General features: G+C 27.6%; 5 protein-coding genes and 1 non-coding gene across 6 annotated transcripts; 4 read left to right on the forward strand and 2 right to left on the reverse strand.

Moving 5' to 3' along the window:
- Positions 1-8,793: 8,793 nt before the first annotated feature.
- TRNAV-UAC lies at positions 8,794-8,866 on the forward strand. The gene has a single exon. It is a non-coding gene; the product is annotated as a tRNA-Val (tRNA).
- Positions 8,867-16,593: 7,727 nt separating this feature from the next.
- On the forward strand, positions 16,594-20,630 carry LOC113867853 (aldose 1-epimerase-like). Its single transcript, XM_027503351.1, has 5 exons — positions 16,594-16,882; positions 16,974-17,023; positions 19,276-19,399; positions 19,543-19,650; positions 19,854-20,630. The coding sequence occupies exons 1-5, from the start codon at positions 16,702-16,704 to the stop codon at positions 20,498-20,500; spliced, it is 1,110 nt and encodes a 369-aa protein (XP_027359152.1). The 5' UTR covers positions 16,594-16,701; the 3' UTR covers positions 20,501-20,630.
- Positions 20,631-21,491: 861 nt separating this feature from the next.
- LOC113867877 (3-dehydroquinate synthase homolog) lies at positions 21,492-27,186 on the forward strand. The gene is given in 10 exon segments (XM_027503379.1): positions 21,492-21,866; positions 22,366-22,532; positions 23,235-23,333; positions 23,457-23,525; positions 23,596-23,736; positions 23,845-23,872; positions 23,875-23,915; positions 24,567-24,734; positions 26,406-26,481; positions 26,555-27,186. Coding segments are annotated over 10 exon segments (1,275 nt in total). The 5' UTR covers positions 21,492-21,508; the 3' UTR covers positions 26,683-27,186.
- A 1,288-nt stretch (positions 27,187-28,474) lies between these two features.
- LOC113867621 (probable serine/threonine-protein kinase PIX7) lies at positions 28,475-30,453 on the reverse strand. Its single transcript, XM_027503021.1, has 5 exons — positions 30,175-30,453; positions 29,886-30,021; positions 29,552-29,688; positions 29,300-29,423; positions 28,475-28,965 (listed from the first exon to the last, which is right to left on the reverse strand). Exons 1-5 carry the CDS (start codon positions 30,409-30,411, stop codon positions 28,475-28,477), a joined length of 1,125 nt encoding a protein of 374 aa, XP_027358822.1. The 5' UTR covers positions 30,412-30,453.
- Positions 30,454-47,547: 17,094 nt separating this feature from the next.
- Positions 47,548-49,801, reverse strand: LOC113867937 (homeobox-leucine zipper protein ATHB-20-like). Its single transcript, XM_027503447.1, has 3 exons — positions 49,624-49,801; positions 48,844-49,232; positions 47,548-47,871 (listed from the first exon to the last, which is right to left on the reverse strand). The coding sequence occupies exons 1-3, from the start codon at positions 49,799-49,801 to the stop codon at positions 47,548-47,550; spliced, it is 891 nt and encodes a 296-aa protein (XP_027359248.1).
- Positions 49,802-66,614: 16,813 nt separating this feature from the next.
- LOC113868099 (uncharacterized protein At5g39865-like) lies at positions 66,615-69,127 on the forward strand. Its single transcript, XM_027503664.1, has 2 exons — positions 66,615-68,475; positions 68,813-69,127. The coding sequence occupies exon 1, from the start codon at positions 67,229-67,231 to the stop codon at positions 68,438-68,440; it is 1,212 nt and encodes a 403-aa protein (XP_027359465.1). The 5' UTR covers positions 66,615-67,228; the 3' UTR covers positions 68,441-68,475; positions 68,813-69,127.
- Positions 69,128-72,089: the final 2,962 nt, after the last annotated feature.

The following is a 72,089-nucleotide window of genomic DNA, read 5'->3' on the forward strand; positions in this document are numbered from 1 at the left end:
CACAAGGAAAAGTGAGAGAGAAGAAAGGGGCATGCATGTATGATTTCAAGCACGTGATGGAGACATGGAGATGAAGCATTGGAGATGACGTAAAGGTGACTTTTGCAGCAACAATGGGGCATAATTTATTTATAAATTAATACAGTTCTCTTATTTAAATATTTAAAAAATTATAATGCATGCCTTTCTTTGTGTCTTTTTTATATATACATATTTAAAACTATTCTCCAAAGTTAAAAGTGATATAAGAAAAATCATAAAAAAAGATGTATAAAAAAATCCCACTTTCGATTACAAAAAATATTTTTCATTCTAATAAGAGTAAGAAAAATTCAATTAGTTTACACTTACTATAAAAAGCCTTTTTTAAAAAAAAAATATTTTTCTTTTTTTTTCCATCTCCTGTCAAATAATTTAGTGCAGTGTATGAGATGTACAATTAAAGGGTGTAAAGTGCACGTATGAACCAAATATTATTGTATTACTCTCTTCATTTTTTTTCTCTGTTACTAAAGTAGTGCATAAAGATTAAGAAATATTTAATGATGTATAATTTTAGATATTTGTTAAGCAGTACTTTTAGGACATTTGTTAAGAAATTAAAATTAAAGAGTTTATAATAAAAAGAAGTTAGAATGCATTAAAAATAACAAGAAGAGGTACATTAATAATGTCCTTTAACGAAATCTTTCTGCTTTTGATTACTTGACCAATGTTTTTCATAATTCTATTATATCTTAACAAAAATATTCTCATTTAAACTCTTGTCTATTATAATTCTTTTCATAAATAAGAGATATAATTATCTACAATATTAATTAGGAATGTATTAAAAAATTAAATTAATCTTGAATTTTAAACAACAAAAGTTTTGAAACATAAGTAAAAAACCAACATAAGAAGGCATGGAAGGAGTAATAGTTATTCTTATTTTCTGGATTTGATCAAATTTGAGGACAAAACAAGCGTTTTCGGCCCAATTAAACGCTTTAAAGTTCAATGAGAAACGTAATAACCAATCGAAAAAAACACTACTCAATCAACCTGTGGTTGTTTATCAGATGTTTTTGGTCCGAAGTGTTTCTTTGTCAGCTATGTGGTGCGTTGCATAAATGGGCCTTCTTTTGGGCTTAGTGGTCCTTTTTGATATTTGTACCTTGAGATATAAAGAAAATATTGTAGTAGACCACAAAAAAATGGGGCAAATTTATTAAAATATTGTAAATTCAAAAACAATTTATTATTTTATAGGAAATCTGAAACAATTTCTCAATCTGGGGTATTTTTGCCACGTGGAACAGAATTTCGCCAAACGGATGGCGAAAGTATTAACTGTTTCGCCAAAAAAAGAACGAAATACGACTTCTTAGAGCGGTTAAAATGGAACCGCTCTCATAGATCTATTTAAGAACCGCTCTCATAACCCATTTTAGAGAGCGATTCAACAGGAACCGCTCTCATAACCCATTTTAGAGAGCGGTTCAACAGGAACCGCTCTCATAACCCATTTTAGAGAGCAGTTCAAAAGGAACCGCTCTCATAACTCCTTTTAGAGAGCGGTTCCATTTGAACCGCTCTCATAACCCATTTTAAAAGAGCGGTTCAATTTGAACCGCTCTCTTAGGTATTACAGCATCTCGTGTCAGGAGTTTCGCCAACCGAAATGCGAAATGTAATGCAGTTTCGCATATTTGATGGCAAAAATTTTCTTTTAATATATTTTTAAAATAATTTCATTACCGGACTGGCGAAACAAATACCTCTTTCTTCATTTTCCTGGCTAAATAGAATGCTATATATATCTCCCACCAATCTCTCATTTTCATCGGAAGGACAGAAGAAAATCTCAGGTATGTGTTATTTAATAATTTTATTATTTAATTTTGAATGTATAATTTTAGTTATATTTAATTAATGAGTATTGTTTATTTTATTTATGTTAATTATTGTAAAGTTTAAATATTAAATAAAGTTTATTTGAATAAAATGCAGGATGAGTGGGATTGTTATTATTATATATTGGAATGGTAGAATCTATGAAGGAAATGAAGGAGTAAGTTTTGAAGGATGTAAAAAAGTAATTCAAATAAAACGAGGAATAAGTTATGAAACATTGAAAAGAAAAATTCATGTGAAACTCAATCTTAATCATAATCAAGTGATTTCTAGATTAATTTCTCGTTTTTTGATTGATGAAAATATTAGACAGTATACAACTTTGGATATATGTGATGATGAAGATATTGATTGTATGATAAGTGCATTTCAACAACAATCTCGTAGAAATATTATTGAGTTATATGTAGATATTGCTGTTGGTGGAAGTTCATCAATGTCCTTACAGACGATGAATTTAAATTTATCACTTTCACAACAAAATGATAGGACCCTTGTGAGTCGTGATTATAATGAAGGTAAAATTATTTTTGTTCTAATGTCTTTTATTTAATATATGTAATTGATTGAATTAAAACTGATAAATTTGTTGCAATAAAGGAGTTAGGAATAATGCTGATGAAGATAATGAACACTCAGATTATGAGAGTTACACTGATGGAGATGATGAAGCAGAAATTTCATTAGGCAGTTCTTCTTTTACTGATGTTGTAGGCGAGTTTAATTCCAACTTACATATACAAGTAACCGAAAATGTAGGAGGTAATGTGAAATAAATATAAAGAATTTGTTTTTTGTGGTTATTTATTTATATATTAATGATTTTTTGTGAAATAATTATAAAGAATTTGTTTTTTGTGAAATAATAATAATGCAGAAGATACTGTAATTCCTTTTTGGAATGTTACTCCAAAGTATAAGTATATTAATTGGGAATATCCTGATCAAAAAATGGATGAAGAACATCTTCAAGAAGTCAATTCATGGGTTGAAGGAGATCCTTATTTGTTGGCTTATATTTTGACAGTAAAGAAGATGTGAAGAATGCATTGAAACATTACGCAATGAAGATTCATCAAAGTTATTTTGTGGCTGAGTCTAAACCAACATGTTTGTACGTTAAATGCTTAAATCATACCTCTGGTTGTCCATGGAGAGTGAGGGCTTCATTGTTGAAGAATTCAAACAAGTGGAAAATTACTAGGTGGGGTGGTTCACATACATGTGTCAATATGAGAATTTCTCAAGATCATCAAAAGTTAGATTCTGATTTAATTTGTTCATGCATTCTTGGTAAGTAAAATATCAAGTTTTTTATTTTATTTTTACAATGACATTGTTATTAACTTGAGAAAATTTATTTTATGTAGGAATGGTCAACGAGGAACCGTCGGTACATATTTCATTGATACAAGAACGAATATGTGCTCAGTTTGGATATAAAATTTCATATAAAAAAGCTTGGAAGGCGAAGCAAAAAGCCATTGTTAAAGTATTTGGTGATTGGGATGAATCATATGCTACCTTGCCTCATTGGTTAGAATACATGCAATTAAATTCTCCTGGATCTGTTTATAAACTTGATACAAAAGAGTATGTGGTTGGTCATCAAGTGAATAATAGGTATAGAGTATTTGAACGACTATTCTGGTCATTCGAACAATGTCATGAGGCTTTTAAATTCTGCAAACCTATATTACAAGTGGATGGGACGTTCTTATATGGTAAGTATCGTCATACGTTGCTCATTGCAACAACTCAAGATGGAAACAATTGTGTTCTTCCAGTAGCTTTTGCAATTGTTGAAGGAAAAACACTGTCAGCATGGGAATGATTTTTGGCATTGATTCGTTTGCATGTTACAGATAGAGCAGGAATTTGTTTGATATCAGATAGACATCAAAGTATAAAAGGAGCTGTGTCAAATCCACACATTGGGTGACAACCTCCAAATGCGTATCATGTATATTGCATTCGTCATATTGCCAGCAACTTTAATCACCGGTTTAAGAATATAGCATTGAAGAAAGAGCTCATCAAATTGGGTATATTTAATTTTTTTATCTAGATTATGGTTAAATTATTAGATATCCATCGAATCCGTGGATAGATATTTTAATGTTTTGAATGTTGTATATGTAGGTTATACACCATCGAAGGTCATTTTTCAGCAAAAGTTAACTAGATTTCGCAATGAATCTGAAGATATAGAAAGGTGGATTGACAGTATATCAAAAGAGAAATGGGCATTATCTTATGATGATGAAGGACGGCGTTATGGACACATGACTACAAATCTTTCAGAATCAGTAAATAAAGTGTTTAAAGGTGCTAGAAACCTACCCATATGTGCATTAGTTAAAGCCACCTATGGACGATTGGTTGAATATTTTGTGAAGCGTGGAGAAGAGGCCATGTCTGACCTTCACAATGGAAGCATGTTTTGTCGTAAAGTTATGTTGCAAATTCAAAAAAATTAACAAGAAGCTTCATCACACCAAGTTCGTCGGTATGACATACAAAGAAAAAGTTTTAAGGTTAAAGAAGCTTTTAATCCCCTAACACAAAGGGGTGGACACAAATGGACAATTATATTGGATAGAAGATTCTGCGAATGTGGAAGATTTCAGTCTTATCGATTTCCTTGTTCACATGTCATAGCCGCTTGTATAGCCGTGAGTATCGATTTTTGGCAATATGTGGATCCTGTTTATTCAATGCAATATGTTGTAAATGCATACTCCCCACAGTGGAAGCCCCTGGGAAATGAATGCAACATCCTTACAAACTGCGAATGGAAGTTAATGCCTGATGTTGACAGAGCAAGAGGTAAAGGCCGACCAAAATCAACTCGCATTAGGAATGAAATGGACTGGGTTGAGTCACAAACTAGACAAAGGTGTTCCAAGTGTAATGAAGTAGGTCACAATCGATGTCATTGTCCTCAACAAAACAATGTTGGTTGACCAAATCATACAATGTTGGTGTTTGTATTTTTTTTTTTTATCTTGTGATATTGTTATTTATCGTAATTGTCATTAATTATTGTAATGAAACCATTAATGTTATATCAAGTGAAGGCACAAACAAATTAATAATTACGGTAAGCATTAAAGTCACTAACAGTAATATATGTTAACTAAAATAAGTTGCTACATAAAAACATGTCATTGCTGTCCCCCCCTGTGTGCCTCATGATGATGATCGTCTGGAGTCAAGATACATTGCCTCTGTCTATCTCGAGCTCCTCGATGAGGGTTCCGACGAACATATCCTAAATCAGCAACTGCACCAAACTCGGCATTAAGATCAATACCTAACTCTATAGGATGTATGTCTGATGGTATAGGGTCAACTTGACTGTATGGGGCACCTGGAGTCAAAAGCGAATGGTGCTCGTGAGGAGGTGTGAAAAAGAAATCAGGTCGTGGAATGTAATCTTCTGTTCCTGTAAAAGGTGATGATGGGTGTTCTGATGGATGGTGTGTACCCTGTGATGAATGGAAATAAGTCGGGGCTGTCATCAAACTAGATGGATGAAAAGGAAACTCTGATGGTATTGGAAAGACACCATCAGGTCGCTCTGGCATAACCGGGACAGCCCACTCTGTTGCCTGCACTTGTCTCCGTCGACGTGCCAAGCCTTTTCCTTCTCTTCGTTGATGCGGCTGATCTATGTGTAAGTCTGGATTGACAGGATTACCACTTTGTAGTGGTGGATCTGAGGTTGAAATAAGCTCTAATATGCGATCTTGCTCCTTCTTCAATGACAGAAGACTCTCAGACAAGTCCTTCAATTCATTAAAGGTAAAAGAATCTTGTCCATCAGTGCTCAAGTAATGCAATCTCTCCATCACATCACCCTAAAAATAGTCAAAAGTAACCATTACTGTAATTTTGTATATAAAACAGAAAGTAATAGTGCAAAAAGTATATATTTTTGTAAACATACTGACAAAGCTGATACTGCTGCCTCCCTGGTCATCCAACGACGAGTATGACTAACATACCATCGCATGTACTCTGAATTTGAGCTAAGTAAATCATACTGAGGCTCATTAGTCAAAACCCAAAGTCGTCTACTCTCCCAAATTTCTAACATAGCACTGAACTTGGCTGACCAATCTTCTCCAGTCTTCCCTCTGAGGGTAAGGTCATGTAGCTGGTCAGGTTGGTAAGGAGTCCTTGGTATGTGTTGAACCATACCAAACTGACGCATTACTCTATCAGGTTGATGCCACTCACATACCTGAAAACATATAAGTGGCACCACTGCCCTCCATAAGTCCATAGCATCTCTACAAATAGGTGGTAATATATTGATGAGTTCCATATTGTATGGCACCCACACAATCTGTATGATGACATACAAAACAGATTAATAACAAAAAATTACGTAATTAACATGTTATTTAAATAAGTAACTCAGCAAAAGTTGGCTATAATACCTCATCACGTGCTAGACGATCAAAAATATATCTGTAGTAGTTGACATTTTTCTTTCCCCTTCTGATACCGTGGGATAACCATCTGCAAGTAATTGACCATAAAAACATGAAGTCAAACAAATAATAGTATAGAACACCTACAAATGCGTAGTGCTAGCAATAACAATACCAACTTACCTAACACCGTACAGAAGATAAGGACGACTATAGGGAGGATTGATAGGTGCTATCTGGGGAAATCTATCCCAAGCCCATATCACAATTAACGCAGTCAGTTCTCCAATAGCAACACGATCAATGTTGGTGGCCATGCATAGCTCTCGGTACAAATAACCTAGAACTGCAGAACCCCAACTATATTGACCGGTCAACTCAAAATCTTCAAGCAAAAGCAAGTACCTCACAGATACCCTACTGCTAGAGTGATCAGGAAGCATGAACCCTCCAATAAGCCTCAATATATATGCCCTAGTAAACTGAGTGATCTGCAGTGGAGTCTGATTATGCATGGCAATATGAGTGAAGTGTTCGTCCAACCAGCTCATCTTCAAGAAACTCCCTACAAAAGCCTCTGATCCTGGTCTCATACCTAGGCTGTCTTCCACAATCTGAGCCCAATCACCCCCAGTGGGTGCTATAACAGGTGTCCCATCTATGCGTAATCCTAATATAATAGCAACATCCTGAAGGGTAATAGTACACTCTCCAGGGGGCATGTGGAAGGTGTGCGTCTCGGGCCTCCACCTCTCTACTAATGCAGTAATCAATCCCACGTCTACAGGAAGCTTAGACAAGTTAGCCACTCCAACAAAACCCGCTAATTTTAGATGTGGAATAATTTCTTCCGGAATACCTTCTAATCCACCGGGAATATTTGGACTCTTCCTAACTCTCAATGTCGGGTGATCACGTCCATCCCAAATATGCTCAGAAACATGAATACTCTGAAACCGAAGAAGTGATGGATCTTCTGGCCCAGGATTAATAACCCTACTTTGTTGTGAAGATGATGCCATCTATACAAAAAAAAAAAAAATATTAGTCAAAAAATTTCATTCAATAATAATAATAATAATAATAATTTATATTTTACTAACATATTAATAATACATAAATTTTATATAAATACAATTTTAAAATTTTACTTCAATATAAGTGTAAAAATTATTTATTACAATCAAACTAAGTATAAATTATTATATTTAGTTTTATATATTTATTTTATTTAACTCAATTTTTATTATTCTGTATTTTAATAAATATCTATAATAATTCCTGTAAACAAATTTTATAAATCTTAATTTAACCTATCTTCTTAACAATTAATTATAATTTTATATTTTAATTAACTATATCACATTTCATTTTTTTTAAAAACATATTAATCTATATATAAATAAATAAAAAATTATTTAAATTTTAAATTCTTTTTTACTAATCTTTAATAAACTTTCAGCATATTCTTCACTAACTCCCACTTAATTACCAAATCACTTACATACGTAGAGTTTAAAAATATTACAATATTATTATCAGATTTTCTAATTAACAAAATCAAATTAAACATAATATATAAATGCATGTTGTTATAGTTCCATACCTCTTACAATCGTAGCAGTATTTGATCCTTCACAGCAAATCAAAACAAATTTTGAAACTTCGACGATGATAGAGGAGGAGGAGAGACGGAGAAAATGGACGACGAAAGAGGAGCAGAGACGGAGAACATGTAAATGGAAAGGAAGGAGGACGACGGCCAAAAGCGGTTTCGCCAGCCGCAGTGCGAAATGAGCTTTTGCTAGTAGCAGTGCGAATTATCTTAGATGTTGCCACGTGTATCAAAAGCCCCCCTAGCCGTCCATTTTAAATCTAAGAGAGCGGTTCCAGCAGAATCGCTCTCTAATATGCACTTATGAGAGCGGTTCCGCTGGAACCGCTCTCTAAAATCGACTTATGAGAGCGGTTCAGAGGCAACCGCTCTCTTAAATAGACCTATGAGAGCGGTTTTAATTTAACCGCTCTAAGAAGTCTTATTTCGTTCTTTTTCTAGCGAAATAGGTATTAAACAATTAAAAAATTACTACTTTCGCCAACCGTTTGACGAAATTCTGTTCCACGTGGCACAATCACCCCAGATTGAGAAATTGTTTCAAATTTTCTATAAAATAATAAATTGTTTTTTAATTTACAATATTTTAATAAATTTGCAGTTGTATGAATTTAACAATTTTCTTTTTGGTACATCTCAAGATGTTAATTAGAATTAAGATTTGCAGTAAATCAATGTTTCTTGTACGCTTTCTTCAAGAGATATCATGACAAGTTTATATAAATTATTATTATTTAAGAAAGTTAAATTTATTATTTTTAATGGTAAAAGAAGAATGTTAGATTGCTAGGAGAAAAGCTAGTGGTTTTAGATTTTTATTATTTTCATTTTTATAAAGCTGTTGCTGTGGTGTAGTGGTTATCACGTCAGTCTTACACACTGAAGGTCCCCAGTTCGATCCTGGGCAGCAACATTGCTTATGCTTCTCTTGAAATTCCCTTTTGGAATGTTACATTAATCCATCAATTTTTTTGTTTTTATTTTGGTTTCAAATAATTTTAATTAATTTTTCTGCATTGACTTTTAATATGTTTGTGTTAATTAATTTTTAGAATTTTGATTGATTTTATTCTCTCCGAAATGTATTATTAGTTATTAATTAATATATAGTTCAAGTTATGATGTAGTTTTTCAGGAGGCACGTGGTGGGGATAAATTTTATTTTCAACTATATTTTCGATTTGTCTGATATCGTGTTATTGTGTGCTCTCAACTTTTCATGTCTTAATCAATAGTGAATATTTTCCTCAAAAAAATTTAATCAAAGTTGTTCTTTCCTGTATCAGTTTTGTTATTAAATTAATTATAATACTTTTACATTTTTACATGTTGTATATAAATATAGGGATAAAAATTTTTCACACTAATCTGAATCTTTTATTTAATTTATATCTAATATATTATAATTTATTATTTCATTGATCATTAAACATAAATTAAATGAAATATTTAAATAAATATAAAAAAATTTAGACTTAAAAAAGATTCTTTCGCATAAATATATTTTATATGAAACTTTCTTAAAAACTTACATAATTGAATGGATCATTTCCCATTTCATTCCACGTGAAAATCCATATCTTCAGCTGCCTCAGCCAACATTCAAGACTAAGTGATGGCCCCAAACCCATGAAAATGGTGTTCACCACAAAAAAATTTATTTTAATATATAGCAAACAAATAAATATTTTTTTAATACATTAATTATTAATTTTTTATACTCTTATCTATTGTAAGATTTATGTCAACGAAGAACTCTCCTTTTACTTCTAAAAGTAAATATTCTTGTCGATTTAATATATAACATATATATTTGGCCATTTAATACTATAAGTATTTTTGAAATAAAATAAATTTAAATATTAATTTTTTTATTAATTTTGATGAATTATATATTTGTTTATTATAAATAATACTAAATGCAGTCATTTTTTTTTTATAAAATGCAAGATTGATAAATTAATCATTAATTAAAAAGTTTTTATTAAATAAATTAATTTTATAACAAAACATAATAAAAACAATACATTATTTAATTTTTATGCATAATATACTTTAAAATATAAATAATTTTTTTATAATTTTTTAATATTTAAATTATGTAAAATTTGATATACATAATGATAAAAATAATATAAGCTAATTTAATAGTTATAATGATTAATCTTACATTTTATAAAAAATATTAAAAAATGTAATTGTTCTAATTTGACAACTGGTGTCACCAGATTTAATTCTCTCTTTTGTCCATTTACGTGAAAGTGTATAAATATAAAATATCATCTTAAATTGTTAATTTTGTCTTGAATTTTATTAAAAAAATTCTAAAGATAAAAAAATTATGTACAGCTGTTTTCAAAACTACATCAAATATCGATGAAGGTGTTTTAGCCCAGACTGCTTGAGAGGGAGCAAAAGTACACCCCCCTCAAAAACTATTTATTTTAAAATTCTATCTCCATATATAATTTTAATATATTTATATTTATTTTTTATTTTTGGAAAACATTTTTTAGTAAAATACATGAATTTTGTTTATATTTAACATCTCATGTTTTGTCATTTTTTATTTTCAAATAATATTATATAAGTTCCATAATATAATTTATTCAATTGACTCGGGTGAGATGGGGGAAAGAGGGTGATTTAAATACAAAGTTCTTTCATTTATGTGTTAATGGAAGGCGGCGACGAAATAATATACATGCACTCCAAATTGGAGAGAGATGTGTCGAAGAGGTTAATGAGATTAAAACAGGTGTGGTGTCCTATTTTGCAGCTCATTTTAGTAGTAGAAGTTAGCTTCGATCTACTATTGATATTAATAATTTACCAAGAGTCTCTGTTCTACAGAATGAGGAGCTTGTTAATGCTTTTTCAGAGGAGGAAGTGGGAAAAATGATTTTGGAGTGTGAGGGTGATAAAAGTCCGGGGCCTGATGGTTTCAATTTTGTGTTCCTTAAGAGGTTTTGGGGAGTGATCAAGGAAGAAGTGATGGGTATGCTTACTGAATTTTGTAGAAATGGGAAGCTACCTAGGTCTTTATTATCTTATTTTGTAGCACTTGTGCCAAAAGTGTCTTGCCCACAACAGATATCTGATTTTCGGCCTATCTTATTATTAGGTTGTCTTTATAAGATTGTTTCCAAACTTTTGGCAAATAGGTTGAAAGGAGTTTTGAATTCAATAATTTCAGAAGAACAATCAGCTTTTATCCCGGGAAGGAACATGTTAGATAGTGTACTTGTGGCTAATGAAGCAGTTGATTATGTGCGGAGGTATAATAAGAGGTGTTTTGTGTTAAAGCTTGATTATGAGAAGGCGTATGATTCGCTAGAGTGGGGATATCTTTTGTTTATGTTACGTAGCTTTGAATTTTCAGACAAATGGGTCAGTTGGATGGAAGCTTGTGTGTGTGGGGGAAGCCTATCAGCTTTGATTAATGGTTGTCCTACATTGGAGGTTCATATTGAGCGGGGCCTAAAACAGGGGATGCTCTTGCCCCTTTTCTTTTTCTTGTGGCAGCGGAAGGGTTAGGAGTTCTTATGCGGAAGACAGTGACTTGTGGGTTGTTCTCTGGTGTGACGATTGGGGAAGGGGGACCAGATATTTCTTTGCTGCAGTTTACGGATGACACATTGATTATGCGAGAGGCTTCGGTGCAGAATTTGTGGACTTTGAAAGCAGTATTGCGTAGCTTTGAATTAATGTCAGGTATGAAAATTAACTTCCATAAATCTTTTGTATTGGGGATTAACACTAGTGATGACTTTGAAAACTTGGCTGCGGAGTTCCTACATTGTAAGATTGGTAGTTTCTCATTAAAGTATCTCGGGTTACAGTTAGGTGTTAACTCAAGAAAGCCCAGTGCATGGAAGGGTGTGTTAGAGGCTCTTAAAAAGCGGTTAGCGTCATGGAAGCATAGGTATTTATCGATTGGAGGTAGGGTGACTTTGATTAATGCTGTTCTTAATTCTATGCCATTGCACTCGTTATCCTTTTTTAAGGTGCCGAAGTCGGTAATAAAGGAAATTGTCACTATCCAACGTAATTTTTTATGGAAGGGTGTTAAGGATGGATCTAGAATCCCCTGGGTGAAATGGAAAACTGTACGTAGACCGCGGAAGAATGGTGGCTTAGGCATTAGGAATGTGCAGTGGTTTAATTGGGCGCTTCTTGGTAAATGGTTGTGGCGAGGTGTTAACTGTTCTAGTTCATTATGGATGCGGGTGTTAGAATCTAGATATGGAAGATTAGCTTCTTCTCTTCAGCGTTCATCAGTTCACAACAGATGTTCTTTGTGGTGGCGTGATTTGCTGGAGGTTATTCATCAAGAGAATTCATGGCTGGATGAGAAGTTTGATAGAAGTGTGGGTGCAGGTTTACACACTCTTTTTTGGAGAGATAAGTGGGTAGGAGGGGTGCGATTGTGTGAAGCATTTCAGCGATTATTTGTAGTGGCGAGAAATGCTGAATCACGTGTATTGGAGAATGGTTTTCATGATGGCACTAGATGGGTTTGGAATGTTAGTTGGCGAAGAGGACTCTTTCAACATGAGATCTTGAGCTTTAATCTTTTGTTGGAGCTTGTGGATGGAGTTTCTATTAAGTTACTACAAGAAGATAAATGGGTATGGAGGGCAGATTCTTCAGGTTGTTATTCAGTGCAATCTGCGTATTCATGGCTATTTGAACTTTTTGGTGGTCCTAATAGTATAGATCAGTGTACGGCAGATGCCTTGCAAAGGCTATGGAGAGGGAAGGTCCCTCTTAAGTGTCTGGTTTTTTCTTGGCAATTGTTGTTGAATGCACTTCCTTATAAAGGTTTATTGATTGACCGTGGTGTTTAAATTGATGATATAACTTGTTGTTTCTGTCATGGTTTGGAGGAACTTCCAACTCATTTATTTTTAACGTGCTCAGTTTCATCTCAAATCTGGTACTTTACTGCGCATTGGCTTGGATTCTCACTGGTTTTGCCTTCAGATTTATCGACTCACTTGCTTTCTTGGGTTGGTGTTGGCTGTAGTAAAAGAGAAGGAATATGCTTATTAATTATTTGGGTAAGTACAGTGTGGTCTTTGTGGTTGCATAAAAATAGAATTATATTTTCCAATGGTGTTTTGGATGAGAGGGAAGTCCTAGATTCTATTATTCTGAGATCTTGGAAATGGTTATCACTTGTTAGTAAGGGAGAAGCTATTATGTTAGCTGATTGGTATTTGAACCCACGAAATTGCATCTGTCTTAATTTTGCATAAGTATATTTTTGCTTTTTATTTCTCTGAGTAAGTAATTTTTTGTGTATATGGGTTTTGAGTTCCCCTTGAACTCTTTTTAATAAGATTTGTTTTGCCTATAAAAAAAAAATAATTTTATTCAATTGACTATCCGAAACTTTCAGTATCAATGAATGTGAAAATAATTTTATACATTGTATCTTTTTAATCCTTATTTTTCACAATATTTTAATCATTAATTTTTTATTATTTTTATATGATAAAATGAAATATTTATTATTAGCAATGAGAACATCTAGTATTGAATTTTATTCTTTATTAATATGGTGAATACGTTTTTTTAGTTAAAAGTATATATATATATATATATATATTAAATTGATACATGTAATACAGTAAAAACTTTATTCAATTTTTTGCCCTCCTTTGTTTGCCTGTGGATCGATCCCTGATTTTAAAATGCATTGACCTCGACCTTGCCGGCGTCATAACCTCGCACAACCTGGCGTTCTATATATTATTATTGTGCCTCACCAAAATATTTTAAGAATTTATTCCATCACAATTTTATTTTTAAAATATTATTTTACTTTTTTTAAAAATTGAAATCATTATTATATTAGTCTTAATCAGATAGCAATATCAAAATAAATATTTTAATTATCAACCTCATTTACAGTTTAATTAATTGTTTAAGTTAGTAAACAATCAATTAGATACACCAAAACTAAAAAATATATATATTTTCAATAATGAGTTTATTTCATACATTAGAAGCAAAATAACCATTTATAAAATTACTCGATCTAGTATTACATCTATTTTAATTATCAATATCCATAGATTTAATTTAATTTAATTTTAGATGATTCTTTTAAAGATTTAAAACATCATCATAATAGTTTTTAAAAAGGATTGAAGTGATAAAACAGATATGCAACTTAATGATAAATTTCTTTTAAAAAAATAAAATTTTGTATTATAAACCTTTACCGAAAATTAAAGCAATAATAATAATAATAATAATTCTGAAAATTCAATCCAATAATAATTTAAATAAGAATCACTTTATGATCTAAATATTTTAAAGACTTATTTAGATATACTTTTATTTTTAGAGGTTTAAGTGTAAAGTTTTCTTGAGGATTACAATTTAACTTATATTGCGTCTAGATTACATCAGACTTATTTTTTTTCTGTTAAAGAGATCACATTAGAGTTATTTATTAAATATGTTAAGTTAATTTTTTAAAAATATATTTAGTTGAAAGTTAGGTTTAGGGTCATTTAAAAAATCTTCTAAATCTATAATTATTAATGTTTTTAGGAAACTATTAATGTTAGTCTTTAAAATTTTTTAAAAGCCTTTTAAAAAAGTAAGTATAATATAAAAAAAATATGAAGTATAATAAATAATTATTTTTTAATAAGAAATTATTACCTTTATAATTAGTGCTAAGAGTTGATATTGACGATGAAAATAATATGTTTCCTTTTTATAAATATAAAATTTTATCTTGATGAATTACTTAATAAAAGTTAATGTATAAGATCGATGTAAGTTACCAAAATAAAATTTTAATTAAAAAATAATACTAAAATATATACGCGCTTTAATTCTTAATATAAATTTTACTATTATTTCTTTTTCATTCATATATAAGTATTCAAAACTTTAAAAATTAAATAAAAAAGTTTTCAAAGACAACAATTTATATTAGCTTTGTTTTTTAAATAAATAAGTAAAAGAAATGAAAGAAATAAAAAAAATTAAAATGCTTATAAGAATAATAAAGACTATCATCATTTATGTACTATTAAAACGTTACATTTAGATAAAAAAAAATTAAGTTGAGTAACAAATGATTTCATTGATATATTATATCAGTAATCATATTAGTAGTTTTAATTTATAATATTTATACTATTTTTCTTAAAACACACTGCATAATTTTGGATTAGTATATTATATATTTTTTGAATCAAGGTAATTTTTATAAAAGATAGTTTTGTTTAAATAAAGTAAAACTATTATAAATGTCAAAATCATTAATTAGGTTAGAATAATATGTTGTACATGCTTATGTTCAGGTCATTTTTCAAAATGTCTGAACATAACAATAACTTACAGTTTAATTTAGTTTACATATAAAAAAAATTGAATAAAAAAATTAAAAATTTGCAGTCGGTTTAAATAATTCTTTTATTATTTATTATTTTCAATTTTTTATTATTATATGATAGTTAATTTAATTTTAAACTTAGATTAAATAGTAGCCTAAAAATTAATGAGTTTGTTAAAAAATAAATGCAAAATAAAGAAAACATTGATTAAAAAATATAGAAATAAAAATTAATATTTGGTTAAAAATGAAATTTTCAAATATATTTTGTGATAAATTTATAATTTTTTTAATAATAACTTTTAATTTCTTACTTCAAAAACTAAAATTTATCATAAATTATGTTATATTTGTAGAGAATAAAATATAATTATATTTAAAATATTTTAAAAATTAAATAATATAAAGTGAGAGTATTAAACTAACTCTCAACACTTAAAAGAAATGTTAACGTGTTAAATTTTAACATTTCAACAACTAACTCTTAATAAAAAAAACTATCTAATAACTTGTCAACCAAAATTGTATTAACGTCATTATATATTATAAAGCGTTATGATAAAATAATTAAAAAATAAAATTCATATAAAAATAATAAAAAATAAATATATTATAACAGCAATTTAATTTGATTTAGTTCAATTTTAATAATAAGAATAAAAAATTCAATCACACTGTTACATAGTTTTATTAATTTTTATTTTTTTTTAATTGATTTAGCAGTTTGAAACAATTTAAAAGTCTTTAATATATGATATGATAAATATTAATGAAAAAAATGAAAAGATTTTTGTATTGATTAATAAGAGGAGAATTGTTCTGTTTCTTTTTAATAATTAGGAGAAGAGGAGATTTTTGTCACCCTACCACTTTCGTCCTTTTTCAGAACTATACCTTTTTAATTTTTGTCTAATTTATTTTAGCATCTTTATATATTTAATAAGTAGACTAAAGAAAAGAAAATATAATAATTATACTTAAATTAAATATAAATTAATAAAATAAATATGTTTATTATTGCACCCATAAACAATAAAGATATCTTATATTTTCTTAAATTAATTTATTATATATATATATTTTACATAATATTATAAAGTATGATTATTTGTACAGAGTATAAAATAATTTTTTAATCTTATAAAAACTTCAAAGTGTGCATGAATATTTTATCTGACACTTGACATTGAAAGAGCACAGCAGAATGACAACTAAGAGCCGCACATAACGTGGTTGGCCCAATATATATATATTAGAGAGCCACCGCTTAAAACTGCAAGCAACACTTTTCCACTGTCTTTATCCCTCAAAGTTCTCTTGTTTTCTTTCACTCTCTGCATTCTCAGTATCCATAATTGCTTGCTTTATAGCAAAAAATACATATAATGACCAACATCTTTGTGCTTCTGTGCCTGCTCTCCTTAACTGCTTCTGGCTTTGTCAATGCCTCCTTTAAGCAAGAAAGTGACCATATCAAGTTATTTGAGCTCAAGAAAGGTGACCTTTCTATAAAGGTCACCAACTGGGGGGCAACACTTGTCTCTGTAATCCTTCCTGATAAGAATGGTACCTTTATATATGCATCTGTTTCTTGTTCTCCCAATATTGCTATAATTTCCTTTTTGTGCATATTTTTTATTTTTAATTTTGTATTCAGGAAAGTTGGGTGATGTGGTTCTTGGATATGATTCCCTCAAGACATACACTGTAAGTCTGTTTAGTACTTAATTGTGATGTATAGCATTTCCTTGTGATGTGTACATTTTTAATTCTGCTTACAAATAATAATTAACTAATTAATTTCTGTCTACTGCTTTCATTTCTTCTGAAAGTTGAGAGCTAAGAATTAAGCTTCTCAATCATATGTAAGATATTAAGATTTAGAATATTAATGAAGTTAATTATACTTAATTATTTTTTTACATCTGGTTTAATTCAGATTGAACCGGATGGTAGATGAGTTTATGACTAAAAATTTTTATATTAATTTATTATTAAAGGTTTTTTGTATATACAAAAACTCACAAAAAAAAAACTTAAATAATACGAGCTGGTTGCCACTCAAACCAACTATAATTATTTCTTTTACATGTATAGAGATTTGTAGTAGCATATATACATAAATATATATACCAAGCATGAAATCTTTATTTTTTGCTTTTTTTCCCTTACAATTGCCATTTGTGAAAAAAAAAAAAAAAGTACATAGTTAGCGTGTTAATAGTAAAGAAGAGATGTTGACATTGTAAAAATTATAATCCTATTTTCATCCATCACGGACTTTAAATTATTTAAACGTGCACCATTATTCAACACATCTATTATTTACACTTTAATTTAATGTACATAGTATTTCTTAAACTTATAATAAATCACATAATTTATTTAATTTTTTTTATATAATCAAATTCAAGGATCAATCAGGAAGGAAACTAAATTAAACTTAAACTGAGAAAATTCTAACACCATGCTCTTCAACTTGGACTGATTCACACTATATCATATGATATTTTTCTCTATGATGGCATAGTTTTGTTTAAGACAACGTGTGATTCATAAGAGTTTGACTTTGGGGAGTGTAGTTTGTCGCTTTGTCTAGCTGCTATTGCTTACCTTTTCATCTGGAATGCCCTGCGACAATAATTTATTCGTTAATGTGTTTTATAATTTTATCTGTGGAATGTTCTGTTAACATTATTAGCTCTAAAAATTGAGTTTAGGGAGATAAATGTAAAGTTTTTATCAGAATTTTTTTCTATATAATAAGAATTTTCAAGAAGTAACTTTTTTATATTCTTATATCCTTAATTTTAACGCTTATCTAGGATTGGTATTATTTGCAAAAATATTTATTTGTTTGATGTAGTCAATTTAATTATTTTGAAGACTGTCACCAGTTTTGCGGGGAGGTTTATTGGTTGTTTGATGAATAATTATAAAATTCAAATGCAAAATCTAATAGTGAAAATGTTTGGTTTGGGTGATAATCTGATTTTTCTATGACATGATTTCAGATTCAAACTTTTTTGTATATGTAAAAAAAATTATTCAAACAGTTAATCTGATTATTGTATTATAAATATAAAAGGTGCTTATAGTTTTAGGGGTTTAGACAAAAAGATATAGCCAAAATGTGGAGGAGAAAGTCAAAGTACCAAAACATTGGGGTTTATAATAATAATAAAATTCTAATTTATTCATACATGTGAAAAATATAGTTTTGGCATCTGATCTGAATCCAAAAAGAAAAAAAGTCAAATGATCAACGCTCAACATTGATGTTTAGTCAACATGTTGGCATATTTTATTAGACAAGAAGTTTTTTAAATGTGAGTAGTCAAAGTATAATACACAGCTAATAATTCCTGATAAATAATGAATTTAAAATAACTCAGCAAATTATGTATCTTTTCAAATTTTTAATAGAAAAAAGTAAAACAAAAATATTATTTTCTAAACTTTTTGTGAGTTAATTCTCTTTCTTTTTTCTATACCACAAAAAAAATGTGTGAAATAAAATTGTTAAAAAAAGAAAGGATAGGATTGGATATTTCAGAAAGGGAAAATCTTATTCTATTGAGAAGCTTTGCGTGACATTTTAGTATGCAAAAAATGTTTGAGAATAGGTATATAATATTTGTGAAAATATTTTTTTATTTAATTATTTCAATAGAAGTTTAAGACAATATTAATTGCAATTCTTTTATTAATGTCTTTTTATCTATTCAAAATATCGACAAGATTTAAGTAATCTAAAAGTAAAAAAAGGGGACTCATTAATAAGAAAATAAATTAACAAATTCAACAATTAACTCCATCAAAAAGAACATGTAGGCAAAATGCCATAAACTGCATTCCAGTTTCCAAGTGTACTGTTCATTTTGTTTTGCACTTGGTTTCTCATATATAATGTAAAAATAATAATACTTTTTTTTATTGCAATGTCAAAATATTTGCAGAATGATTCAACATACTTTGGAGCTACAGTTGGTCGTGTTGCTAACAGAATTGGGGGAGCCCAGTTTACTCTAAATGGAATCCATTACAAACTAATTGCTAATGAAGGAAACAACACGCTCCATGGTACACAATTTTTAGTACAATTATGCATCCATGTTGCTTCAATGCTACTGCAAAATCACAATTTTAAAATTTGTTTTCCTATGTTTGGTTTAATTTACAAAGCTTCATAGAAAAATTATCTCATACTCTCAATGCGTTTATAGGTGGACCAAAAGGATTCAGCTTTGTTCTCTGGAAAGTAGTAAGGTATATAAAATATGGTGACAAACCAAGTATCACCTTCAGTTATCACAGTTTTGATGGTGAAGAAGGTAATATTCATCTTTATATAGAGCCCAATTCAAGAGTTAGGGAGAGTGAATGAGCTACAAGCTTGAGTGATTTTTATTGAAAATACTTTAGGCAATTTCAGAGCTAAAATTATCTTAATTTTATATTTTTCATGTGTTGTTATCTAACCAATGTATGACTTTATATCTCGACAATTATTCATAATTGAATACTTATGTTTCAGGATTTCCTGGGGACCTTCTAGTAACTGTGAGCTACATTCTTGAGAAAAATGCTTTGAGGATAATCATGAAAGCAAAGGCTCTAAACAAGCCTACCCCAGTGAATCTAGTTAACCATGCTTATTGGAACCTAGGAAACCACAACAATGGTAACATTCTAGATGAGGTTGTTCAAATCTTTGGATCCAAAATCACACTCGTTGATGACCATCTCATTCCTACTGGCAAATTTGCTTATGTGAAAGGGACCCCATATGATTTCCTTAAGCCACACATTGTTGGAACCAGGATCAACCAATTACCTAAGACTAATGGTTATGACATCAATTATGTGCTTGATGGGGCAAAAGGCAAAGAGATAAAGTTGGCAGCTATAGTGATGGACAAGAAATCAGGGAGAGTGATGAAGCTCTTTACAAATGCTCCTGGTTTGCAGTTTTATTCTGCTAATTTTGTGAAGAATGAGAAGGGGAAAGATGGGTTTATTTATCAGCCACGTTCAGCACTGTGTTTGGAGAGTCAAGCATTCCCTGATTCTGTGAATCACCCTAATTTTCCCTCAACTATTGTGACCTCTGAAAAGCCTTATAAGCATGTTATGTTACTCAAGTTTTCCACCAAAGTCCCATATGGTTTTTCAGAGTCATAAGAACTGTGCGCTTTTCAGCCACTTTTTTATGTTCTTGTTCATTATCACTGTAGCATGACTCGTTTTCTTGCAAACTTGGGTCACTAAAATGAATAATAAGACCTTGTGTTCTTTGTTTCAAGATTACCTCTGAACTTTATTGCGGCTCCCTGTATTTTTTGCTATTTAATCACTGAATTTGAAATTTTGAATTACAAGACCTTTGTATATATTACACTTTTGGTTAAATTATTTTATCTCACATGGTTCTATCAATTTTTAAAATGGTTTCAAATCTTTTGTTAAGTTCGTATACTTTTAATGATTTTTTAAAATGGTTGTTTTAAGTTACTAAATTAATCTTGTAACAACAGTGGTCAATAAATTCATCAACAACACCTAACGGTTACCCGTGAAATACTTCAAAAATTATAGAAGTGTAGATATCTCACTATAAACATTGAAATAATAAGAATGGGAAAGAGATAGTTTTCATAAGGTTAATAATATAAAAAATATAAAATAAAGTGATTGATGAATGTAATTATTAATTTTTCAGTTAATTATAATTTTCAACGGTTTGATTATATATTCTTCTTAGATCTATTTTATTTTATTTATCATATCATTTATAAGATTTCTTATTTTATTTAATTTTATATTTAAATAAATGAAACAAAAATAAGAAGAATTATAATTATTTTACGTCCAAAAAACGAGCGTAAAATGAAGGGATTAAAAAAATAAAAAATAATGAATAATATCATAAAAATTATAAAATAATATTAATCTAAATAAAAGAAAGGAAATTAGAGATTGATGCTACTTTGAGTTTTATACCAGTGATACCACTATACCCTAAGCATGAAAGGATGTTAAATGATCTTTGTCAAGCATTTCAAAGAGAATTATCTGAAATTCATAAAAAAAAATAATAAAAATAAAATTGAGTAACATGATAAGTGACAAATGAGCAAAGGTTGTTTGCTGACAGAGTCACTAGTGGCAGTTGCTAGAGAATAACATAAGATGCTTCTGTTGTCTCGTTTTTGCTTCCCTATCTTCAATTCAACTTCATCCTCTTCGTCTCTCTCCGCTCATTCAATCACTTCCCTTCAATTCTCTTCACTGACACAGAACATTCGTGGACCAAACCTATGCTCCAACCTTAATAATCTTCATTTTACGAATACCCTTTTGCGGCACAACCCTTGTTCCTCAATGCCTTCTGCTTCTTCTTGGACATCGTTGGAGGACACAGGTAAAAGATCCAAAAGAGTGTGGATATGGACCAAAAACAAACAGGTCATGACTGCAGCAGTTGAAAGAGGATGGAACACCTTCATTTTCCCACCACAAAATCGACAAATTGCTCATGATTGGTCGTGTATGTCCGCCCCACGTCCCGTTTTACTCTAACTTTTCAATTTGGAAGAAAATTTTATTACCCATTTGTTGTTTTTTCTTTTGAAGTTTACATTTGATCGAATGTGTTGGCACATCGTTAAAAAGGATAGATTTTTATTTTGATAGACAAACTTCTAGGATAATTTGTTAATATGTGATAGTAGAAAATGTTTTGTGGTGACGTTGGAATTGGATAAAAATTAAGGATTCATTTTGTTTGAGAAAATATTTTCTGTTTTCACTTTTAATTATGAAAACACCTCCTTGTTTTTGTTTTGGTTCCTGTTTTCGGAAATTTGTATAGGAAACAATTAAAACAATAAAATGCTGTTCACCATAAGATAAGATAACCATAATTGTTTTGTATATACATATCTTTTGGTGATGAGTAAAATAGAGTTTTGAGTTATTGGTGAACTGGATACCACTATCATGTCTAATTTAATGAATTTGGAATTTTGGCCTTGATGGGGGTACAGCCATGGCAGTAATATGCCCTCTTTTTATTAGTGAGGGAGAGATTTTGGATGGACAGAATAAGAGGGTGGCCACAATTTTTGAGGTTTCAACTCCAGAGGAACTAGAGCGACTTAGACCGGAGGATGAGCAGGCAGAGAACATTATAGTTAATTTACTAGATTGGCAGGTATGGCCATTGCAGACTGATGGAATAGTTTGCATCCTTGTCATCCATTGATTATTTTGTCTATGGTTTATTTACTGATTTGCTCTGCAGGAAACAAGGTCAACTTGTTTTTGTACTTGATGAAGTATGGTTAATATGAAATGAGTTGTCCTACTTAAGCTTATATTTAGAGCCAGGAGATTTCTCATGTTTATGCTCTATTTCCGGTTCTTGTTTTTGTAGAAGTGAGATATAGGCTAGGAATAGGAAATATCAGTTGGAATTAATAACTTGTTGGAAATGTATTATGTAACTACAGCTAGTTGATTGATTGATCTTTCAAATATGCTTTGATTGTTTAATTAATTTTATGGGAATCATTATTATTATTATAACTCATACCCTTTATATGGAATTTAATCTATCTTGGTGTCTAACAACCATAAGATTGTGGATGCGTTTGTGCTATATTTTTCAAAATATAATTATGTTCATGTGGTGATTCTGTGACCTCCTTTTTTACTCAATGACATTGTCAGTTAGCATTATATTTTGTGTCACCTCAAAACCCTTTCTTTTTCTGGCTTGATCTTGTCTAGCTTCAATTTGCTTCAACAAAAGCCAGTGTCTTTAAAAGGTGTAATAATAATGTTCCCAGTAATTGACATATATCATTTTCTATGACACATCAAATACTAATTTTCTTTGTTTGCAATTGCTCAGGTAATACCTGCAGAAAATATAATTGCTGCTTTTCAAAACAGCCAAAAGACTGTCTTAGCAATCTCTAATAATACATCTGAGGCTCAGATATTTCTCGAGGTATATACTAGAAGGCTAATGAAGTAAACTTTTCAGAGTTGAAACTAATGAAGGCTAATATTACTATGCTATTACTGTCAGCCCTAACTCTCTCCTTACGATAGCAAACTTTGGATTTTATAGGCACTTGAACATGGTTTAGATGGCATAGTTTTGAAAGTAGATGATGTTGAACCTGTTCTTGAGCTAAAGGTATTCTATCCCTATCTGAAGCTTCTTGAGTAATGAGGCTTGACCTCTTATTTCAGTAGGAAACTTTCAGGAATACTTCGACAGAAGAATGGAAGAAAGCAATCTACTGAGGTTGACAAAAGCCACTGTGACACATATTCAGATGGCTGGAATGGGGGATCGCGTTTGTGTAGATCTCTGCAGTCTCATGAGACCTGGTGAAGGACTTCTTGTACGTATCCATTTCCTCTGCAAGGATTAAATTATTTCTTGCCTATTCTAGTGAAGCTGCCATTCTTATGGGCCAAATATTTTCAACAGGTTGGATCTTTTGCCAAAGGTTTATTTCTTATTCACTCAGAATGCTTGGAGACAAATTACATTGCAAGCAGGCCTTTTCGAGTGAATGCAGTAAGTTGTGCATTCAAGTCATGAGTTTTAAATTAATATATTCATTGCCTTTGGCTTTGGATAAAATTACCTCTCTTATCATCAAAATTCACAACAATGGGGTGACAGTGTGAGACCAGCAGTTAAAATCTGCTTGGTCTGCAATGATGTTTGTTATTCTCACCATCCAATGTGGATCACTAGTTTTTATTTTTATCTTTTACACTTAAATATAAAAGTTGATGAATTTAGTGTCAAGTAATTTTAAAGATTTGATGGCAAGTAAATCATTAGAAAACGTAGTTATTGCAATTGCATGCATAGAATTTTTATTGATAGGGAAACTTTTTTTTGCAATAAATCAGGATTTATTTCCTTTCAAAGCAGACTTTGGTCACTCTTTTAGCATAACAGTATATTCAAGTAGTAGTGTCTGCGCAGATTGCTAGAACCATGAACTTGTCTTCTGATAGCTGAAATTATTCTAATCTTACAGGTCTCATTTTGTTAGTTTAATTCAGCCTAGTTAGTTTCTTGAAGATAAAAGTTTGACGGTTTTATTTTTGTTCATTTTGCATTCAAAATGTTTTGGAACTTCCAGTTCAAAATGTTAATTTATGCTGTCAATATAAATGGTGTGAATTCTTTTTAACAAGTTAATTACCACAACAGGGACCAGTGCATGCCTATGTTGCTGTTCCAGGAGGCAGAACATGCTACCTGTCAGAATTAAATTCAGGAAAAGAAGTGATTGTAGTTGATCAGCTGGGACAGCAACGAATTGTAGTTGTTGGGCGTGTAAAGATAGAAACTAGACCACTAATCCTTGTTGAGGCAAAGGTTTGTGCATGCATTATTAGCAAATTTGATTGAAAAAAAGTGTTTCTTTATGTTTTCTAACTTCATTTCTTTAATTTTTTTCCTGTGGTACATTTGCTATGGAATTTCATGCTAATCTAATAAATATATTCGTGAAGTTGTCAGCAGTTGATAATATACCGTGAGATTCTAACTTCTCTTAAGGGGTGTTTGGAAACTTATATAAACTAGATATTTAAGTGCAGTGGGGTCAGTTTTTACCAATGGACAATGGTTATTAACTTATTAAGGAAACCAATTTTTAGATAAATCTGGTTCTCAAAAAATCCATTCTGAAGTTGGTTCTTTTACTAGTCCAACCTTTTCCATACACTCTCTTCCTCTTCAGCTAGATCTTACGGTGGTTATTGGGTTGGATATACTTGTAGAAACCACCCTCATTTACCAATTATTAATAAACATGCTAAGTATATTGAATTTAAAAATAGATTACATCAAAACTGGTTTGAAACAAATTTTAACTGATGTTTGAGTTAAACCTAGTTAAAAAAGACCTGAGTTTATATTACCAGTCTATTTTAAGTAGTTCTAAATTAGCTTTGAGAGTTTCCAAATTTCTACTTAGTTAGCACTTGTGGTGAAATCAAGGTGCTATAATGTAGTATTTCAGTCATGGTATCATATTAATAATGTAAAGCATTTAATTGTAGGTAACCTGTTTTAGGTTGCACCATTTTTCTACTGCTACTATTCTGACAATAAGATTGCTTTTGGATTTATAGATTTGAAAATAAACTTCCATTTCAAATATAATTGTTTTACACAAGCTATTCCTACCATTGAAGAAAATATATGTATACTATAGACTTACCATGAGTTCCTCACTTTATGCCATCAATAAAAATACCAAAAAGCGTTAATTATTGTACATTGAGATTGAATTTCAAATGTGAAAGCTTCCTTTAATGCTAACCAGCTTCTGGAAAATGTTTAATTTGTATAATAACCATAATTCATTCATATCTGATCGAGATCTACCCCATGAAAATTCAGAAGCTGAAAGTAAAACCATTGTGTATATATGTGAACATGAAACATAACTAAATTGGTCAGAGATTTTTATTTTGGAACTAAAATTAGTTTTCTCCATGACTTCTGTCTTCATGGTTATAAAACTTCAACATGGTCTAAGATTAGAGTTAAGAGTGAAGACAAAAGTTCAAAACTTATTATAAGCTTGTTTAGATACATGTTTTGCTTCCGAGAATCAATTTTCATTACTTATGAACCGTTAAAATTTGTCATGCATGAAAACCAAAATGCATTCAATGGTATCAACAATTTTCTCCTATGACAGGAATTGATTACCTGTATCATGCAAACAGGCGATTTGAGGGTTTTGGAAACTTCAGATAATGCTTATTTATATTAGGATAACAGTTATACACAATAACTGATTGAATAGAATAGCTGGTTGTGAACTTATTTTTTTGAATGAGTATTTAGCAATGTCATTCAAATGTCTTCAGCAGCATTTCAAATTATGGTTGAGCATTATGTGACAGTGGAGAACAAAAAATTTCATTGTGTCATGAGAACAACTTAAACTATCATTATTTCAGATTCTTTTATTGTTGTTTGCTGATACCTATCCTCTAAAATCTGATTTGGTTATAATAATTGTCATTTCAGATTGAATCAGATAATCAAACTATCAGCATCCTTTTACAAAATGCAGAAACAGTTGCTTTGGTTTGTCCTCCACAAGGTAGGTCAGTCATTTTTTCTATTTTCTGGTAGTTTGTTGAGTTTCCTGAAGTGTTGTGTATTGCCCTATTCAGGAAATACACCGCCAAAAACAGCTGTTCCTGTGACATCACTCAAAGTTGGAGATGAAATTCTGTTGAGAGTACAAGGAGGTGCTCGGCATACAGGAATAGAGATTCAAGAATTTATAGTTGAGAAATGAACAAATGATAATGTATTCAAATAGTGATTTTGATTCAATAATTCAATTTGTGAACTTGTGTTCTCCTTGCAGCTATGATGCTAGAATAGATTATGACCTTGCCAGAGACATGGAAAAGAAAAGCTTATGTTTTTTGTTCAATCAACACAATGATATTGAAGATGATGAGTTGGGTTGGACAAAGAGGGTTAACAATGTGAAAGGTGTAGCACTCATTTTATCATACCCTCATGATTTCACTTCAGCAATTATCGGAGGTGCTAGTGGTTACCATCATGATTACACCAAGAGCCTCTTAGTTTAACCATCATGATTGAACCATCAATGCATGTTGGATGGAAGAATCTCTCTATATATCCTTCTTTCAAGTGCTATTGAGAAGTGTAAACTAAGTGTTTACAGTTCCTTCTTTTAAACCAAACATGCTGCAAGAATTTTCTCCAAAATTTGAAAATGTAGTTCCTCCAATTAATCATTACTTGTCACCAACTGTGGATATTTTGCTGCAAATGTGGTTTTGTTATGCTAGCTGCTTTAGTTTCCTTTTATTCTCAAAGCATGTTTGTTTGGCTTCGCTGCTTCACTAGAACAATGTAAGTAACCACTCTGTGTGATAAACAAATGAAAAGTTTAAGAGAGAAGGTTAAGGAATAATATTCTACATTAGATTCTGGCCCTTCTGTCGGTGTTGATGACATCAACAAAAGTGAAAATAGCCAAAATGTCTCAGGGAAAGTAGGATTGATGAGCACATTAACAAAACTCGGAATATTAACTGGTTCAAGACTTGGGCCTCTTTGGTTTAAGATTATTTTTTTAAAAAATCACATTTTTAAAAATCACATTTTTCCCCAAAAAAATCAATTTTTGGTTCTTTTGGTTGTTTGGTTAAGTTATGAATAACTCTGAAGTTAAAAATAATCTTATTCTACCTTTTTTAAGAAGTTATTTTGAATAACTTTTAGAAAAACAATTAAAATCTTAACTACCCATTAAAAAAGAAGTATTTGTTTTTTTATAATTGTAACTAAATAAAAAATAACTTCTACTTTTTATAAAATTTCTAATAAAAAAAATTTACTTTTTTCGAAAGCTGAAAAATCAGACCTCTCATACATGTCTTAACATTGATTTTGCTTTTGGTACATTAGGTTTCAATTCTAAGTCTTGCATTATAAAACAGTAAAGATGTAATTAAAATGTTTATCCTATCTAACTATAGAGATTTTTGGAATTCTACAATCTTACATCCTTAGAGGAAAGTATTTATTGTAAAATTTCAATCCTATATCGGTGTTACACGTTAACTTTTTATACTTTGAATTGCTATCCCAAATTTAGTTTTATTTTGAGAATCAACATACTACGGTATGTAACACTTGACAACATATGGTGGTTTCAATGCATTCCAAAATTTAAAAAAAAAAAAAAAAAAACCATGTTATTGGCTTAACAAACCCGACAAGATTTAAAACTGCAAATTTGGGTATCATATAATAGGAAATTAAAAATATAACAAGCTGAGAAACTCCACAGGTTAGCATTATTCAATCTTAAAGAAACTAGCCCTAGCTACAGGTGTAGGGCTCCATCTACGAAAAGAAAAGAAAGATAAGTTTTGGCTTTAAAAGCCTACCCTAAAATATAAGATAAACTGAACACAATTTAGTGTATGTTTGGAAGAGTTTTTTTAAAGAAAATAATTGTTTATTTTTCTAGAGCAAAGCTACTAAAAATAAACGATTATTTCCTTAAAATAAACTGAACCAAACACACCAAAATGCATCACACATCAAGCTTTTCCACCATTAGGAGCTGGTGAAGGAAGAGGGTAGTCAAGGCTCAATGGCGAGGCTTGAAAACGCCTTGGCACGTTTGACGATGAACCAGTCCTCAAACCATATCGATTAGCACGGTTGTTAGAGGGTGCTCCCTGCATTTTCCTAAGAGAGGTTGAGGAACTAGAAGCTACATCATCACGAAGAGGCAAAGACTTCAACATACGAACCACTTCACTCATGAGGGGTCTTGCTTTTGGATCAGGGTGAAGGCATTGAGTAGCCAACTTCATTGCCCTATGAGCACCAATTAATGAGAAATTACCTTCAAGTCTTGGATCCATCATATAGTGCAAACTTGCTTTCTTCCTAAGTTGGGGACGCAACCATTCCACCAAGTTCTGCTGCCCTCTTGGCTTTCGTTTATCTATAGCTCTTCTACCAGTCAACATTTCAAGTAGAACCACCCCGAAACTATACACATCACTCTTTGATGTGAGGTGTCCTGTAATAACAACATGCATCATTTAGCACTTCCAAAGATCCAAACCGATGGAGAAGAAACTTGCACTATATATATACAACATTGAAGATTAAAGCATGCATATATCATTTTAATTTTTTATTTAAGAAATTTAAAATTGAGTAAAAATAATCATACATGCCCTGTGTAATGATTTTAATAAATGAAGTACATACTCATGAAGTACTGCATAAGTCTATAAATTTGAAGAATGAATCATTAAACATAACGTTTGAGTATGAGATGGTAAAAGTTCTTCACTCTTGCAATAAAATGAGATGTTAGAGAATATAATCTATAATTCAACTATACTAACCTGTCATGACATACTCAGGAGCAGCGTAACCTTGTGTTCCCATAACTCTTGTTGACACATGGCTTGCATCTCCAACTGGAGCATCTTTAGCCAGCCCAAAGTCGGAAAGTTTTGCATTGAAGTTCTGAAATAAAATAATATTAACACGGAGGGAAAGGTAGGTGTGTGTGTGTATATATATATATATGTATGTGTGCACGTATAGTTGAAAACTAGCATATATAGTATGCAATGCAACATTCGAGTTGTTACCGCATCCAAGAGGATATTAGATGTTTTGAAGTCTCGAAAAATCAATGGCCTTGCAGCTTCCTCATGCAAAAAAGCAAGGCCCTTTGCGGCACCAAGCACAATTTTAACTCTAATGGGCCATGGAAGTGGCACACACCCTGCCAATACATAACATTTTTACATATTAATTAATTCCATATATCTCTAGCATACAATTATAATTAACTAAGTTGTTAAGCTAAATAAATTGAAATTCTACACATAATAAATAAATAAATAAAAGATGAGAACTACACGTATTAAATAATGTATTAATTGACACAAATTTCTATAAACAAGAAGTTGAAAAACATACTCTTGAAGAGATGGTTTTCTAAGCTTCCTCTAGGCATGAACTCGTATACAAGCAGCCTTTTCTCATCTTCCATGCAAAAGCCAATCAATTTGACCAGATTGGGATGATGAAGTTCACTGAGATAACAAATTTCAGCCTGCCATACATGAAACAGTGAAGAGATGCGATTTTTTTTTCCCAATAAATATAACAAGATATATAGTAAGCGACGTAAATCATAAATATAAATTTGTCAAAATAAAGGGACGAAAATAAATAACTACAATATATATATAGCATGGACACATACAAGCCATTCTCTGTGACCCTGAAATCCATTCGGCTTTAGGCACTTGACAGCAACTGGAAGTCCCCCTTCAGACCTTGATGGATAGTTCCCAAACTGACTGATCCAACCTTTCAATACAGTTCCAAATCCACCCTCACCAAGAAAATTCTCAGCTTTAAAATTCCTTGTTGCCACCTTAAGATCATCAAAGGTGAACCTTCGAACAAGGGAAGAAGCTATGATTAATTCCTCGCTCATGATTGGAGCAGATTTTGCTTTTCTTGAGTTGTTGGTTGAGGATGCTAGGGCAACCAATTGGTTTCTAGCATTGCCTCTTGTTGATCTACTTCCTGTTGATTTTCAGGAAAAAGACAAAGCACATATTAAATGAAAGTTAATGAGCAACATAAAATGTACATTAAACACACATTTCTCTTTCTTCTTTTTTTTTTTTTATTGTTACATCATCATTTTTTATATAAAGATTTATTTTTTATATATATAAGTTAAGTAAAAGAAACATCAACTTAGTGCATATTTGGATGAATTTTTTTAAAGAAAAATACTTGTTCATTTTGCAAAAGTTTTTTTTTTTCATAAAGTTAAACTAAACACACACATAATATATAATCCTAAACAGGCTCCACAAAATAAATTAATATAAAATTTAAATAAGACAAAATACTGGTGCAATTTCTTAAATGATTTTAGTAATATTTATTTATTAATTAAAAGAATCGAGGAGATTGATGATATGATAGGAAAGGAAATTGACTAATTTTGGTAGAAGGTAACAAAATAAAAAAGGAAGAGTAAAAATCAGAAGTAGAGTGAAGAGAAGGGGAAGGACAGGTCCAGAAAAGAATTTAATTAAGAAATTGATGTTATGATAAGGAAGGGAACAAACATGGGGATTGCTACCTTTTGACTTGTGTTATATAATAATTAAGTTTATAAATTAATGAAACAATTCAATAAAAGCGTTAATTAAGACATATCATTTAATTGAAATTAGAAATGATACAAACTTCAACAAGAATGGTGGAACAAGGTAGAATATATATACCTTCACCATCACCTTTGGAACGCGCTGAAAAGCAACCCATAAAAGACAAGAGTTTCCTAAAAAACCTTGAACTTCGATCTCCACTACGTTCATGGACAGGTTGGTTGTTTCTTCTTGCCTCAGATGTTCCCACAATCAAATTACCAACTTGAAGACTTCCCATATCTTCTATTCAGACTTCAGACCCCTAGAACATTCCACACACATGCACAAACTTTAGCACCAAATTCATAGACAAAAAAATTAAGAATGAGAAAATGCAAAATAAATATATAAACAAGCCATTCACAAGGAAATTAAACGAGCAAAATTAACAAAATTGGACAAAGGTTCAGAATCGAAGAACCATTCAAGAACCAAATGCAAGCCATTCACCACGAAACCAAAAATTGAACAAAACCCACATGGAAAAATTGGATTTTGAACAATTTGGGGATGAGAAAACAAGACATGCAAAGGGAGAAAAGCATCACCAGAGGAAGAGGGAGTTTGTGTTTGCACACAGAAAAGACAGAACTTCAGCAATAGCAATTGAAAGCTATGGTGACTGAATATCAGAAATTGGTGGGTCAAGTGAATGCTAGAAGTGCCCTTATATAGAACATTTGCACTGCCTCTGTCACTACCGTGGCTTGAGATGACCAATCACACGTGACACTCAGTCACCTAAGGAAGACAACGAGGTTGCATAGGCCAATGCACCAAAAACAAACAAAAAAAACGCTGGTTTGGTTTAAGATGAAGAGAGAGAGAGAGAGAGGTTGACGTGCGTTATGCATGAAAAAGTTGGAGGGAGAAGACAATGTAATGAAGTCAATCAATGAATGTTCTTAATGAGAGAGAGAAAAAAATAATAGATTAATTCTTTTAAAAAAATATTGAAATAACTCAAACATATCTCTAAGGTGTGAGAGACTGATGATATTTTTTTTATTTTTGAATATTAAGTATATTTATTGAGGGGGGATTCAATAAAATAATTAATTGTTAAATATTTATTTAATAATTTTTTACTGGGTTTGTCTTTAAGTTATAAATTTTATAATAAAATTTATTGAATAAATTTCAAAATAATATTTGAATAAGTTTTATTTAATATTATTATACAAATAATATTAATATTATTGTATTAAAATAATATTAAATAAGTTAAAAATAATTTAGTATTAAATTATTTGACAAACGTTACTCAACACCCTAAAAATATTTATTAAATTATAAAAAATTAAATAAAAATATTAATAAATTTTTATCATAAATTTAATATACTTTAACGTAATTCTTAATAAAAAATTATTTATTAAATTTTTAATTAATATTTTGAAAATTTCAGTCAATAATATCTCTATTTATCATTTATGAGTCTTAATTCTTAAATGAGAGTGATATATTTTAAATTTTTCTTTAATTATCGTGTGATTTACCAAAAAAAATGTAAAAAATTTATTAATATAAACTCTTACGTATATTCTCAAATGCAGAGAAATTACTGCATGAGTATGAGTACATCATTTGTATAAGCGACCAATAAAAATGTAGGATATATTAAAATTGGTAAATAATAAATAATAAATTGATGTGCATAAATGTACATCATTTATGCACTAAAATTATTTAATAAATTAATAAATAATAAATTATATATATTATTAGAATGAATTGAAAATCATAAAAGTGAATATCTTTTTACATTTTCTAATAAAAAAATTAATTTAAATTTTTTAACTGCAACAACAATTAACCCATCCTTATGCCAATTTTAAATTTTTAACTAATACTTTAAAAATACTGCTTAACATTTATTTTCTTTAATCAAACATTTCTTTGGCTGTTGATTCCTTATATTTATAAGATGAGTGTGATTTGAATTAACTGTAGATATTAAAGGATACTTATTAAATGCTGCGCAAAAGAACACAGGAAACAGGAAACGGGAAATGAGTTGGAAGTTTATAACAAAACAAAATTGAAGAGTGAGGAGACTGAGAAGATGCCACCATAGAAGAAAGAGAAAACGTTTCTTGGCTATTATGGAATTGAATGAAACACTCATTTTTGCAAAGAAACAGTAAAACCATAGTTTGATCCAAACAAATATCCATGCATACCATTGTTAATATAACCCATTGCATGTAATGTTCATCATTTTTTAATGTAATGAAGGTTAAAATCTTATTCAATGTAGTTCACCTAATTAATAGTAATTAATTATTATTTATCATAAACATTATCTTTAATATCCAGCTAGGAGTGTGACTAAAATTTTAAATCTTACATAAATGTGGTCAACATTATAACATAAATTAATAATTTTTTTAAATAATAAAATTTAATCTCAGTCTTTAATACATATAATTAATTGGTCAAGGTTCATTACCTACCCTCTCACTGTATACGTTACTCTGAGTTTCTAAATCAGTATTTATCTATGTGTTTATAGTTATTTATAACAAAATTATAAAAGGTTATAATAATAATAATTATTTTATTTAACATAAAAGTTCAAAAAAATTTTTAAATTAGAAGATTAAAATTTGAATAAAATTTAAATAAAAATAATATATTTTTTCAACACACACAAAATATATTTAATATTTGTTTTTACTAAACAAGAGTTTTGCTATAACTTGTTTAGCACAATGAGTTGAAAAGTTATTTAAAAGGTAAAAAATAATTCTATATCAGTTAATTCCCGTGTTGTGATTTAGAAATATTTAGTATGATAATTTATCAAATAGTTGATATATATAAAAAAATTAAATGGATATGCTTGAGTGTTTGAATGTGTTCAATAGTTTAAAATATAATAAAATTGTATATTAATTATTTATTATGATCTGTATTAGGTAAAATATATTCTATAAAAAATTTAAAATAATTAAGTATGCACATTTAATTTATTTATTGAAAATAAGAGTATTAATTAAAAGAGGATAAAAAAAACTGTTATTGTTTAAAATAACACGGATAAAATAATATAAAAAACAACTCCTAGTTTATAGAGACAACACTCTATTGTAAAAAGCTGAAAAAAGAATATACATATAAATAGGATGAATAAATATACTATAATATTGATAAGAAAAATTGTAATAAAGTTTTTTTTTTAAAGGAATGACTATTATTTTTTCTTTACCTTCCTTTTTTATAATATTTTCTCTCTCATCTTACTTTTTCAGCATTTATTTATTATTAATAACACACATTAATTATAATAAATATTATTTTAAATAAATAAATAAAGGCATGTGTATTAATTTTTTCACTTTTTTATTATTTTTTTATTCATTAAAAAATGTTTAGAAATGAAATTTTGAAAAGGAAAGAGAAATGACGGTGAAAATCTTTATTTTGAATAAATATATTTTAATTTAATATTTTTTTTACAATTAAATATATAAAACAATAAATTTATACAAGTATTATATATTATTTATTTATTATCATAAACAGTATATATTTTTATTAATTTTCAAATAAAACAGTTATCCTTCAATTTTATTTCATTAAAATCCTTCTCACAAATAATTTTTTAACTTCACAATAAAGAATGAAGATCAATACTGATTAAGTAACATTTCCCCTCAAAGAAAACGTAAAGTTATTTTAGACCTGAAACCCACAAAAATATATTGAATTTACAACTTTAAAATTATTTTATTTTATCATTTAAATAAAATTAGTATTATTATTTTTAAAATATTACTAAAAATATTTTTTATTTTATTTTTAAAAATATAAATTCTTTCAAAATTAAATTTATAAAAATTAAAATAAATAAAATTTAAGGAATTGTGTAAGAAAGAAAGTTTTAAAGGAGATGACATAAATTTATATTTTAAATAAATATATTTAAAATTAATATTTTTAAAAATAAAAGATATAAATTAATATATTAAAAAATTAATATATTAATGATATATTTGTTATCATAAATAATATACAATTATTTTAGTATAAAATTAAAAATATGTTCTATTCTCTCTTCTCCTCCAAAAACTTCCTCCTAAATATACTCTAAATATCTTTATGGACAGAAAATAAATATTTTCTATTTACATTCATTATAGATTTACTATATCATTCTTAAAATATAATAAATACTTTATAATTATATAAATGATTTAATTTAAATACACTGATAGAGTAATAAATAAATAAATAAATATATATATATATAATTGAATTATGAATTTTTATATCTACAAGAATAATTAATTTTTTAATAATTAATATAAAAATTATATCAATAGTATATTTTAATTAGTACATCGAAATTTTTATATGAACAGTGTATTAAAATTAAATACATTTTTCTTTTGATAAATTAATATTTTAAATATGTTTTTAATTTTTATTTTTTTATAAAAAAAACAAACAAGTTATCTTGTATATTATTTAGGGGGGTTAATGAGTTGGATTAAATGGATTTTGATTAAAAAATTTTGAACTGAGCCTATTAAAATTCTATGGGTTTGGTCGTGTCAATTTTGTTAAAAAAATTTTCCTTCACCCGGTCTGAACCAACCTGATTACAAATGAATTAGATTAGGTTTACACTTACAACATTATATAAATTTAAAAAAATTAGTATGATTGATGGTTCTATCCTTAAATCTTAAATAGTAAATTTATTAAAATTAAATGAGAAATCATTTATAATAAAAGATATTATAGTATAGTTTAATATTTATTTAAAAAGCTTAATTATATTTTTGGTTTCTATAAATGTTAATTATTTTGTGATAAGTTCATATAAAATTTGTTGTTAGGATTTAGTTCCTGTAAAGTAAAAAATTTAAGATTTAGTTTGTACCGTTAGCTTTGTCTCTGTTAAGTGTTCAGCTGGCTCTTTATTAACTAGCTCAGCACTCCACGTAATACCACATGGCATGCTATATCATTTATTTTTTTGTTATTTAAAATTAAGATTTATAAATCCTAAAACTATTTTATATAATTACATAAAAGTCATTTCTTCGCACCATCCCTCTCCTCCACCCACTTCCATTCTCCCATCCACACCACTCCCATCCTTTACCCCTTCCTATTCTCCCATTCCCATGGCTGCACCACTCCCCCTTCCCCCTTCCCCATCCCCACACCCCTCTCTCTCCAACACCCCCACCCACATTTGTACCACCTCTTTTTCCCACCTTTTTCATTTCTCCCATCCCCACCACTCCCTCTCCCTCTCCTTTCCTCTACCCCAAATCTTTCCCTATTATCCTACTCTCATTTGTTTCTTTATCTCACTCATAACTCCTCTCTTTCCCCCACATCTCCATTTCTTATTAGTTCATCACTTTTTTTCTATTAAAATTGTTTGTATTTTAGATATTGAAGGATTGTGTGAAGGTTTTATGTTGAGTGATGGAAAATTAATTTGAAATGTATACTAAGTTTAAAAATGAGTGTGGGGGGGTGGGAGTGGAAAGGGGGAAGGACTGAGGGTGGAGAAAGGTTGCTAGAAGAGGGTTATGGGGAGGTGAGGGGGAAGGGTTGCAGAGAAGATAGAAAAAAGGTTAAAAGAGTTTTTTTGTAATTATGTAAAATGTGTTTAAGGATTTATTTGTAATTATATAATTTTAAATAAAAAAATAAAAAAAATTAAATGATGTGACATGTCACATGGTGTCGCATAGGTATGATGAGCTGGTACTCAGTACTTAGTAAAAGGAAGTTGACAATAGAGACTAAATTTTAATTTCTTAACTTTTTAAGACTAAGTTTTAACAAAAAAATTTATAAAGACTTATAAAAAAAATGCTTCATATTTATAAGGACCAAAAACATAATTAAGTTTATTTAAAATAGGAGTCAAGTAATAAAAATTTAAAAATAAATTTGGACAACTTCTTATAAATTATAAAATATAAAATTCAATATTTATCTCACAACTTAAAGTAGTATACAACATTTATAAATTGAAAAATTAAATTACTGGTCAATCTTTGATTTTTCACTTCAAACAAATTAAGAAAAAATTAAAATTGTACAAAGTTAAAAGGAAAAAACTTATATGCAGCAAGTAATTGGATCTTATTGGGTTGGATTGTGTTTTAATATCATAAACCTGTGACCCAACCTATATATACTTCATTGAATTCTAATAATTTTACTTAACCTCTACTTGAACTAACCTGCTAATTTTTAAATGAATTAGATTGGATTGATCAAATTTTGTAGGTTAACAAAACCCATGAACACCTCTAATGTCATTACATGTGAATAATAAAAGTATTTTTAAATTTAAATAAATTAAATTAGGAAACTTACGTATAACTTCAGTATTAATAATATATATTATAGTATATTAAATAAAAATAAAATAAAAAATATTAAAATTAAGATACATTATATTTATTGATATAATGTTAAAATTTTAAATTTTAAATCAAATTATAATTATAATATAATTAAAAATTAATTTATTTTAAGATAAAAAATATCTTCCATTTGATATAATATATCAAATTTGTTGCTCACCTAAAAATTTGCATGTAACATTACTGAGTATGTATATAATTTAATGTGAAAAAATAGAAATAGAAGAAAACTGTAATGGTATGATTTGCAGTAGCATGACAATTTGACTTTGGAGTAATAATATTTTTTTTCAATAATAGTACATTAAATGTTAGTGAAATACTTAATTCTATTAAGTATCGTTCTTAAAAATGAATTGTTCGAAGTGGAACCTTTGAGAAGTTCAATTGTATATGTGAATTAGATTAATAACATCTCAACATGTATTGTTATTTTTCTTAAGAGGTATAATGAGTTAGAATACCTTTATACTTTAATTTTATTTTTGCTTAATTTAATTTTAAATTTAAGAAACAACATTTAGAAGAAAAAAATGTGACTTAAAAAATAAAATTATATACTAAAAACAAGACATGTTACCAAACTTAACCAAGATTAGAGTAGTTATAAAAAGCTCCCTTACTGAATAAAGATGACTTAAATTGATAACATAAGAGTTATTTGTAGAAAATAATTTTCATCACGATGGTATTTTTAAGTCATTTTTCATTATATTTTTTACAATAATTTTTTTAATAGTGAATATTCCGTTATATTAGTTTCAAAGAGGATGACAATTCAATCTATTCAGAGACTAATTATTAATTATCCATATCAATTATGTTGATTAATTGTACAAAAAATTTAAAATTTAATTTATCTAAAAGCTAAAGATATTTTAATTCATTGTATGTATCAATTTTAGAATTTAATTTAAGTTAAAATGGAAATTATATTAAAAATATTAATCAAAAGAATAAAATGATATAAATTTACAAATAAAAATATTAATCACATGATTTTTTAATACTGAGCATATTTATTGAGGTTGCATTTCAATAATTTATTTAATTACTAGTAGTATTGTTGCGCACTACACAAATACCATTAAATAAAATTAAATTTTTAATTAAAAATTAAAAGTATATTATATGATTATTATTTTTGAATAAATTCTATAAATTTAAAAACAAAAATGCTGTAATTACTAACAATAAATATTTTATAATATTAAATAAAATAAGTAATAATAATAAATTATATTGTACTTACTTACTTTTAATTTATTGAATATTTAATTTTAATAAAAAAAATATTATTTTTAAATGCTTAAACATAGTCTTAACCGTTAAAGTTAACAAAATTAATAATTTTTTTATGAAACTTTTTTTTTCACTTATTAAAATAAGTGAAGAGTTTTTTTATTTCATTCTCTCATATTGCTAAACACATTTTTTACTCAAATCTATATCCTTTTCTCTTCATTTTTATTATTATTTTTAATTCTCTCCTAATTTTTCAAATATAATTAAATTATCATATACATATTTTATATCATTTTCTCTTCGTTGTGTCACCAATATCTTGATCATACCTCTATCAACAAGTTGCAGTTTCTTATATCTTTGAAATGTTAAGGTCTAGAAAAGAGTTTTCATTACCTTTCTTCATTAAGTATTTCTATTTCTACCTTTTAATTGATCTTTTGCAATTTTGATGTTTGGGACTTATCTTCCACATTTATTACGGGAGATTGATGTGAATTAATAACGTGGTTTTTCTTTAAGTTAACTCAATTAGGAAACATTAAAAAATATTTATAAAACAAAATGTAAACGTGAGATTATTGAATAAAAATTAAATTTTTAAATGCAAACAAAAAAATAGATAATAAAAAAGTGTTATAAACTTAATTTAATAAAAAATAAAAAATAATAAGTTCAATATAAAATTGTTACAAAAGTATGAGAAATTCTAAGAGACACAAACATTTTCAAAAATCAACATTAAAATTGTTTCATAAAAGAGTCTTATATGAGTAATTATAATAAAAAATAAAATTTTAAAAAGACTTATAACAGTCATGATCTAATAAAATTAAGTTTACTAAACATAATAAAATTTAAAATTTTAAAAAATTAATAATTAATGTAGTCCATTTTATTAATCCAATATAATATAAATAAAACTATTTTATTAAAACATAAAATTATGGCACAAAATACAAATTAAAATAAGTAGACTAATATAAATTGAAATTAGTTTAATCTTCATAATTTTAAATTACAAAAAACTAACATTGACTTTTCCTTTTTTATACTATTAGGTATTTTGAATATAATCATCATTATATAATTTAAACTTTATTTAACTTATTTATTTTTATTTTTGTTATAGAATCTCTAAATTCTTACAAGAGAACTGTCACTTTATTTCTTTTCTTTATTTTTGTTTGTTTTCATTAAGGTATTGTTACTTTATAGAATGTGATATTAGTTAATAAATATTTTTTATTTATTAAGATATATCTGATCATACATTGTTTAAAATTAATCAAATTATTATTATTAGACTTAATTCTTTTAAGTTATGCATTGAATTTTTTAATATAATAATGCTATAGAATATTGTAATTAAGAAATTCTTAAATTTAACTTATATATATATATATATATAAGTTTTTTTTTGTCCGAAACTTCCCAACAAAATTATCACATCAATAAAATAAATAAAAATCATTGCATCTTGACTTTGTTTGAAAATGCTTATTTCCTCTTTTTGTCTAGAAAGAGCTGGAATATATAGTTGCTCTTATTACTGAAAAAATATATCAATAGTATTCTCGTTTCTATTCTTGACAGGGTATCTTCATTTATGATATGTAAGAGTTTGAGTTTTGCAAGAAAATAAAAGAAAAGTTGTTTTTTTATTTACTAGATATATTTTAATTTAATAATTTTAAAAATAAAAGGAATGTAATAATAAATTAACAGAAATTTAATATACTAAATCTTTATTTATTTTTATAAATATTATATGACTATTATAATTTAAACTAAAAGAAAATTGTCTTTCACTCTCTCTTTTTTTTCTCTTAAAGTTTACTCCTAAATATGTGTGTTGTCAAATATGTTATGGTATAAATTACTCATAAATAATTTCTTGATTAAATTGTTATCTAAATGCACTCATAGTATAGTATTTTTAGTAAGATTTTTTTTTCAAAATTATCCAACATTTACTTTTTAACATTTCACCTTTAGCAAGATTAGTTGTTGTAAGAATCCTACATCATTAGGAGAATAATTCATAGATATGCTTGCCTTATAACAAGAATGATGGTGAAAATATTCTAATTGGTGAAAACAGTGATTAGTATAAAAAAAAATTAGACAAAAGAATGCACGTGCGATTTTCGATAAGCATTATATTTATTTAATTTTCTTAACTTTTACATGACCAATTAAAAATATCAACTAGCGTCTGTGCATAATTATTCATATGTTATTTTTTTTATTTTTTTGTGATATGTGCATAACTCATACATTATACCTTCATGAAAGACAATAGCCCAGCTGGGTTAAAGTCCAACTTCTTTAGTATTGGGCCTAGGCCTGTGAGCCTGACACGGTCCAACGACTGTAGTTCAGCCCTTCTTCCCTGGTCCCAGCATGAGTAAAAATAAAATAAAATCAGCATAAATGTTTGAAAAATGCTAATAAAATACTATTTAACACACTTTTTTTAATATACTTATAATTATTAATTAAAAATTATTAAAAATAATAAAAATTATGTGAATTTCACTCTTTTTTATTTTTAAATTAATATTAATTTTTGTAACTCTTGATAAATTTTAATTATTAATTAAAAGTGTAGTAAAGAACGTGTTACTAACATTTTTTAAAAAGAAAAAAATGAAAAAAAATAAAAATAAAAAATACACCACATATGAGAGATAATATATTTATCTCAAGTAAAGTTTGAAGGGCTAGCCACGTAGTTATACACTCCATAAAATATATAGTTCCCCTTTAAAATAAAGTTCAGTCGCCATCCGAAAACGACAATGGAAAGTAAGGTCAAAAGATGCGTTTTACTTTTTTTTAAATGTTCAATGTTGCGAAAATTTTAAGTATGAAAAATATATGAATTAATGTGACATTATTTTAACCATTCATTTATCTATGTATTTATTAAGGGTATTTATTTTTTCTTTTGTTACATTACTTATGTGAATTAATCTACTTCTTCCCAACACTTCTAATTAAGTTTACACCCATCATTGAAAATCTTTATATACCACACAAAACTGCCCTTATACTATAGTTCTACCTTACTTGCATTCAATCTATATACAATCAATGCATATTTTGTTACTCTATTCTCTATTATTATTATTATTATTATTATTATTAAATTGAATATTGAAGTATTTTTATAAGTATATTACCCCTTTTTTCACTATCAACCTCGTATACTGGCTCCATAATAACACTCTTTAAGTTGCATTGGATCTATAACTTTAAGACTCGTAGAAGATATATCAAATCAATAATTAAGTGTAGTTTAATTGACATATCTTTCATCACAATCTTTGTGTAAAATTTTATTGCAACGAATAATAGTTCTTGTTTTAATTAGTAATCAAACTATTGAGCTTTTATTATCTTTCAACAAGCATGTCTATCGAGCCTACTTTTAAATTTCATTAACAACCATAATTGAAAGGTAGGATTGAAGTTGGGTAGATTTTAAGCGTTTTATTTTTAAAAAATGCTTTCTTAAGAGATGATCAAATTAAAATTAAAATAGAATAAATCTTAAAAATATGTTAGGTAACAAAGAACATTCGCATAATTTGGAGAGATTCTTTTTGCAGAGTTGGTCATAAATTAATTAAAATATAAGAATCATGTAATTTTTTAAAAAAGTCATACAAAATTTTTACTTATATTTCAATAATATATTATATATTAAAATAAAGTAATTCAATGGAGTACTTATTGAATTTGTTTTGGTATGAAATTTTATAAACTTGATAAAAAAAATTTAAATTATTAATTAAATTAGTGAATCTGACATTTCATGAACAATTATTAAATGGTATTATTGTTTAAGTTTGACATGTAAGATTAATAACCTTGGTCTTGCATAAATAGATATGAAAATTTCTTTATGCAGTGAGAATAGGAATAATAAATTTAAATTGTATAATAAGATAAAAATAATTAAAATTAAAAGTTAATTGATATCACACAATTTTTATAATTCATCTTTACTATTTATAATATGATCTAGTGATTAAAATTATTTTATTTAATATATTTAACGCACAATATTAAATAATTTCCAGAACTCATGTAACTCCAGCATTTGAACAAACTTTGTGACTTTTACAGATTTATGGTTATTAAATGATGCTACCTACCGTACCATTGTAAATTACATACAAGACACGAGTGCAGGCTCTTTGTGTGTGTCTGTATACATATAATAAATAAAATTTATTTATTATTAATTAAAATTAAAATACTTTATAAAAATTTGTCTTAAGACATCTATTTTTATTTTAAAAGAGTCAGATTCATAGTATAGATTACTATACAACAAAATGTAAGTGTAGTATTGTAAATATTATTAGTGTTGTTGAAATTTCAACTTCATAATACATATAATAAAAGTTAATATTATAAATCAGCATATAAACATCAAAGGTGGATACATTGGCTAAAATAAGACTCTAACCAATAACAAGGCCTAAGTTTTATTTATTTATTTTTCCATGCATACCATTACCAATAGCATTTTCAATTTATGGTTGGTACCGATACTAAACATACCTCAGAAAATCATGTCGATTCTGTTGTTGTTAGTAAAAAGGCAAGAGATCTTACCAATAGATAATCACAAATGATTAATAAAAAGTTATAAATATTTTTAATGTGCATCTAATAATATATAATAAAAATTAATACAATAAATTTTATAATATGATATATTATCATTGTATTAGATAATGTTATTATGTACTTTTAAACATATTAAAAAATTAAAAGTTATATTATATATATAATGAAGTTGACCGATTTCATAATCACGTGTCCTTTAATCTTCAATCAATAAAAAAGCATCAACACTTTTGTTTTGGAATATCTTCTATGATACTGTCGTAACACTTGTCACATTAATAGTAGCTCTTTATATATGTTATTTATAACTCGATTTTACTTTTTCTAAAAAATTCAATTTACACACACAGGCCACCGGCACTTTCGACAAAAGCATATGCAAATTATATATATATATATATATATATATATATATATATATATATATATATATATATATATATATATATATATATATATATATGCTTGCAACCTCTTCTTATGAATTCTCTTGATAATTTTTCTATTATTAATATACAAAATACAGAATAATTTTTAATTTAATCATTAATAAAATTTTTAGATGTAAAATAAAAGAGAATTTAAAATTAGTTTGTATGCTTATTTGAAAGAAGTCGTGCAAAATTTATGGCTAAGTTTAAGCGTTCAAAATAACAAGTTTTATTAAAAAATATATATATGTATCACACATTTATAATAATATTATAAAAACATGTTTTTTAATAAAAAATTATTAGTTTAAGTATGATAAAAATTGAGATCAATAATTTTTTGAAAAATAATTTATCAAATAAATGTATAATTAAACTGTGTATTTAATTATGAACATGCATGAGTTGGAACTTGACAACAATAAATGTGATATGATAGGAAACTAGAAATTGTCACAAACATGTTTTGGTGTTTCCTGGAAATGCCAGTCCTACTAACATTGATCAAAATCAAGAAAGACAATTCACTAATAACTGGTATCATGTCTGTTGAATGCTTTTTCTTACACAACCACACATTACAATGGCCACATGTCTTGGTGAATGGCTACATCAGATACACAACACATTAATGCTCATTGTTGTATATAGAGCCATAGAATGGTTTCACTATCATATATGTGTCAGTTCAAATGGCCCCAATCTCTTAAATACATTAGCACTTCCAATTCGAACATTGTAATATTGGGATTTGTACATTTCTTATTCACGTGCATGACACTGGTTACACCAATGGCTATCTGAGATTTCTGATGATTTTTTCAGTTCTATGAGACAGATGATACAGCAGTGATACAAATTGATAAGAAGTAAGAGCAATGCCTCACAGCCTCACAACTTGTTATTATTATTACCTCCGAAAAATATGTATACTTATTCTTGGTTTCATATAATTTTCCGAATATAAATGCCATAATAATAATTATGCAGTGCTTGTTTCGTATACAGGTGTAATGGAAGTTCACAATTTCTCGACCATGTTTTTTTTTTTTTTTCCAAAAAAAAAAACTTTGCATAAACATTACTATCTAACCGGTTTGTAAACTTTTTATTTTTCTGTATATTTTTGTATATAAATTATATGAAATTTTAGCTTATTTTTTTTAAAACTAATTAAATTTCAGACTCAAATTTTAGAATCATCGTAAAGAAGACTTATCCATACATTATCCGTAATGAGAGTTAGCCCAGGTTATGTTCATTGCAAAGCTCTCTTTAATTAATCAATTTTTTAAAAATATTATTATATATATCTTAAAAAAAAAAACCTCTTTTCAAATTTTGCTTCAAAGTTTGTTTTAAAATCTATAAATCCGTAGAACAGAATAAATCAGCTTACAGAAAACTATATACATATTAAATTTACAAACTTTATAATCGATGATAAATCGACAAAAAAAAAATAAAAATCACTACTACATTTTTTTTATCTAGCTTAAGAAACTCCTCTCTAATATTTTTATGTTGATATAATAAATTTATAAAAATTCAATATATACTTTCATTTATAAGATGCTACTTTGTATCTTTTTTGTTGTCTAATACTTTTAATATGATTTTTTTATCGTATGCTTATAATATCAAGCAACACTCAGCATAGCAATAGACTATAAAAAATCATGAAATTCTTGATCAGATAAAGATATAATATTACGTTATACAAATCTAATAACACCATATATATAATAAGATTTTTTATAAATATTTTTTTACATGTTTAAATATTACATGACTTTTATAATTTTATGACACTCAGGCACAGTCGATTTATTGTTAGTCTGGAGAATTATGAGAAGAGCTTAAATTTTTATTATGATTATTTTATTTAGTATCATACTAGAATATTTGTTATCTTTGATAAGGACAATATCATCTTGAACCGACAAAATAATATGGCTAAGAAAATGGTCTTCCCAACTCCATTTCTTAACTCCAATCAATAATAGAAAATGCAAATTCGTTCAGGAAATTAGTAATAGTAATACTTTGATTTAGATCCACATATATTCCTCCAAATCGTATAATTGGGTAGCAACATTGTTGAATGTTAGACCATGCTCTAGGGCTATTTTTTTGCAACAATAATAAGTTCTCTGCAATAATTTCTATATATGTTTCACGAAAACAAGTTTAAATTAAAATAGTTTGGTGACAATGCTGCTTCAAAAAAAAAAAAAAACAATTTACCACACCAGATCTTGCATGTATTTGCTTTAATTTTTATTTATTTATGGTGGGGATGTTCTGTGTAATGTTCATTCTACAAGGAGTTTACTACTATTTTTCTGGAAACCCTTCTAGATCAACTATATAATTAAGAACAGATGCATTATTTAAACAAGTAAAAACCGATATCATAATTTTCATTTATTTTATATACATATATTTATACTTTATTAAAAACTAAAAATTGTGACCTAAAAATATTGAAAAAGAAACATTTATGCTATTAAGAAACTTAGGATGCAGAGTTAGAGTGAGAAAGAGATCAGAGGCTTTTGCTTTGGTTTGGCAGTAGTCACATGGATCTACTTCAGTATACAGGGTCAAGTAGTTTCGGTTGTCAGATTAAAATTGGCAAAGGTTGCTTTGAAATTTCAACAACACCATCACCAATTTGTATAACTTTTTTTTAACTTTTTATTTCTTCTTTTCCTACCTCTTTAGCTTCTCTCTCCTTGGATTGTGTGCTAACTCAGAATCCTTCTTCCCCCAACCCCACTACTCTTTGTAAACTCCCAGCTAGATTTGGCTTTTTTTTCAACCCATAAAATGACATCACTCACTCACTGCACCATTTAATTTCTCTTTTGTACTCAAGTCAGCCATGCTCTTTCATGAGCTCAACTTTCTCCCAACACCTTTTTTCATGCAATTTTTCATGGTATGATGTCATGATTTTAAATATAATGTTTTTATGTGTTTAATATTATTTTATTTAAATACTTTTTTAATTGTTAATATAATTATACAAAAGTGTAATAAGCAAAAATCACTTAAATAAAAAATAATAAATAGTTAGAAGCAACAATAAATACACTTAATTCTAATTCAAGTACTAACATAAAATACAAAAGATATATTTATGCATAATGTTTATTAAAATATGAAAAAAATAGAAATATAGGGTAAAATAAGTTACATGATAAAGAGAGTTCAAAAAGATAATTTATATATAAAAAATAAAGTATGAAATACATAACTCAAATAAAAAATATGCTTAAACAATGCAAACAGAGAATCCTATTTTTATTTGTGGCCCATGCTACGTGCCAGAGCAGGAAATCCACTTTGGGACACGTGTATATATATATATATATATATATATATATATTATATAATATAAGATATTTTATTTCAACCTAGGAAAAATATTATATATATTTCGGAAAACACTAAAGTGTAATGGAATAGGAAAGAAGTTGCACTACTTAAAGTCCACCACCTCCTCATGACTTAAGTAGATTTGTTCAAACATTTTATACACCAATCTACATCAGAAACATAAATTGCAAAAACGTTGAGCTAAGCCTAATTAATGAACTTAAATTCATCTCATCATCACTTGCAACTTAAACTCATTTTTAATGTCTAAAATCAAATTTCGGTAGTTCAATTAATGAAACTGGTGTTGCTCAGGCCAAGGCCAAAAATTCTGCTGCTCATCAATGTTGTGAAACATGTTGCAAAAGCTTTCATCTTGAAGGTCTGATCTTGATGAACATTGTAGAAGCTGAGTTATGCTTGTGGGCTTTAGGGAAGTGGGTAGAAGGCTTTTACCATTCTGAGAAGACACAGGACTATTCATCACTGGTGTTCTTGAGAGATCCAAATTGATATCTGAACTGTTTTCACTTCCATTACTCCAAGAACCTTCAGTTTCTTTTTTGAGGCTTCTTGTTCCAGTTTCACAACAATCTCTACCCTTTAGAGTTTGTAACTGCATACACCATAGAGTGAAAGTGTGAAACCAAAAGTGTTTTCAGGTGTGATCATGTTTCAACAGATAGCTTTGATTCCTAGCTTCTTGTTTTATTAATTATCTTTGTTCCTTGTGAAGGATCAAATGCAACCTTGTCTTTTTCATACCAACATGGAATAGTTATAACACAGTATTCAATAGAAAAAGGAAAACAAACATTATTACTATTAATTTGCAGTTCTGAGTTCTGACACTGTCACACTGACTCTTCCCAAGATTGATCAACTCACAATCAAGCAAAAAGCTAATGACGGAATCAATCACTTTAAATTTAGTCACTAAGACATATTGGATCACAACTCAATCAATGAAATAGTTTTCTCAGTAAACTCGAAAAGAAAATTAAAAAAAAGAAGAAGCTACTCTTATAATTATTAAATCAAATATATATTTATATATGAAAAGGCTAGCTTTCTTTCTTCAAACATGAAAATATCAATTACATGGGAAAAGGAAGACAACTAAAAACAGCTAATATAGATTAACCTTCACAAAATATAGCGACTTAATCAAACTCTAAGTCCAGGAGGGGAAGATTAAACTTTGGTGGAATAAAAAAGAAAAAAAGAAAAACCGAGGAATAAAAAATTAGAACTTCGTTCCTTTCTACCCGAAATACCAACCTCATCATCTCCCAAATTCTCAACAATAAAGACTTGAATATTGGAGTCAAGTCAAAATCTATTAGGACCATACGGTCGTTTTAATCAATATTAAATATTTTAAATCAAGATCAAGATTTAAATGGTACCCAATTAACCCCAAGATCTTCAAACATTCAAGTTTTCATTTTTCCAAAACCATTACTAGTATGATTCATCACAAGACTCCCACCAAGTGAGATTTTAAAAGGGTAATCACAAAACAACTTACTAATATAAAAAATTGAATGATCCAATTACAAAAGCTATCTACATATGATACCATTACCTCTGCATGTAGCTTCTGATTCTGAGCCTTAAGGGACTCATTATCAGCCTTCACAGCTTCAAATTGCTTCTTGAGAACTTCATACTCTTTCTCAAGCTGCTTGGTCTTCCACCTTGCTCTTCTATTTTGGAACCATATAGCGATCTGTCTTGGTTGAAGCCCCAAGGCCTTAGCAAGCTGCATTTTCCTTTCAGGTTCAAGCTTGTTACCCAACTCAAAGCTCTTTTCAAGAGCCTTCACTTGCTCCAAACTCAACCTCTTCTTCTTCTCCCCAATCTGAGATCCATCATCTGATAACTCATCGTCCCCATGCACTTCGTCGCACTTGTTTTCTATGCCTGAAAATGACATGGATCGCTTCATCATGAAACCTGCACCTGCACCACCCCCTACAAATCACAAATTAGCACTCCATATTACTATAAAAACTTCTACATAACACATCCAACTGCAATTTTATTTGTAGCACTACAGGATCTGTTTAGTTTAAAGTTGAGTAAAATTAATTTAATTTTGAACTGTATTAAATGTATAATTGTTATGTCTGAATAAATCAATCTGAATCATAAATTTTCATTAAAACGTGTATTTTTTTTTATCAAAATATATGGGAATTTTTTTATAATGATAAAATAAACAAGCTCAAAAGTTTATGTAGATAGCTACATGAGTTGCATTTATTAATAATTTTCCATGATATTAGTACACCAGCAATTCAAAAGCATGACATATATATGAATTATACACTTTGGGGGGTGTTAAGTGTGTGTGATGGATCACCTTGAAAGTGTTGGGGTGGGAAGGAGGGGAAGGCGTTGAAAGAGGAAGAAGATGAACGGAGATGGTGTTGGTGGTCATGATCTTCATGGGTTTGGAACAAGAAAGTGTGAGAAGGTGGAAAGGCCATGGTTGAAGAAGGGGAAGGAGAAGGAGAGGGTGTGGTAGTGATATCATTCATGCAAGGTTTTTGGAAGGTCACACACACAAACACACACTCTTGGATTTGTTTGAATAACGATAATTAAGAGGAAGAGGGTGTGGCGATCACAGGAGTTTGGCTCTCACTCTCATGGTGGCAGAGTTTTCAGAAAGAGGGATGGTGATGATGATAGGTACAGAGACCGAAAGACAGCGATTTTTAGGTTCAGAGACAGACAGCTTTGAAGAGAGAGAAAACAATAAGAGGTCTAAATTCTCTAATATTATAGCTTCCACGGACCCATTTCCTCTCTCTATCTATTTATATATTCAAAATATTTTTTCTTTTATTATATCTTTATATATATATATATATATATATATATATATATATATATATATAAGAATCGATTCAAATTAAAATATTTAAATATCATGACAATAAAATTAAATATAAATTATTAAATTTTATTATAATAATTAAAATTAAAAAATTGTAATATTTTTAAGTGACTATATGCTAATGAACTAATTTTTAATATTTATGCATATCTGTATAATTTAGATTTATAATTTTGACAATTTTAAAGTTTTTTTTTTACTAAATATGTATTAGAGAGTGCATTTAGACAGTTTATGATTCTTATAAATTTATGTCATCCAATTTTAATAAATTTTTATATAACTAATTATTTTAAAAAATTAAATAAACATTTAATTAAAGCGTGTATCTTTTCTCTCTGTAGGATAAGTGAATTTATCCTTATACTAAAGTTTTAGATAATCAGCTATCCAAAATTTTTATATTAATAAAGAATTATGTGAGACATCATATATGTATTAAAATTAATATAAGATAGATTTTTAAAATATATAAAAATAAGAAGCGTTTAATTTGTTTTCTATTTTTTATTTAAGTACCATATGATTAATTTAACACAAATAATATAAATAAGATATAATTATAATTTAATAATTAGATTGATAAAATTAATATTATAAAAATTAATTATGTAAGACTATTGTAATACATATGAATATTAAAATTGATCAAATTATTATATTTTAAGTACCGTACGATATTTATTTTAAATATAAATTTATTTAATAGGAATATTTAAACAGATTAATCTGATTAAATATTAAAATTTTAATTTATTTCAAATCAATTAAAATTTTAGAATTTTGATATATTCAATAAAAACTTTAAATTTAAAAACTAAACTAACAAATTTTAGATTTATAAAGTAAAATTTACATAGCATACATATCAAGTAAAATTTAATTGATATCAGTTATATGTAGAGGGAGAAGATACCTCAAATAATAACTATTCTGAAATGTTAATGTGAGAACAATAAATATTAATCACCTTACAATTATATAAGAATATAATTGATATTAGTTTATTCAATATTAATCTACACCACCCATAATTAAAAATATATTGTTTTCACAATAATAAGTGAGAACATTTCTCACAAGATCCATCAACATTAAATAAGATTTGTTAAATATATAATATTAATAATTTTAATTTTATATTTATTTTTCTTATATTGAATATATATTTTATTTATAACAATCTTTTAATATTTAATATGATTACATTTATTAGAACTTAAATTAAAAATATATTGTTTTCACAATAATAAGTGAGAACATTTCTCACAAGATCCATCAACATTAAATAAGATTTGTTAAATATATAATATTAATAATTTTAATTTATATTTATTTTTCTTATATTGAATATATTTTTTATTTATAACAATCTTTTAATATTTAATATGATTACATTTATTAGAACTTAAATTAATATTCCAAATTGATCTGGAACAACCATTTTAAATTATTTTCTCCCCTGAATATTTCTTTCTTTTAAATTTATATTGATATATTGCATTAGAGATAAGTTCAAGTCCAGAAAAATAAAAAATAAATCAATGATTCGAGAATAAAGTTTATATATATATATATATTGGGAATTTAGCCCTTTGTTGCTCAGCGTGGACTGGAATTGAGAGATTGGGGTGATCCAAGTCTATACTTTGGTTAATACCTGTCAACATCAAAGAACAAGCAATCCCAGAAGAAAGCTCGGTTTCTTTCGAGGGATCCAGATCCATCCATGTTGCTTGTTTGTGCTTCACAGACATTATTTATGCATTATTGGGATATGGAATCGGTTCAGAATTTCAAATGCTCCGAACTCAATAGAATTGAATTTATTTTGGTAAGAAAAAATTCACTGACCTGAAATGGATCATCAGAGGCAAAAATGCCAACATACAAATCTGATAACGTTTAGTTAAGTTGGAATCTAGCCAGTAAAAGAAAAAACTTGATTTTAAGGCCAAATAAGTTGTTGGGTCATGCATGTGTGACGAGGAAACCTGGCATTCGGTAACGTGAAAATCCAGAATCCAAGGAGAGAAGCATAATAGAAAATTTTGAAATGCAAGTCTCAAGCACTCATTTTTTTATGGATATATGTGTGATGGAACTTGCACTTGGAATTAAATTAATTAAAGCGAGTCTGGCATCTGCTGGATATATTTGGCCATTTTCTATAATTCATACACTGGGATTTTGGAATATATTCACTCCCATCCTGCAGTGGTATTTCATTGGGCGTGCATATGTTAAAAGTTACATTTCATCTTAAATTCTTAATTTTCATCTGCTATCCCTTTGAATGAATACAAAGTATTAAAGAATTTATTTAAGTAATGCATGTCCAACCAATATATCTCTCTTTAACGTGGATCATACAAATAAAATATCAGCGAGATAGACATATACTTAAGAGTCCCTAGCTGAAATAATCAAGTATTAATATAATAGGCCTCACGTTATACCATACCCCACTTAATTTCTTGGATATATATATACCCAATAATAAAAAGCTATACGATAGGGGCAGGAAAAAATGTGTATCTTAAAGGATCAAATGAACAAACGAAGGGTATATTTTGTTTGAAGATGAGTGATGAGATGATCCCCATTGATCTTACAAGGAGGATGATGAATGAATAGAGGGAGTTGTAAAGGAAAGGGCGTAGGATAGGATGTGTCTTTTATCCATTGATAGAGAAATCATTGGGTGCTTTAACTTTTGCAATGTTAAGCGTATCTAAGGGAATTAAACTAAGGGGAATGATGACAGAAGAGCTAGGTAGCATCTCAAAGTTGCACATTGATTTGTGTGGTGGTGAAAGGGTGGGTACGTAATGGGGGGTGCATGGGGCCCACCAGGTGTACCTCTCTAGCTAGCCTGGCCTACACCCCCCCCAAAGCCTCTTTGCAATTGTAACCCTTTATTGCAAGTTTGGGGGCAAGCCCTTTGGAATAGGGTGAGACCATGTTATTCCTTCTTCTTCTTTCTCCCTTAAATTAATTCAGCAAAGTGCTCTGAATCTTCTCCACATGCCCCCCTGTTCCCATGTGCTTCTGCTTCCCCCTCACATCTCTCTTCTCTCTCCTTCCACATTTTTTATCTCACACAATCCATAGATCTGTATATTTATTATTCAATTAGTGGATTAATTGTTTCATACTGTAGATTAGAGTTTAAATTTTAATTAATATAATTCTAGTTTTTATATTCTTTAAGCAAAGGTTAAAATATTGAAACTATTATTAATATATATTTTTAATATAATCTTTCACTAGCTTATAAAATGTGTATCAAATGAGAATTTATATAGTATTTTATTTATTTAATAATTAAAATGTATAAAAATAAATTTATTCTTGTTGATGATACGTAGTTTTGCTGCACATTCACCGATTCATTAAATCTGGGATCGAACACACATTCACAATTTCCTATGTAAAGATTACCACAATTCCCCAGAAGACAATGATCAGGAACAAGTTGTATATCATCCTTGTGTAACTCGCTTGTCAACGCTTGAAAAAGTTTACTTGTTTATCATTACGCACTCTAAAAAGAATAATAATAAAAATACAGCTAAAAGGGAAAAGAGGAATCTAATAAGGCATTCTTCTCTTTTTATTTCTTTTACGTGATTATTTTTAATGTCAATTATCACTCATGAGTCCACCCACTTTTAATAAAATTTAAGATGATAATTAAAATATCAAAACCTATTGAAATGATGTTTTCAAAAGCCAATTCCTAATTAACACATTATTATTTCATTGTGTCTCCTATTTCTATCTTTATATCCTATCACTGAGTAGGCTTTTATGAACTAGGGTTTTGTAAAACTATAGATAGGTACCCCCATCACAAGAAAGTGAAAGTTATAGCCCCATTTTTCCTTGCTTCCGATTCGCAAGTAGATGTGTAGCACAAGGTACCTACACAGATACCTAGCTACATGATTTTGGAAACATAACTTTAATATGAAATTTTATTGATATAGATTCATTGTTTTTTAAAAAGAATTATGTTAATAAATTATAATAATAGTCGAACTAATTTTTTCTTGACTTTTACATTTTATAATACGTTATATCTTTTTATTATTTAATTTTAAATTAGTAGTATAAATAGAGGACAACGCATATAGGTTTTATTATCACTATTATTTGCATGCAAAAATATATTAAATAGAATATAAGGAAAGTTGTGACCTATGTACATAGTTATAAGAAGATCGACAAATACACCACCAGATTACATATCATCCATTTATAATAAGACATCCTAAATACTCCAGAGAATTGTTACACCAATCTTAGAAAGATGAAGGGACATTTTTTTACTTTAGCTACATATCATTTCTAACTCCTAGCCCAGTCAATAATTAATCCAAATAAAACACACACACACACACACACACTACTCCTGTCTAAAATTGATTATGTTCTTAAGTTTTAATTGATTAGTTTATCAAAATTGAGGTGAGAACTTAGCTCACTAATTTATAGCATTTTTAATATATTATTTGAAGTAAAGTTTAAACTTATAACTCGTTATATTTTTATTTTAATTCAACTATAATAAATATCTCTTTATCATAATAATTTTGCTAATTTATTATGAAATGCAAGACGATAGGTTTATTTATTTACTAATTTAGAATATCGTGATAAACTATAATTTAAAGAATGTTGAATATTTATTTTATAATAAAAATGATAAGAGTTATAACATTCTAATAAACTTAGGTTTAAAATAAAATATCCTAACGAACCCAAAATTGTAATTACCTAAAAATATAATTTTTTCTCTACAACTTTAAATTAAAAAAGGTCATATATATCATCTGTTTATATTATTTTACATTTATCAACTAATTGGAGGTTTAATTTTACCAAAATTTAATAAGCTGATTTAATTATTTTCAGCTAATTATGTCAAACATAACCACAAATTAACCACGCAACAGCGTCGCAAATAATTGATAATCAGAACTTGTTATCGTAATATAACACAGTATAGGAATAAATATTATTCAAAGTCTCTCTCTCTCTCTCTCTCTCTTCCTATTCTCACCTTCTGTACTTAAAACATGTATAATTTCAACAATGTGCTCTATAACTAGGGGTCAAAAAACTTAGCTTTATGTACGTGTAAGACAGGACTAGCAACAGATCATTTGCCGTGACGTTGTATTTCAAAACTTTGGAAATGATTCAACATGTTTCTATTTTGGGATTTGAAGTGATAGGATTTGGAAAGAAAATTTAGATCCAACAAAGGCATCTCAGGGACCAAGTGTTCCCCAGCCATGTTACTTGAGTCCCTCAATAGAAGCCAACCACCAATCTTTTATGCATTCCAACAAAAAACATGGTCATGGCGTGTAAGGCACCGCCATTGAATCACATCAGCGTATGTATTATCTGGAATTAGGTTTATTATGTGGCTCTCTCTCATTGGATTCATTTCACTCAAAAAGAAACTCCAAATTAACACCTTTCTAAATATTGGATTCTCGTTTTGAAAAACCATACGAATCTAATTCAATCTTTTATCAAACAAGCTTTTCCAAACATAAACATATTATGATACCATGAAAAATGATAGAATATTCTATATTTTTATACGTGAAATAATTATACTATTAATTTTAATAGTAAAATTAGTAATATATTTAGAAAAATATAATTTTTTTAATATTTTAGTATATAATACAGAAAAAGTGTTCAATATTTTTTAAGTTTAGTAATATTATAGCAAGTATTTTATGATTAATTTATATAAAAACGTTAATAGATTAGTCTTAAACATTCTATAAACGTTATTGTAAGTTGAAATCTAGTAAACAAGGAGTAGCTGTATTTTTTTAATACGCAATATACCCAAAAAAGAATTACAAGTACACAAACATATAAAAACTTAATTTATTTTCAATTAATTGTTTCTAAGAGAAATATTATTAATAAATTATAAATTTTATACTATTTTAACACATTTGTTGATCCAACTTGATTATTATCCTTTAAAAAGTTGTGCATATGTAAACCGAGTTAACTTTCTACCATACGTAAGGACGGTGAGCCTAATATGGGTAGTTGAAAAATAAAAAAATTATCTAATTCGAAAAGCACAATAAAGCAAGTGCAAATTTCTCTGAACAGACGTATGAAAAGAGGAGGGAGAGAAAGACATTTTAATTTATTTTTTAATTAATAATCAAATCTTATTTTATTACAGTTATATAGATTATATATTGCCATTAAATTTAGTCAAAAGTTAAATATTTAAAAATATTATTAATTAGAATATTTTTCTAATAATTTTTTAGAATTATCTTATGTCTCTCTTTATTTTTTTTATCATACTAAAAATTATATAATTTATTTTTTCGTTAGTGCTTCCAAAAGTAATTTAACAGTAGGTATAAAATAATCCTAGAACTTACTATTTAAATATAAAATTTATTTGAAAATATTTTAAAAAATTAATATAATAATTATAATTATTTGAAATAATTTGATTTATAAGTTTATTTGTATATGTTGTATGTTTTAATATTATTATTATTATTATTATTTTATTTAAACTACATGTATTATTTTTTCGAGATAATTCTCTTCAAATCAAATAAAATTATTATAAGTGATAAAATTTTATTTAAATATTTAATATAATCCAATTATATTAACAAGACTCGTATTTAATGCTACAGGTCAAGTTGAAATATTATAATAAATTTTAATATACACGTAAATATAATAAATAATTAAAAAAATAAACTATGTTTACTTACTCAAATACTTTATAATATATGCTTTAACTTAATATTTCTATCCATTAGCTTAGAAAAAAGATATTGCTGTCTAATAAAATAAATAAATAAGAAATTTAAAATAAATTTTTTTTTTACAAAAGAATAATTTAAACTGTTCGAATTATAACTTGTTTGTTTTTTTTATTCATGTGTATTACGAGGTTGAAGAGAAAATAAATTAAATTCATTATAGATATTACAACAAAAATGATGATAAAAGATTAATTCAATATTATTTTTATTGTTAGCAAATTTAGTCATCATTTGAGAAATTTTAATTTCTAAATTTTGTAATATATCTATATACCACATGAAATATCTTAATTACTTAATTACATAAAACTAATCTTTTGGATGTGAATATTAAATTTAATCCCAAAGTATTAACCAAAGTTAAGTCTAATTTCTTCCTTGATTCTTAGAAGTAGATTAAACTCATTTTTCTTTATAAAAAAATGTTCAATATAGCACTCAAAATTGTATTCTAACTTGAAATATGTAATTAAAGGGATTAAAGGTGGGGGCGTGCATGCTCTAGTTACATTACTCTATAATTGAAGATCTTGGAAGATAAAGTTAGCCAAACATTTATTTTAGTCTAGTTAAGTTAGAATAATAGAAGACCTCAAAAGATAAAGTGTGTTCATGCTTTAACTTATATAATCTGATTAAATTATTCTAACTAAAGAACTTAAAAGATAAGGTGTTCCCACATTTTATTTCAAATTATACTTAACGTTTTTTCTACACTTCTTCTTGAGAGACACTTTAATTTCATTTTATTTTATTTTTTACTTTTCCAAATAATATATATAAGCCCTATCCCCACTATTTAAACTTGAGTTAAATCTAATTACTCAATGAAGCTACGCATAGCTTAAAAAAAGTTTAATTAAAATCTAGACTTCATAAAACTTGAAAAATAGTCTTAGAACAAAGGATGAATTAACAAACTCCAAATTGGCTTAAACTAGGTATGAAACATCCCCGCATGTTAAGAACAGTGTATAAAAATTTTGATCATAAAATTCACTATTCACTTATATTGATACCAATATATATTTATAAAATTATAGTACTTCATTATCTTTTTCACAATTTTACACTCAAAGTTGCATCTTATTATTATTATTAAAACGTTAACAGTGTAATTAATTTAAAGTTTTATTCGTGCACATAATTAAATTATAGTAAAACTTCCTTTTAACATAAACGGTGAATAATTATCTAGCTAAAAATAAATAGCGAACAAGAATTTATTTGCTAGAATAAAAGGTAATATTGTTAATACATTCATTCTGCTATCTTCTTCACTTCATTTTAGTTAAAAAAAATTAAAAGTAAATATTATTGTTTAAAATGTGCGAAGTGGCGGATGCAAGAAAGGATCAGGTTGTAATAATGTGGGCCTCCTCCCTCTCTCCCTCCAAAATGGCCCATATCTTTTTGGGCAATTAAGGGCACAAACAATGGGTTTTATATCTTCTCTCTCTCTTTTGTCATAATACTTCCTTCTCTCTTTCTTTATTTGGGCCTGTTGGCCTCAAAGACCTTGCTTTTTCTATAAGAGGTGTAAGAAATTTTTCAGCCGAAAAAAAAGGAGGTTAAAATATTCTTTATAAAGAAGGTTTTCAAGATTTAGCTGAGAGCGGGCAAGATGTTGCATTATTGATATAATGTATTTTAAGTTTATATTTATAATTTTATTTTAATTAATAAATATTTTTCATATATTTTATTTTTATAATTTTTATTATTTTCTACTTATTTAAATAAATTAAGCCTATTACAAATAAATATTTTATTTTTATATTTTTAATTATTCTGACCTTTTATTACTATTTCAGTTATAACTTTTTTTAAAAATATCGTTTAGATAAGATAAACATTTTTTTCAAACAAATTCATTTTATTGAGCACAGGTTAATCTTCTTTGGATATGTTAAAAAGATATCTTAACAAGTTATATATATATATACTTAAAGATGTAGAGTTAAAACTTAAAGGACTAGTTTAAAAGTTGTTTTAGTGAATATTGGCAGTCATACATCTAATGCTTTCACTCTAATTTCCTATCAATTGTTATCCTTATACCACCTGCACGTTATATGGCTAAAATTCTTGTAATTTTTAAACCTTCAAATAAAATTGCAATAGATATTTTTTTTTAAAACTATATATTTAAATTTGACTTGTTTAAATGAGCTAATCTAAAATCAATTAATTTATCATTGGAGTACTTAATTAAATTAATTTATGTGCAGGTCCTGATGATCTGCATAACCAAAATGACCTCTTCTTATCTTTGATGAGAATTACTAATTATTTTAACGTGTATAAAAAATTAATAATATACATAATTAAAATATCCAGATATTGTAGTATAAATTACTCAATCAAATATTAGCGTAACTGACCTTTTTTCTAATGAATTGTGGCCTCAATTTCAGCCATATATATATAGACAAGCACGAGACAGTCACAACCATAGATGGGTTAATATAGATAATGTGTGTCCCACATTTCCACCGTGTTGAACAAAGAACAAACTTCTAGACCACTTTACTACAAAATAAAATAAAATGAGATAAAATGTCGATTGTCTTGATCTAGTTTTTGCTTAATGAAATATTGGTAATTATTGTTAATTGCATAATCAGATTTTGAATGGTTTGTTTTTGTCGAGATTATCTTAGACATTTTGACAACTTTGACCTAAGTGTGATTGTAAATTGTGAACCTATTATAAGATTAAGGGAGAATAAATTTTAAATTTGAGTGATTTGTTTGTTTAAAATATTTAAGTAATTTAGAGTTAGAATCATCTTGCTTATATATCATTTGGTTTATTTCTAATTTAATATACGAGACTTTATTATCTTAAAAATCTATTTTTTAAGTTTAACTAATTTTAGTGTGTCACTTGCATTTTTGTAATATTTTATAATTTTTACTTGTACTTCAAGTTCAAATCATTTTTAGTTTTTTTCTTTTTATTTTTAAGCTTGTGTTCCTTTTTTTTTTTTAACTTTTTATGTTGCAGTCTAATTTTTTATTTTATTTTAATTGACCCGTCTTTTACAATTTTGGACCTAGACTATAAATCATCTTAGAATTTTAAACGTTGGTTTGATCGAAGATTGAGAGATATTGAGTTTTTATGTTTGAGTGATTTGTTTGTTAAATTTCCTTAAACAATTTAGACTTATAGCTTTTTTAATATATCAACCTTTTGATTTGTTGTTAACCCATTAATATGGATTTTATTATTTTATCACTAACAAACAATTTACTTACATAATACATAAATAAATGTATTATAATAGGAAAAATTAATATTTTGCTTCTCTCACTTTTTTTCTGGTCTTTTAACTATTAATTTTTTTTATTCCTTATTTTATTTAGTTTCAATTTAATCTTAATTATTCAATAGTGACAATTATTTATCATCATAAATTATATTTTTTAATTAATTATGACAGTTTTTCATCTGACACAAAAAATAAATAGCATCAAATTAAAATCAAATAAAGAGATATCAAAATAAAATAAAAAACTAAACTGAAATAAAAATTAAAAATATTAAATACTAATTTTACCTTATTAATACAATGCAACATATCAGTATCTCCAATCTACAATAGATATATTTCTAGAGATAAATCTAATGACTAGCAATTTTTTTTTGTTTTTAGTATATGAATTCTTTAATAGTGCTTTGTCTTTAGAATTGGTAACTTAAGAAGCAGTGTTCTAAAATACAAGAATGGAAATGAATAAAGTTTGTATAAAATACTAAAATATTCGTGTCCATATTTAAAAAAATATTCGAACATATATCTGCATGAGTAAATTTAGTGTGCGTATTTTGACATATTATATAGGTAACCGTGAAAGAGAGTGAGATAAATGGACTTCAGTACAAAAAAAAATATTTTTCTGAAATGTTTTAGTCAACTTTTTAAAATTATTAGACCTCTAACATTAAAAATAAATTTTCAAAACTATAAATCTAAGCTATAACAAAAAAATTTAAGGTAGAGGTCCAAAACTTGAAATATAAGTTTAGTTAAGATTAAAAAATTTTAAAAAATGCAAGTCAAGATTAAAAAAAAAAAAACTAGCTTGACTTTAGGAGAATATTAAAATATAAAGTCTTGCATAATATATCAAATGATATATAAGTTATAGAATCTGACTCTAAAATTTTCTAAATCATTTTAGACAAGTAAGGGTATATTTAATTTCTATTTTTAAAACAGTTTTTTGTTTTTTAAAATTAATTCTAATACATTTGTAAAAACAGAAATCGAATATGCTTTAAGTCTTTTAAACTTAAACTAATTCACTTTATTTTTACAACCCTAATATGGTATTATAGTCCAAATAAAAGAAATGAAGGCCCAATTCTTTTTTTATAAAAAGAGTCATGCAAAAAAGTATTTATACTTGTAACATTAAAAAATATATGAAAAAAGATGAACACAAATATAGGCAACAAAGTAAAAAAAAAAAAAAGGACTAATAAAAGTCCAATTTTTTTTAAAAAATAGCAAGTCACAATTAGTCTAAAACTAATTAAACTTAAGGCAAATGCAAAATATTAAATCTCATGTTAGTTTATTAATAACATATTAAAAATTATACAAATAAGAAAGTTTCATTTTAAAATATTATAAGGCATTTAGAATAAATAAGTCACTCTAAATGAGCAGTATCGCAATATTATTGGATGGGATACTAAAATCCTAATATATTATAAATTGTTATACAAATATTTTAAATAAATATAATCTTTTTAGAAAATAGTAAAATGAAAATATTAACTACAAATATAATATCAAAATTAAAAATAATTAAAAATCTTTCAAATTATAATTAAAAAATATAATAAACATAAAATTATATAACTATATATTTATCATATATAAATATAACATAAAAAGGCTCTAACTACCACATTATCCATATCCTAACCTATTTTGTAAGTAAAGATCTCTTCCAAAAATGGAGAACTTTGGATACTTATTAAGTAGGACATGATTATTGTCATTATCAATACTTATTAAGTAAACATATTATCCAAGAATTAAAACCTTTAAATTAACTGAACAGCACATCTCAATAACGTACTTTGTGATTTATTATGTTTTTCAGTAACTTTCTATACCTATTATTCTTTATTCCCCCTTTTCTTTCTTAGTACACAATCATGTATTAGTTAAATATTTGATTCATTTTTTTAAATATAATTGATGATAAGTACTGGTAATAGGTTAATTTTAACAGTTATATATGTGAATGGTATGTGCCAAAAAAATTGTTGATGTGTATATATATATGCATACTACGTGTCAATAATTGCATTGTTTGTAAGTTGCTGCATGAAATTGAACAAAGTGGAAAGTGAAGAAGCAGAGAGAGTGTTAAGCACGTTGATTGCAGTTTCCATAATAAGGACCATACGGATTGAACCCATGGCTATAACTTTCAATGGATGCACATTAATTAATTTTCTTCTTTTGTCAATTTTCTTCTACCTAAATTCTACAGCTTTATTATTATTTTTTTATTCAAAAAACACTAGCCAAAACCTTTAATTGCCTCCAACAAAAATTTATTGATTCAAACTTTTAAAAATATTTTATATCATAAATTCGTAAACAATGATAATAATTTAAAGATTTACAGTAAAAAAATTAACAAAAAGACTAAATTTGTTTAATTCTAAAATCAAAAGTATTTAACTAACAAATAAAAATGAGAACCAAAATCGAATACAATCTAAATTAGAAAAAATAAAGATATAATTAATCTAGAGTCTTAAACATTTTTTTAATTTTTTACCATGTACTGATGACTATCTAATAAATAAAACTATACATTATCAATGAACATTGTGAGTGTTCATAGAAAAACATAAGCAGGTGCAGTCATAATTGGAGGCAATGGCTGGCAAGGGTCATGTCCACGTGCCACCATGTGTATCACAAAGTGTTTGCAATTATGCAGTGCCTCAATCTCAATCCATTAACCCACGTGTGATAATGTTCAGCTTGGGTTATTGCATCAATGTTAAAAGTTAATGTGAATTCTACAGATTTTATTACTTCTGATGAGCTTGATTGTATGTTGTATTTTACTTTGCTTTTATATAACAATTTGTACAAATGGATTAAAAAAACAACATAAAGTATGTGATAAATGTCAAAAGTATTCATGCAAACATTTCAATTTTATTGTCATTTACATTGATTCTTTTTTGATAGTGGGTTTAGATGGTGTTAACACTAAAATGTGTTGAATTGGATCAACTTATAAGGGGTTAGCTGATAAGTGATCGTTGAATGAAAAATAGTTGAGTTGAGTGAAATTAATTACGAAAGATTCATGTTATCAATTTTATTTAATATGATATAATTTAATTGTTCTTATCGTTGAATTATTATGAGCTATATTAATAAGATAAATCAGACTTGGAACCTATTTTTTCTTTTTACCTTAGACTTTTAATAAGCTAAACTTGATAGCTTTTGTAATCGATTCCTCTAAAAATACAATGTTATTTCTAATATATATTAATTTTTACACAAAATTTTTAAAAAATATTCATTTTTAATGTATAATTACGAAAATTTAATGAAATAATTTATTTAATATTTAGAAGATTATATAAGTTATGTAATAAGTAAAGTTTTAATTTATATTTTAATTATGTGCAGTAGTATGCAATATTTAATTTCAGACAATTAGATGCATAAAATAAAGCAAGATGAGTAAAAATTGTTTAAATTAAAATATTAAAATACAACTATCATGTATACTTATAATTAAGATATGCATTAATTTTGATTTACATCAGTAAGGGCGTCAAATAATTTTAAATTACTTTAATTTTTTTTTCCAAATATATTATATATTTTGAATTAGCAAAAGAAAGAAAAGTAGATTATTGCAAAACCAATTATATGTATAATTGGTTATTATGATGATTTATTGTATAATTTAAGTTTTATGTTTAGATAAGTTAAGTGGAAGGTAATTTTAAAATGATATATTATATTTAGACTGTATGAAACAGTTACTTTTTTAGGTTGAAATTATGTAAAAACGATATAAAATTGTGTAACAGTTAGATTTGTAGTTAAATTCATTAATTATTAAAGATAAAATAAAAATAAAATTTAACTAGAAAATAAGTTGATAACTTTTAATTATTTATATAAAAAAATTTCTTATATCAAATACATTATTTTTTTGAAAAAAATTAATCAAATATTATAAATTAATTTTTTAAATAGTCTAAATAAATATGAACGGTGTTTCTATTTAAATATATTTTTACTATAATTATATCCAAACACACAAATAATCTATATTGAAGAAAATAAGTTACATACTCTTACGCCCTAAATAATTTTATATAAAATATAAATTTCATTAATTCAACTGTTAAATTATAATTATATATTAAAATAATTATTTATATTAAATATTTTTAAATTAGACAAATAAATAAATAAAAACTTTATTAAATTTTTAAATTTAATTTTTTTAAAATTAAAAAATATAATAATTAAAATGTAGAGGATAAAATATAAAATAATTAATGAAATAGAAAAACAATAATGTAGACTACAAGCTTCCAAGCTATAAATTAATGAAATAATGTTGCCGATTCTTCACGAAAACAAATAAAATAAGTTTGTTTATCATACAAAGTTAATTTGATTTAAAAAAATTATAAGTTAGAGTTAATTCGTAATGCAGATTTGATACTTAATTTATTTAGTAGTTTATAGTTTATTATTTTATTAACAGTTTCGTATGTAAATAAAAAAATAAAATAAAATAATAATTTTTGAAAGATAATTTATGAAAAAATTACTTTAAGTGATATTTATTTTATTAGAGGATAGATTTTACTATTTATTTATTTTTTTATTAAAATAATTTACACTCTCACAAAACAATTGTAATGCCTTTTTATTAATTAGTTAATATATTTGAACTAATTATTAAGGAGACTAATGTTTTAGCCTAAAGCAAATTTAAAATAGACCTATTTTAAATTAAAAAAAATAATATATTGAAATTATTATATAATTTATTTGAAATTATTTTTATACATTTTTAAAATATAAAATTATTTACCAAATTATTGTAATTAATTTAATTTAATTTTAATTAATATTAAAGTCAATCTATTTTTTATTTTAATATAATCATTTTTATTATAAATAACAAAATATTATAGAATTTAATGTATTTTTAACATTAAATAATATAATTTTTAATAACAAATATATTTTATTAATTTTTTAATATATATCTGACCCATGTTAAAAAAATAATAAAATTAAAAATAATAAATAATGAGATAAATAACATAATTACTGATTAAGAAAATAATGAGCTACAATAAGATGATAAGTTTAATTTTACTTAAAAATATTATTCTTAATGTTATTTGTATACTAATTAATAATATTAATTTTAAATAAAATATTTTAATTAATATTTTTAGAGACCTCTTTTATCTATAATTTTTGAGAGACCTCAACCCCGGACATTAGGAGTCTTGTGCCTAACTCGATCCTACTAATTGTATAAAATATCTCTAATTCAATCTACAAAAAAATTATAAAATTTTATTTAGTTTATAAATTATAAATTTTAAACTAATTTTAGAAATAGAATTTTATTTAAAATAAATTTTTAATACATATTTAAAAACATACAACAAAATTTTATTTATAGCAATTTTTATTAAAAATTATAATATATTACAAATACAATGTATTACTAGTATTAGATATTAAAAGTTTTAATCAAAACTTTCTCAAGTTAATTTTTTATTATATATTATTATTAAGCACACTTAAAAAAATCAGTCAATTAAGCTATATCTTAACTCAACATGAAGCGAGGATTTGGCTGCATCGACATTTATGTTTTAATGTATATAAATAATTTAAAAAAAATCAAATTTTCATTATTCAGAGTCTTGAATTTTCGTTTAGTCTTTAGAATTTTAGAAAAAAAATTAACCATTTCTCTTTGATTGTTTAGCATTTTTTAAAAATTATAAACAACATTTTTGGGTCAAATCCCTCCAACGCCCCTCACAGTGTCGGTGTTAAACACGAGCCAAGCGAAAGCGCGTATGAATGGCCCCACCATATACCATCATACTCAATTAAATCCCTTGACTCGGGAGCCGGTTGCACGCGCTGATGTTGCGAGTGGTAGTAGCATTGCCGGCACTAACAACAGTGCTTAGTACTGTGACTACATTTTCTAACAATAAAAACGAAACGAAAGAGGTTTCCACGAACATTGCATACTTGCATAGCAATAATAACATAACATTATATATTATTTATTTATCCCATAAACAAAAAAAAATATTTTTACTTATGTTTAAAGGTAGACAAATTTTTTTATATAAAATAAATTTTTACTACAAATCATATAATGTCACTTAGTTCAACAGGTTTTATAATGTTAAATATTATATTTTTTAAATAAAAATTTATTATTTACCAATTTCTTATTATATATTTTTGAGTACGCGTTAAGAAAAAACAAGAAAAGAACAGAAACATAAGCATAAAAGATAACAACAATAACGACAACGTGAGTGGGAGTAACGGATAGAGTTTCGATTGCAGTTTCAAAAAAATTCATAGCATAGCATTCATTCATTTTCTCTTGTTCTTAAACAAACCCAAAGTTTATTTCTTTTATCCCTGTTAGTTTTCAAGTTCCCTTTTTTGGGTTCTGTCTATAATCTATATTAAGCCCCGTTTGTCAGAAGTTGCATTCTTAGAATTTAGTTTATAGTCATTTCTCTCTCTCTAAAGCTCTAGAGAGAGAGAGAGAGAGAGAGAGAGAGAGAGTGCATAGGGTGGCTTGATGATGAATGGTGATGGAATGATTGATCTCTCGCCCTCTTTGTTTGACTTTTGATTCATGTTTCCATCCAATTTCCCCTTTCTTTCCTTTCAACTTCTTTCTCGTGTGTGTTTTCTGTTCTTTATTTTTTGGTTCGTCCGTTCAATTCAAGGCTTGTTCTTCTGATTTTTCCCAATTCTCAAACTTGCAACTATTGAAAATCTTTTTGAGTTATTGGATCGTCCATGGATGAATTGTGGCATCAAGTTTGTGTACATTTTTATTTTATTGTACACTTCGATTGAGCTGGATTTGTGGTTTTTGCTTTGTGTGCTGAACAATTAAGATTTGTGTGTTGTATGATTATGGGTTGTGCTAATTCCAAGCAAAAGGGATGTGAACATTGTCATTGTAACAACCCTTATTCATCTGTACCAAGAAGCTACTCAGTACATGTGCATCACCCACCTCAAAGCAAAGGAGATAGTTACCATGTTGTGGCACTGACATCAACCACATTAGGTTCTTTGGACCAGGTATCCGACAACAACCATGGCAATGGTTTAAGGTTTTCCAATGGCAAGGTCATTGACAGTGACAATTTCAGGACACAGAACAAGGAGGATGAGGTGAATGAGGGAAAGACATGGTCTCATATGATTGATCAAATGTTGCCAAAAGCTATCTCCAAGACTCCAATCATAACACCACCCTGTGAGCCAGAGACTATCAACACATGGGAACTAATGGAAGGACTTGAAGACACAAGCCCTTTTAGATCACCAAAACATTTCAAGAGCTTCTCTTTTGATGTCAGTGTGAATGGCCATGTTGATCAAACCAAGCCTCGGTTCATGGAGAATCACACTGATTCATCCAAACCCATGTGGCCTAAGATGACTGAGGAAGGATCAAGAGATGATCATCAAGTGTTTGTTTCTTCATTTCAGAGATCACTGCAAGAGAAGCAGAAGAGCATGGCTATAAAAAGGTTCTCTTTTGATGAACAGAAAATAAGTGGTGATGTTGTCGTGGATTTGAAGCCTGACCCATGTGTGAAAGACAAGGTTGTGTTATATTTCACTAGCTTGCGTGGGGTGAGGAAGACTTATGAGGATTGTTGCCATGTGAGGCTAATTCTGAAAGGATTGGGAGTGAGGGTTGATGAGAGAGACGTGTCAATGCATTCAGGGTTCAAGGAGGAGCTCAAGGAGCTATTGGGTCATGGATATGGTAACGGAGCATTGCCAAGGGTGTTTCTTGGAAGGACCTACATTGGTGGAGCTGAGGACATTCAGCAACTTCATGAGGAGGGGAAACTTGAGAAATTGCTTGATTGTTGTGAAAAGATTAATAACAATGATGGAGTAGATGGTCGAGTGTGTGAGGCATGTGGAGATGTAAGGTTTGTGCCTTGTGAAACCTGTTATGGAAGTTGTAAAATCTACTATGAAGGCGACGAAGAACAAGAAGATGTAGAAGAATATGGTGAGGTTGGTGAGTGTGGATTCCAACGTTGCCCTGATTGCAATGAAAATGGACTAATTCGTTGTCCCTTGTGCTGCTACTAGCTTACTCTTTCATGGTGACATTTAATTTAACACAGGTACTTAAACCAATTTTTGAGTTGTGTCTCTTCTGGGTATGTTGTTTATAGTCAGATTTTGTTTGTACAGTGAAGTTTTGGTGTGATTGATTATATTAGAGAAGAGGAAGGAGATATAAGAGTGAATAAGGTGTTCTAATCAGTCCCTTTTGCACAACCTGTGCAATTTACTGCATAGTGTATACTTTTCATTTTCCTTTTTCAGAAAACAAAAAGGCTTGTATACAATTTCCTTTCTTGCAAAAGAAATGCAGAAAAGGGTATAGTGGCATTTACATTCTTTCACTTCTTAATGTGTTATTCTCCCTTGGATAATTTCAAATTTTTAATTCTGCAGTGATCATAGGCCTGGTTGAGTTTAACCTACCCAGAACCAATGAAACAATAGACAATGGTGATGATGTTTGTGCTCAATGCAACTACCATGCTTGTCAATCTTTTTAGCTAACAAATATTGGCCTCAATTGAAGACAAGATCAATAGCTGTTAGGACACAGATTTTATATTGGATTAAAATTTATTTCTTGGTATCAGACGAATAAATCTTGCCCATTTTGTTTATTTGTTGAATTTGTTGAGTAATTTTATTGATTCTCAGCACTATCAACTTCATATATTTGTTTTGAAATGATCAATGTATACAGAACCGTACCACATTTTCATTTTTACTAACAAACTTAGGTTAATTAATGGCTCAGAAAATCTATTTCTGACCTTGTGACTTACTCAAATTCTATTTTCTTTGGACTCGAGGAATCCGTGACTTCTATAATTTCAACCAAATGCACAATTTGTTCTGGAACAAACACACAACCGTTCAATCAAAATCACAAATATTTTTCAACTTAAAGAAGTTTCAATATGAAGCGGCTTTAATTAGTTATTTATTATTTAATTAAGATGTGCCTGTTTCTTTTATGGTTGTCCTCAACCATTTACGCTTTTATGTTATTGCAATTTGAACCAATTGCATTGAATTTCTTATCTTACAAGCAAGAAAAAGACCCTTTCATAGGCTGATGCACATAAACACGGGAGGCAAGCAAACTCACCAATTTTGACTTCAAGTACCTACCAACACACGATATTGATACCCTTTCAAAGGTGCATTTGAAATTTGTAAAGAAATTTTTTGATTATTTGTTATAATTCTGATTTATAGACATACTAATAATATTATCACACATTTAACATTCTTATCTCTTTTTTTTTTTATTATATTACTCACTATATTTATTCCCTCTCTCTCTCTTTCTTCTTATCTTTCAAGTGCCGGCACTTTAAAAGGGAGTTTATAAAATATTTATTTTTCTTTTGTTATAATCATTACATGGCGGTGCCGCACTTAATTATGTGAAATTACTTATTAATTCATGTAATTTAAAATTAGAATTCTATGTGGTGCCATTTACAAAAGGATGTAACACTAAAGGAACACGTAATGATACAAACAACTTGTGCCAAATAAGCGAAACTTTTTCTGTACATACTTAACTCCCTTTCTAATCATTTTCATGTGTTTATGTAGAAAATGGGGCCTCTAGAGACAACAAAATCCCAGTAGGCTATAAGTCTCTTTTTCATAGCCATCCTATCAAAATCATAATATGTTTTGGAGTAAGTGGTAGATGAAACTCAACATGTAGTAATGAATGAAGTGCCAATTGGATGTTTATGTCAAGGATAAAGTTAATACATAAAGATTAATGTCTGAAAATTCATCAATAAGTAAGAAAGAACATTAAATTTTAGTATAATCTTTTTACATTAGTGTAAGTTTAAAAATTCTTATAATAAATTTGAATTTTTTATTTAATTTACATTTAATGGGTCATACTTTATTATTTTCTTAACTGTTAGGTATAAGTTAAATAAAAAATTCAGATTAGATGTAAGAATTTTTAGGCTTACATTAGTATAAAAAAATCTTTTTTTTTAAACTTTAAAAACTGATATGCGTTATACAGATTTACTTTATTCAAAATATAAAATATAATATAACAGTTAGAAAAATATAAAATATGACAAGTTATTTTGATATTTATATTTAATGTAAAAAGATACATAGTTTAAATATTAATCATTAGTTATTAAAATATTAACACTTATATAAAACAAAGTGTAGCAAAGAGGGTCTTAAATTATGAGTTAATTTGGACAAAGTATACAAATACTTTTAATTCACAATTTTTCTTTCAAAAAGGTTTCACCTATGATAACCTTTGGGGGAGTGGTCTACTTTGAAGGTTTAGCAGTGGAGGAATACAGCAGAGATTACTATATAAAATAAAATAATTAGTCAGCTTTATGTTGAGAAAAGAATTCATGCCTTCTTGACATGTTACCCCATGGAAAAGGCTCTTTGCAAAGGCTGTTTCTGATCCGTATATGAGAGAGAAACCAACCACTACACGGCTTTGTCAGTAAACAAAAGGGTTGCAACTGGCATGCTGTTGTAGAGAAACATGAGGGGATCCATACCACCCATCTATCAAACCAAGCTTGTAAGGCCAACTTGACCCAAAAAAATGTGTGGAAAATGGGTAATATAGATGTATACACCTGGTTAGGGATACAAAGAGAAATTTTTTTTTTTAATGAATTATGTGATGTCACAAGAAGCAATGAGTAAAACAAGAAGTTATTTTAGTTTGAATAATAGTCTCAAATTTGAGTCCTGCATTAAATATTCGGATGAAAAATTTTACTGTCCATAATAGTGATGTACTCATGTAAAGGATACTTATGTTTTAAAGGGAAACAGAAACAGATAAAAATATCATACAAGTATATAAAAGTAAACAAAAAAAGGCGTATAAAATTGACTTTTAAGAGGAAAATTTGCACAAATATAGGTAAATATACTTAAGTTATTATACTCATATAACATTTTAAATAAATCTTTCTCTTCATCTCTCTATCACAGTACTCTATTGTTTTATATTTCTTTCTCTACTCAATCTTTCTTTTAATTATAATAAATATTGTAAAAACAGAGATAAGAGTAGAATTTCTATATATATTTTCCTATTGGCATGTATGAAGGGTGAAGACCAATGTGACAAAAAAAGCAAAGGACAGAGAAATAATGGAGAAGTGACGTGCAACTTGTTATTATGGCCCAAAGAAACAAGGCCGGCAATGGCAAAGCAATTGTTGGGTTGTAAAGAATAAAGATAGGTTCCCTCAGATGTCTTTAAACTGTAAAGCACAGCATTAAAATATCTTACAAGTAGTTGCCATGTTGATTCTAGAGTTTAGACTGTAAAATTATACTTTTGAAGCAACAATGTACTTCATGCATTGTTTTCTATAATTCTATAAACTATACTAATTGGATGGAAGTGTTTGCCATTCATTCCTTCATTCGTGATTTAATTATTGTTAACTTTCTTTTGTTACAAAAAAATTAGGAAAAGAAAATGGTATCCCAGTCAAAGACATAATAAAAGCCTCTAAATTATATATTGTAACAGTAGTAGTAATAATAATAATAATAAAAGTTGTTATATAATTAAATAATATAAGTTGGGCAAGCCTAAAACATTAACAATCTTACCTATAAATGAGTATAAATATGATGTAATATTTCAAAGATGTTATTTCTTTTTATC

The sequence above is a fragment of the Abrus precatorius genome, unplaced genomic scaffold (assembly GCF_003935025.1).
Source record: "Abrus precatorius isolate BTA unplaced genomic scaffold, Abrus_2018 Scaffold5, whole genome shotgun sequence".
NCBI classification, from domain to species: Eukaryota; Viridiplantae; Streptophyta; class Magnoliopsida; order Fabales; family Fabaceae; genus Abrus; species Abrus precatorius.

Coding starts and splice junctions, on each gene's coding strand:
- LOC113868099 (XM_027503664.1), top strand. CDS start 67,229: ATGATTATGGGTTGTGCTAATTCCAAGCAAAAGGGATGTGAACATTGT.
- LOC113867621 (XM_027503021.1), bottom strand. CDS start 30,411: ATGAGCGAGGAATTAATCATAGCTTCTTCCCTTGTTCGAAGGTTCACC. Junction 30,022..30,174: donor AGGGTCACAGAGAATGGCTT/GTATGTGTCCAT, acceptor CATGTATGGCAG/GCTGAAATTTGTTATCTCAG. Junction 28,966..29,299: donor TCCTGAGTATGTCATGACAG/GTTAGTATAGTT, acceptor TTGTTATTACAG/GACACCTCACATCAAAGAGT.
- LOC113867937 (XM_027503447.1), bottom strand. CDS start 49,801: ATGAATGATATCACTACCACACCCTCTCCTTCTCCTTCCCCTTCTTCA. Junction 49,233..49,623: donor CCCACCCCAACACTTTCAAG/GTGATCCATCAC, acceptor TGTGATTTGTAG/GGGGTGGTGCAGGTGCAGGT. Junction 47,872..48,843: donor ATCAGAAGCTACATGCAGAG/GTAATGGTATCA, acceptor TGGTGTATGCAG/TTACAAACTCTAAAGGGTAG.
- LOC113867853 (XM_027503351.1), top strand. CDS start 16,702: ATGACCAACATCTTTGTGCTTCTGTGCCTGCTCTCCTTAACTGCTTCT. Junction 19,400..19,542: donor AGGAAACAACACGCTCCATG/GTACACAATTTT, acceptor ATGCGTTTATAG/GTGGACCAAAAGGATTCAGC. Junction 19,651..19,853: donor CAGTTTTGATGGTGAAGAAG/GTAATATTCATC, acceptor CTTATGTTTCAG/GATTTCCTGGGGACCTTCTA.